Genomic DNA, 72,089 nt, shown 5'->3' on the forward strand with positions numbered 1-72,089 from the left:
GGCTACACGTGATTTTCCCATAACTTAGTAGTGTAATTCAACGGTAAGTTTGAATGTCAAGGACAAGAAGGGAAGTCACGTGCCTAGACACATCAAAAATAGAGGATAAAAATTGGAAACACCGCGAGAAATGCATGCGTGAATGTAAATGCAGCTGCTAGCGAAACCTGGAGGTTGCGCTGTTGTATTTGTCCAAGGACGCCACCTGTGCAATGTCCTCAGTACGTTGCAAGTGTTAGTAGTACACAGATCTGTGTTTTGTATAGTGAAGAGTGCTTTATGTCGGAGTTACGCGAATTCGGACATTGGCAAATTTTTTGTGCTGGTATGGACGGTACTTCCATAACCAAGGCAGCCGAACTGTTTGGTGTTTCAAGAGGCACCGCATCGAACGTTTGTACCGCATACTAGGAAAGCAGGAAAAAAAATCATACGTTAAGTCACAACATGGACGAAAATGTGTATTGAGTGATCGTGGCGGACGGTCACTGAAGAGGATAGTGACGACAACTAATAGGGCGACAGCTGGAAAAGTCACTGCAGAAGTGAATGTCGCACCCGCGAAACCTTGGCTAACTAAAGGAATAAAAATATCTTGCAACCGTAAAAGAGAACTGTATCTAACAGCAAGAGGGAGTACTGACCACGAAATTGTTCAGTGTTATAAAAACGATTGTGCGGTACTATGGAAAGTTATTAAAAAGTCCAGAAGCATGTGTATCATGTCTGAGATCAATAACTCTGATAATAAAATTAAAGCAATTTGGAATATTATTGAAAGGGAAACAGGGCAACCAAGAGCACAGGAAGACTTTAGTGCCATAAAACTGAATGACAAGTGTACTAACAAGCAATCAGTAATTGAAAATATTTTCAATAATCATTTTTTAAATGTTGTGAAGATAATAGGATCTAGATCTTCACTAGAAGAGGCAAGGCTACTAATAGAAGAGGCCATACCTGTGCAGTTTGAAACAACTGTATTTCCACCAACCTCTCCCTCTTAAATCAGTAAAATAGGAAACTCACTGGAAAGTAAAAGCTCTTACGGAATTGATGGCATTTCCAGAAAGGTACTTAAAACTTGTTCCCCACAGATAAGTAGGATTCTCAGCCACGTATGTAATAGCTCTTTGGAGCAGGGTGTTTTCCCCGATAGACTGAAATATGCCATTGTAAAACCATTGCATAAAAAGGGGGATACGTCGGATGTCAACAACTACCGCCCAATCTCTCTTCTGACAGCTCTATCAAAAATTTTTGAGAAAGTAATGTATTCAAGAGTAGCCTCTCATATTTGTAAAAATAAAGTACTAACAAAATGTCAGTTTGGTTTTCAGAAAGGCTTTTCAACAGAAAATGCTTTATACGCTTTCACTGATCAAATATTAAATGCTCTGAATAAATGGACATCACCCATTGGTATTTTTTGTGCTCTCTCAAAGGCCTTTGATTGAGTAAATCATGGAATTCTTTTAGATAAGCTAAATCATTATGGTTTGAGGGGGGCAGTGCACATATGGTTTAATTCATACTTAACTGGAAGAATGCAGAAAGTTGAAATAAGTGGTTCATGCAATGCTAAAACAACAGCTGATTCCTCAAACTGGGGGGCTATCAGGTACGGGGTCCCGCAGGGTTCGGTCATAGATCGTTTACTGTTCTTGATATACATTAATGACTTACTATTCCGCATTGGTGAAGATGCAAAGTTAGTTCTTTTTCCTGATGATACAAGTATAGTAATAACATCCAAAAACCAAGAACTAAGTGATGTAATTGTAAACGATGTTTTTCACAAAATTATTAAGTGGTTCTCAGCAAACGGACTCTCTTTAAATTTTGATAAAACACAGTATATACAGTTCCGTACAGTAAATGGCACAACTCCAGTAATAAATATAGACTTTGAACAGAAGTCTGTAGCTAAGGTAGAATTTTCAAAATTTTTAGGTGTGTCCATTGATGAGAGGTTAAACTGGAAGCAACACATTGATGGTCTGCTGAAACGTCTGAGTTCAGCTATGTATGCTATTAGGGTTATTGCAAATTTTAGTGATAAGAATCTCAGTAAAATAGCTTACTATGCTTTCTTTCATTCACTGCTTTCGTATGGCATCATATTCTGGGGTAATTCATCGTTGAGTAGAAAAGTATTCATTGCTCAAAAACGTGTTATCAGAATAATTGCTGGTGCCCACCCACGGTCATCCTGCAGACATCTATTTAAGGATCTAGGGATCCTCACAGTATATATATTCACTTATGAAATTTGTTGTTAATAATGCAACCCAGTTCAAAAGTAATAGCAGTGTGCATAGCTATAACACCAGGAGAAAGGATGATCTTCACTACGCAGGGTCAAATCTGACTTTGGCACAGAAAGGGGTAAATTATGCTGCCACAAAAGTCTTTGGTCACCTACCAAACAGCATCAAAAGCCTGACAGATAGCCAACCAACATTTAAAAATAAATTAAAAGAATTTCTAGATGACAACTTCTTCTACTCATTGGCTAAATTTTTAGATATAAATTAAGGGAGGGGAAAAAAACCAACTTAAACATTAGTGTCATACAATATTTTGTGTAATGTAATATCTTGTACAGACATCTTTTATTAACCCGACACGTTCCACATCATTACGAAGAGTCGTATTCATGATCTGTGGAACAACTATTAAAAAAAAATTGTAGGGCGACATCGAATTTCAAAATCACTTACCAAAAGGAAAACATAAAAGGTGGTCTCCCGACCAGTAGAAGAGCGTCATTTGGTCGAATGAGTTTTGTTTCACACTGTTGCCGAGTTTACGTCCAAAGAGTGAGACGTGGCGGGTGTTCGCTGATGATTTGGGCAACTGTATCATGAGCCCCATGCCCTCTGCTAGATCGCATTACTGCCAAGGATAATGAGACCATTTTGGCTGATCAGGCTCGTTGCATGGTACAATGTTTGATCCTCAATGGTGATACAGTGTTCCAAGAAGACAGGCAGGGACCCATTTCACACAGGTGGCATCGTACAGGGTTGATTTCGTGAGCAAGAGGATGAAGTTTGACAGCTCCGCTAGCCACAGCATATTATTCAGCCTACGTGGTCTGCTTTGAAAAGAAAGGTGCGTGGTCGCAATCAATCTTCACGATTTTGCAGGAAGAGTGGTATAAGATTCCTTGATAACCATACAAGATCTGTACTTATCTACTCCGAGACAACTGGAAGCTGTTTTGAATGTCGGCGGTTTTCCTACGCCATATTAGACACGGTTATGTGTTATGATTTTGCTATTGCCATATCTTTGTTCAATATCTGCAACTCCAAGATCGCACTCCAGAGTAGGACGAGTTTTGACAAGGTGCATTACATACAAACTCGTGGGAGATAGGTTACATGATACTTTTATCTGCGAAACTGTCGCACGAACTGTACACTAGGGTACAGTGACTCGCAATCATTTGCTGCTGAAGTTGCCTGAATATGGAATGTTTAACGACAAAGTTGGACTCTATATACTAAAAACGTTTTATTTCACCTGTGTCAAGTTATTTTTCAATAAATATTAGTATTAATGCATCCAAACATCTAGAGTAATTAAAAAAGGTCAAGGAAGCTTTTCAATGGTGAAACTTGAAAGTCATGGGGATCTAAACCAGATGAAGACGCCATCATTTTGTGAAATGCACATATTACACAAATATTTTCAGGTGTACTAAATTATTCATAAATCCATTCATTCATTATTTCTACACTTTTGGAGTATGGACTGCAACGTTATCGGCAACTGGCTGGCCGCTTTTATTAAGGACGGCTGCGTTTCAACAATGACCATTCTTATCATTGACGCCTTAGTATCTTCGTCGTTGTCGAAGTTTCGGTGCACTTACTAATCTTGGCATTGTCCATAACTGCTGCAGGAGCATCAGCTTCGAAACACTTTCATCACAAAACTCACTCACGTCACTTCCACGACTGATTACTTCTAACAATGCTTCCGGTACACCATCTTCCGTTAGTAAAATGTCATTTCTGCGGCCATTTTCACACACACGTACTTCACACTCGGCGACAGAACAGTTACACAATGTGTACATCAGGATCATAGTGTCACTTAAAAAAATATTTGTCACATTAACTGAACAACAATGTGTCACAACTTCGAACGTCCCTCGTCTGCTAGGTCTCGGTCGACGCTCAATTTACATTAGGGCAGCGGGCTGTGTAAGTACGGTTGTGCATGCACAGTAGCAAACAATAGCCTCCAGGATCAGACTGGTTAATATTGGACAGTATAAAGAGGGTGTGTTACAAGTGTTCAGTGTAGCTACATCGCAGCCGATCGCAATACGGTCGCCGGATTGAGTGGAGGAGATTGTAATAAATTGAGAATTAATTCACGACACCATGCACTATAATCTTTTCCACTTACTGCATTGCGTATGCCTAAGCATAAAGATAAACCAAGCTGCGTTCAAATGTATCAGTCACTATTACGACGAGGTGCATTCAAGTTCTAAGGCCTCCGATTTTTTTTCTCCGGACTGGAAAGAGATAGAAACATGCGCATTAATTTAAAATGAGGCCACGTTCATTGTCAATACATCCCAGAGATGGCAGCACCGTATGGCAGATGGAATTTTACCGCCAGCGGAGAGAATGAGAACTGTTTTAAATACTTAAAATGGCGACGTTTTCCTTACTGAACAGCGTGCAATCATTCGTTTTCTGAATTTGCGTGGTGTGAAACCAATTGAAATTCATCGACAGTTGAAGGAGACATGTGGTGATGGAGTTATGGATGTGTCGAAAGTGCATTCGTGGGTGCGACAGTTTAATGAAGGGAAAACATCGTGTGACAACAAACCTAAACAACCTCGGGCTCGCACAAGCCGGTCTGACGACATGATCGAGAAAGTGGAGAGAGTTGTCTTGGGGGATCTCCGAATGACTGTTGAACAGATCGCCTCCAGAGTTGGCATTTCTGTGGGTTCTGTGCACACAATCCTGCATGACGACCTGAAAATGCGAAAAGTGTCACGCAGGTGGGTGCCACGAATGCTGACGGACGACCACACGGCTGCCCGTGTGGCATGTTGCCAAGCAATGTTGACGCGCAACGACAGCATGAACGGGACTTTCTTTTCGTTGGTTGTGACAATGGATGAGACGTGGATGCCATTTTTCAATCCACAAACAAAGCGCCAGTCAGCTCAATGGAAGCACACAGATTCACCGCCACCAAAAAATTTCGGGTAACCGCCAGTGCTGAAAAAATGATGGTGTCCATGTTCTGGGACAGCGAGGGCGTAATCCTTACCCATAGCGTTCCAAAGGGCACTACGGTAACAGGTGCATTCTACGAAAATGTTTTGAAGGAAAAATTCCTTCCTGCACTGCAACAAAAACGTCCGGGAAGGGCTGCGCGTGTGCTGTTTCACCAAGACAATGCACCCGCACATCGAGCTAATGTTACGCAACAGTTTCTTCGTGATAACTACTTGGAAGTGATTCCTCATGCTCCCTACTCACCTGACCTGGCTCCTAGTGACTTTTGGCTTTTTCCAACAATGAAAGACACTCTCCGTGGCCGCACATTCACCAGTAGTGCTGCTATTGCCTCAGCGATTTTCCAGTGGTCAAAACAAAGAAGCCTTCGCCGCTGCCATGGAATCATGGCGTCAGCGTTGTGAAAAATGTGTACGTCTGCAGGGCGATTACGTCGAGAAGTTACGCCAGTTTCATCGATTTCGGGTGAGTAGTTAATTAGAAAAAAAATCGGAGGCCTTAGAACTTGAATGCACCTCGTACAAGGACCTGCCGTTACTGTGCCCTAACTCTCATCGCTGCTAATGTTGTTCCAGTTTCTTTGCTGAAGCCTTCATGTTCATCGTAAGGTCACTTTTACAGCGTGAAGTCTGTGTCTTCCGCGGCAGCAATTCGGTAGCTCGCTGGTCTGCCGTAAAGCCGGGAGAGAGCCGGCGGCGCTATTTACGGGCCATCAACCCGAAGCCGCCGCCTCTATCGCCGCCACCGGAAACATCTGACAACGGTGGTGTCCTTAGCCCGGCCACCGAGGAAACAGTCGGTGTCTTCAGGGACAGGAGATCCGACATGTCCTCAAAACGGACCACGATGCCAACGATGGTTCTTCGCCTGGCTTTTCTTATTTTCTTTATTGATTTTCAATTCCCCCCGAAGGGGGCGGGCCGGCAGCAGCTTCCTACGCTGCTCTACAGCCTATAGACTTTTTTTAAATAAAGGAAGAAGAAAGAAACAAGGAAAAACAGGCGATAAAATGGCGATTTAAAGTGAAAAATGGCGTAAAATTGCGGAAAGTTAAAACAGAAAGCAAAGGGGGTTCCAATGTAGATAAAAGACACAGGAATCAGACAAGTAACACAGTAGACACACAATTAAAAAAAACATGGCGACAGTCTGGTTTCTGTTCGCAAGTAATAAAAAGCACACCCAGCGACAGTATGATGGCTGTTCGCTACACTTCCCAAAAGACACAACACAGAGCATGCACTGGAAAAACACACTGTAAAACACTGCACGATAAAGGCGGCACAAAGATGGCACTCCCGACCCAAGGCAGATGGGGGGGACCTGGAGTAGGGGGAAAAACAAGGAGGGAGGAGAGGAAAAAACGAAAAGGGGGGGGGACCAAGGAGGGAGAGGACTAATAAAGGGGAGAAGGGCAGACGCGAGAGGGAATGAGAGGAGGCAGAGGAGGGAAATGTAAAAGGACGCCGGGGAGAGAAGGGGGCAAAGAGAGGGGAGGTGGGGAAGAAAGAGGATGGAAAGGGGGGAGAGGGAGCCCAGGAAAAGGACAGAAGAAAGGAGGGGGAGTGAGGATCAGAGTTGATAGGAGGGATAAATGGAGGGAGAGAGGGCATCATCCGGGAGGGGGAGTTGATGGAAGCCACCTTGGGAAAGGAGATGTAGGGTGTAGAGATGGAGGGTAGGGGGGACACAACGGTGAAGACGTGGCAGGGGGCGGGGATGGGAGAGGAGAGGAGCAACCAGGGGGTGAGGGGGTTCAAGACGACGGGAGGTGCGGGAGGTGCGGATATGTTCGAGGAATAGGAGCAGTTGGGGGAAAGGAATGAGATCATAGAGGATCCGTGTGGGGGACGGGAGGCGTATACGGAAGGCGAGGCGGAGTGCATCACGCTCAAGGATTTGGAGGGACTTATAGAATTTGGGGGGGGGCAGATATCCAGGCAGGACTGGCATAACAGAGGATGGGATGGATTAAGGAGTTGTAGGTGTGGAGGATGGTAGAGGGGTGCAACCCCCACGTCCGGCAAGAGAGGAGTTTGAGGAGTCAGAGGCGGTTGTGGGCTTTGGATTGGATGGAGCGGAGATGAGGGATCCAGGTCAGGTGACGGTCATTGGTGAGGCCAAGGTAGGTGAGGGTGGGGATGAGGCGGACAGGACGTGCGCAGACAGTAAGGGAGAAATCCAGGAGCCGGAAGGAGCGAGTGGTACGACCTACGATGATTGCCTGGGTCTTGGAAAGATTGAGTTTCAGGAGCCACTGGTTACACCACGCAGCAAAAAGGTCAAGGTGATTCTGGAGAAGGCGTTGGGACCGTTGGAGGGTAGGAGCGAGGGCGAGGAATGCGGTGTCATCAGCATATTGCAAGAGGTGTACTGGAGGGGGGGGGGCTGGGGCATATCTGCCATGTACAGGAGGTAGAGGAGAGGGGAGAGGACAGAGCACTGGGGCACACCTGCAGAGGGGTAGAAGGTGTGGGAATTGGCATTATGGATGGTAACATAGGAGGGGCGGTGGGAGAGGAAGGAGGCCATCAGACGGATGTAGTTGATAGGAAGGGCGTAGGTTTGGAGTTTAAACAGGAGACCGGGATGCCATTCGCCTGGCTTTGTTACAATGCCTCATTTGAATATTCAAGAATAACAAATACGTGAAGCTTTTCGATTACAGTCTTGTTCGCCATCAATTTACTGAATGATCCCACGCTGCAGCTTCTTTTACATCTTTTTGACGTCTAAACGTTGCAGCATATATTCCACATTATATGTGTGTAGTCCTAAAGCACCGACTCCACACCGACAAGCGCAGCAGCGCCAAACAGCATGAAGAATGCGCTGACCCGCACGCCACACCTCAAGGAAGATAGAGTTCAGCGCCACCTGTCAACGCTAACTTAAATAGCCGCCCAACGCTGGTCGGCGTGGTTCGGTTCCAGACTTTCTAGAACATGGGTATTAAGAAGAAGATACTTTAGCCTGCGTTCTACGAGTAGTAATAGTGGCTAAAGTACTTTCGAGTAATAGGCACAGCAAGGCACTTCATAAAGTTACGTTTATTTTCTTTTTAGAAATGAAGTATTATATTAATCAGCATGTGATGTGTACAGATATTTTGGATTTCTCTTGCCGGCCATCGCAATTTCTCTCCATCCTTGTTTGTGTCGGTGCTGATTCCCACAGTAGCCAACACGACATCCTGCATCTGTTAACAGATCGAAAAGCAGAGCGCTACGCAGCGTAGCTGTCGTACAGGGTGATTCCGTGATGATGTTACAAATTTTCAGTGATGATGGTGAAACGTCTCCTTTGAATAATTATGAATGACTGTGCAGGTAAACTTTTACGTTATTTGATTTTCAAATAGCTGAGCAAAACTCAACGTACTCAAACAGTTTTCTCTTTACTTATTCTGATCATCACTAAACTGACACACAATATTTTTATCGCAAAGCAATCTGACTTTCAATAATCCCTACAGAAGAATGGTCCTGACTAACAATAACCTATACCTTTCATGAATCACTTAGCTCACAAAAATCTTCGTTACTCGAACTACTGCAATACAGCGAGCGCCAATACTGCCAGCTAAATAAAAGATTCTAACTACTGAAAGCACTAACTACTGATGGCATAGATAGCTACTGAAAGATTCTGACAGAGAGCAAACAATGTATTTACCTTAATAGTGTTCAAAAGTAATCATATATATATCTATCAATTCATGACATCTATCTTTACAAATTTCCTTTTTCTGGCGGATACACGTCCAGATCGTCCGCTCCAACTGCCCAGCACTACAATAGCGAGTATTCCAACAATGCCAACCAGCCACAGACTGCACACAGCACAGTCAGTGATTTTCATACAGAGCGCTACGTGGCGTTACGAACATAAAAACCTAAACAGCCTATTTACAATGGAAAAGTGTAAACTTCTCAATTTGAGGCTAGAGACCATGGACCGGCAACGACAGAGTCGAAAGTTGTAAGCGAAAATAGTTCTGATACCTCTGACAGTAGAATACACGTATCGGTGCTGTTATTGCTAAGACTGTAGGATAATAACTCACATAATCCAATGCAGAAGGCGTACTTGGTGCTGACAAGAGCAGTTCTGGTGTACACTGCGTTTACTGCAGTAAACTGCAGTTTGTGTTTATAATCTGAAGTACTGAAGGCGTTCAGGCCTAATAAATTGGCGTTTTACCCTATGACTGAATTTGTACACATGATTTTCGTTTGTGGGGAAGCAAGTAGAATCGATAGTGCAGCAGAAAGGCTATACATCATCATATACTCACGCGGAAGGTATCTTGCCCACACCATGTTTCCAATACCGTTCCAATGGCAGCAGAAAAGTAGAAGGGTTGCACTCAACCACATACCCGTGTAGAGGACATGCGACTCACACAGTTTTACCAAGACTGTCCAACGATAAGGAGAAACGGGGCAATTGGTACCACAGTACGACGACAGAGGAGGACGACGAACTACACCGACTTCCGACTTCGAAGATCTACATCTACATCTACATTTATACTCCGCAAGCCACCCAACGGTGTGTAGCGGAGGGCACTTTACGTGCCACTGTCATTATCTCCCTTTCCTGTTCCAATCGCGTATGGTTCGCGGGAAGAACGACTGTCTGAAAGCCTCTGTGCGCGCTCTAATCTCTCTAATTTTACATTCGTGATCTCCTCGGGAGGTATAAGTAGGGGGAAGCAATGTATTCGATACCTCATCCAGAAACGCACCCTCTCGAAACCTGGCGAGCAAGCTACACCGCGATGCAGAGCGCCTCTCTTGCAGAGTCTGCCACTTGAGTTTGTTAAACATCTCCGTAACGCTATCACGGTTACCAAATAACCCTGTGACGAAACGCGCCGCTCTTCTTTGGATCTTCTCTATCTCCTCCGTCAACCCGATCTGGTACGGATCCCACACTGATGAGCAATACTCAAGTATAGGTCGAACGAGTGTTTTGTAAGCCACCTCCTTTGTTGATGGACTACATTTTCTAAGGACTCTCCCAATGAATCTCAACCTGGTACCCGCCTTACCAACAATTAATTTTATATGATCATTCCACTTCAAATCGTTCCGCACGCATACTCCCAGATATTTTACAGAAGTAACTGCTACCAGTGTTTGTTCCGCTATCATATAATCATACAATAAAGGATCCTTCTTTCTATGTATTCGCAATACATTACATTTGTGCAGTGCTTGCTCGATTGGACAAGGCAGTTACGATCAGTAATTATTAGATGTGATTGGCGAGCGTTATAAGAAATGTAGCTACACCGCTAACATCCAAAGACAGCGCGCATGATTTGACTCCTATGGACTTCAGACCTTGTGACGTATTCAGTCAGTGGTTCATTCAGCAGCTTACAGTCCATTCTTACTCTCCTGCGTATGTATTTTTTACGGATGAAGATTGTTACGCCAGAGACGAAATGCTAAACACTTGCGATAATCATGTTTGGCCTGATGAAAATCGCCACACTGCAGTTGTGAAGAGCCACCAAAACAGGTTATCAGTCGACATGCGGGCAGACATAGTGATGTCGTACTAGGCCCGTTTCTTCTTCCTTCCCGCTTAAACGCTCCAGTGTACGCAGTGTTTATCAGAGACATACTACCTATGTTCCCGGAACATTCCCACTTGTCAACAGACGTAAATAAGGAAATGAATGCTAGAGTTAACAATAACGGCGGGTTAAACTTAACATTTATTCCATATAGTATTTCTGTTCATCTGAATACCTTAATCTCTGTTGGTACAGCAATAATTATTGTTGCTGATGTGAAATTTGCTCGTGTATGAACATCTATTCCTACTGTAAACGTATGGTGTGTTCATACTTTGTATCCTATTAATCTAGCTGAAAAAATACCGTACTCCAACATGACGGAGGTTCCTTTTACTTTGGACTGAATGTCTGTGAACATCTGGATGAGATATTCCCTGAAAAGTGGATAGTCAGAGGACTTTCTACTTCGTCACCAGCATGTTCACCGGATTTGACCCCACCTACTTTCTTCCTGTGGGGTCATGTGAAAAGTCTTGCTCGCGAGACACCTGTCAAGACTCAAGAGGATCTCCTGCCAAGAATTATCGCTGCCTGTGACACCGTTGAAACGATACCGGGGATATTAGAAAGGGTACCACAGAGCTTTGTGCGACGATGCCATGTATGCATTGACGCTGAGGACGCATTTTTGTCAACTTTTGTGAAGCTTGTGCAGGTAAATGGAATTTGTTACATCTGTACTGTGGACTTACGATTTTCAGTGTCTGGCATAAAGTTACGTGCGCCGTTACTAGTCCTTCAGCTCGGGAAATTATTTGAGAGTATCTGGGGTGGGGGGGGGGGGGTATTCAGTGTCCATTCTCTACCTCATCATCAGGGTCTGGAAGTTTAGGCCGTGTGCGAGGCTAAGGAGAAAATTGAGTTGATTATCGTTTGTACTTTTTCACTCGATCATTTCCTGCCTAGGTTTTGTTACATCAAACTCATACATTTTCCCATTTTTGTCATCTCAGGAAGTTTGTGAGAGCATATCGGAATCATCCAACTGTCGGTAGCGTCTCTGTCTGTCATCCAGTCTTTGGAGTTCCCTTTACTTGTTAGGCCCACCATCAGAACAAATTCCTCTGCTTGTCTTTCACTGTAATATTTGCCACATCGTATCACAGTGTCTGCCCTAACTGACAAGGTCCAAAACTTTGTTTTCATGTTTTCCACTGGCTCAGTAATTTTGTCCGACGCCGTCATAACGCGAATAAAACAACTTTCAGAGCGTTTAGTGGCAGGGCCCAGTTTGCCTCAGGCAGTTGTTGTTTGTCTGGGTGCCTAGTGCGAGCTGGGTTGTCTGTTTTGCAGTTGGAGGTAGAGCATTATCAAGAGTGGCTGACGACACACACACACGCATACACGTACGCACGTGTGCACGCATGTGTATTATAAAATACATAAAACAGGTCAGTTCTGTTAAAGGAATTTTTCTTTTGGGTCGTCGTACTTCACTCAGCCCGTCACGAATTCCCCTCCTGGGCTACCGTAATTCTAAAGCATAATTTGCTTTCTTTCTTGGGTATTAAGGCATTTTACTCGGTAATTAATGTTTGCTGCTCAGAAGCTGCTAGAAATTTTTGTACTACATCGCTGATTGAATTTTGTGTATTATTTGTTTATCACGATGTCCGAATTTGCAGTCTCTAACTTTAATTTATTTGGCTTTGATAGTGGTCCGAGCAGGACACTATTCTGACTGCTCTCATGAATTACGCCTTATCCGCATTATATACATTTTAAGAGAAAATACTTCGAAATACGAGGATCGTTCAATAAGTAATGCCCCACATTCTTTTTTAAAAAAAGCCATTAATATTCATAGACAAAACTTCTTGTTGGTGCTTCATATTTGATGTTTGTTCTCCGCACCGGTGAAGATTCGAACCGTTCTGACAGATGGCAGAACCGTAGTAAAGCGTCAAAATGGCGTCTACATACGACAGACGTTACAAGCAGCGTTTCATTCTTGTGTGCAGAAAAATAAACCGTGGTGAACATCCATAAACGTTTGTGCGCAGTGTATGGCGATGCTGCAGTTGATAGGAGAAGAGTTGGGCGATGGATAAAGAAAGCTACAGACTCAGGAAATGCAGAAACAGAGCTCCACTATCAGCCACGCTCGGGACGTGCTGTCACAGCCACTGCTCCAGACATGCTGAATCGTAGTGCAGATGCCATTTTTCCAGCCGACCGGCACATCACAACTCAACAATTGGCTCTAGAGTTGTCGGTCAGCATATGAAGTGCGTCTGCAGTGATCGAGACTCTCGGATGTTCAAAGAGGTGCTCAAGATGGGTTGCTCATCCACCCTACAGTCCAGACGTTGCACCCGCGGACATCCATCTCTTTGGGCCACTTAAAGATTCTCTACGGGGAACACACTTTGAAGACGAGAGTATCAGCCATGCAGTGAAAACATGGCTACATCTACAGGGCAAGAGCTTTTACCAGCAGGGAATACATGCTCTTCCAACGTTGCCGTACGGCCATAGAACTTGATGGAGACTACATAGAAAAATAGGAAACAGGCAAGACATACTGATGCATATTCTCACCAATTCTGACTCTTAACAGCAAATATTACTTATTGAAATACCCTAGTAGTTATGCAAACTATTCACATACTGATATTCATGAAGGTACCATCGGAAAATGCAAAATTGTAAACTTTGGCGGCAATGAATGAATGTGTAACCCTACAGCGCAATTTCGCCTCTCAACTGGCAAGGACAGTAAACAGGGGAAATATCAAAATGGTTCAAATGGCTCTGAGCACTATGGGACTCAACATCTTACGTCATAAGTCCCCTAGAACTTAGAACTACTTAAACCTAACTAACCTAAGGACATCACACACACCCATGCCCGAGGCAGGATTCGAACCTGCGACCGTAGCAGTCCCGCGGTTCCAGACTGCAGCGCCAGAACCGCTAGACCACCGCGGCCGGCGGGGAAATATCGATATCAAGGCGTAAAGTCTTTGCGAATTTCATTCCGTGTCCTCGGTTGGACAGTAACTACAAGGTACACCTCGCAGATAGGAGTGTGAACAACATACGCACATGGTAGCATTTGAGAGAGGAGGTATAGTTAGCCTTAAAGAATCCGTTTGGGGTGATCGGCGAACAGCTCGACATTTGAATACGAGCGATGCCACTGTTCGACGATGTTGGCAGGACTGGGTGGACCATGGCCGAACACAGTGTGATGAAGGAAGTACGGAAGCGGTCGACCGCTTTGATTGTCGTCTGCTGCACCCTTACAGTTGTAACGCCGGAAATGCATATCCTCCTATTTCCATCTATTATACTATAAATTTGTTTTCCTTATTTTTGTTACCTGGATATATGACATTTCTGTGTCTGTCTTTACATATTGTAATTGTTTTACTATTTGTATATGCATATTTATGCTTTTATGTCGATGTATAATTGGTTTGTTTCGTAAATATTATTTGTATTTTTACGCTGGGTCTTGCCTAGGGAAAACTGCTATCGAACGATCACATCGATAGGTCGTGTGAAGAATCGAAGTGTGTAGGATCTTTGGTAGTGTTAACTCTGCCTCGTGGAGCGCGGGCTGAGCAGAGAGAGTCTGGCTGGTGTGGTGCAGTGGAGCAGGTGTGTTGTGTGACGCTCCCGCGAGTTGCCGCGCTTTCGGGGTTGGACAGCACGTAATTGCGCTCGACTTGCTGTGATAGTTTCTGACATGATGTCGCGGACGGGAAGCATTAGCTGGCGCACATCAAGAGCCCGATTTGCCAGGTGACCGTGTCGAGAAGAAGGCGCGCCAACATCCAGCTTCTGCAACAGCGACGGCCGACAATGAGTGACTGTCGCCACCTCCTCGATCGACGGCTTCAAACCTTCAATCAACCAACAAGGAAGACTGGAAGCACGTAAAGTTTTAGAACTCTATGGCAGACCTCAGCTTTTCAAACTGTACCATTTTCGTAACTATAATTACAGCAACTTAGCATGAAAATTTATTGCTCATTGTCCCAATTGCATTACCAAGCAGGGTCCCTTCCTTTTCCGGAATGAACCCAAGTGTCGCTGAAATTCAAACGCCAGCATTAAAGTAATATTATAGCATTTCACTGCTTTAATTTCAAAGTTCCGTTAAAGTATTCATAGCTGGCTACAATATTCAGATTACACAAGCACAAATTAAGAGTGCGAGTTTTGTTACCATATTTTAGCTTACCTGTGACTGCAGCTCAGCTTGGTACGTAGTAAATTTTACTATTGTTAATTGTTCAGTATCATTTAATTCAAGTTCAAAGTTAAATCTCTTATTTCTAAATTGCGTAGATTCAAGTAGCTTTTCAAATGATTGTTGAGGTAGCCCAAGACTAACCTTATTTTACTGAATTTCGATGTGCTTCAGAAAGAAAGCTCACTATTAACTTCAGTCACTAAATTACCTTTCGATTTTCCGCTTTTATTCATTCTTTTGCTAAATTAAGTCAGAGTGTAGCGAAATTTATTACTTCTGACAAACCTTCAGTTTTCACACTACACGTGTTAACCTTCAGTTGCCACGCTTCTAGTGCTAATTATATGTGTAATAATCTTTCTTTTTCAGTTACTATAGTAATTGTCCTTAGGACTGGCGACCGTAATTTCCCCCAAATCTCAAATATCTAATTACCACTAGTCAATTGTTAACGTAACGGCCGCACATTTACTTTCTTTATTAACTTTACCCCTTTTCAAAATTAATTTCCACGAATTTCATTTGCATTTTTCCTTCATTTAGATGTAACCCTTTCCTCCCTCTTTACCGACAGATTAACTTCGGTGACGATTGCTTTTCCCGAAATTCCATCAGGTACACGCGGTTTAATTTTTCACTGTCATTAAGGTCGGTAAGTGAGGGGGAGGTTACACAGTACAGCGGTATGTCTACGATATGTTACGCCCCGTTCTTCTGCTCTTCATGGCAAACCATCCTGGGGTTACATTTCACCAACGTAATGCCCACCCGCACCCGGCAAGAGTTGGTACTTGACTGCCAGTTCCTGCCTCGGCCAGCAAGATGGCCGCATCTCTCCCCAGTTGAGAACGCTTGGTGCATTACTGGCAGAGACCTCCAACCAGCTCAGATTATGTGTTATCTACCACCCCAATTGGACACGATTTTTTACGTTATACCTCAAAAGAACATCCAAAAATTGTATTAATTAATACCAAGCTGACAAACTGCTTGCGTAAGGGCCAGAGGCGGATCGACGCGTTATTGACTTGCTCAATTTGTGAAACTCTTTGTCTTGAATAAATCATCAAAATTTTCAGAAATTGTAATCACAACACATCTACAGATTTTCGTCCTGTTCGGATAATTCCTTCGCAGTACGTCATTATTTTCTTGTTTTAGGGTATATACAGGGTGTATCAAAAAGGATGGCGCAAACTAACACGCCTAAATGTACGTGATAATGAAAGCAGAAATGCCAAGTAAAATGGGCTCTAAAACGCCTACCTTAAGAGCTATGAGATGTTCTTGATATTCAATATTGTGAAACAAATCCCTTCTACTGCAAGCTCTTTGCTTTCCATATTTGTGGAAGTGGTAGTATGGACCAAAATAAGAAAAAATGTCCAGTAAACATATGCTCTAAATTGCATACCTTAAAGTTATCAGCAGTTGTTCATTAGAAGAAAAATGACTCTGAGCACTATGGGACTTAACTTCTGAGGTCATCAGTCCTCTAGAACTTAGAACCACTTAAACCTAACTAGCCTGAGGACATCACACACACCCATGCCCGAGGCAGGATTCGAACCTGCAACCGTAGCGGTCGCGCGGTTCCAGACTGTAGTGCCGGCCAGGGTGGTCGAACGGTCCTAGGCGCTACAGTCTGGAACCGCGCGACCGCTACGGTTGCAGGTTCGAATCCTACCTCGGGCATGGATGTGTGTGCTGTCCTCAGGTTAGTTAGGTTTAAGTGGTTATAAGTTCTAGGGGACTGATGACCTTAGAAGTTAAGTCCCATAGTGCTCAGAGCCATTTGAACCAATTGAACCAGACTGTAGCGCCTAGAAGCGCTAGGCCACCCCGGCCGGCTCATTCGCAGAGTTTTGTTCCAAAGTACCGAAGATGAACAGGTGCTCATAGCTGGTAAGGTATGCATTTTAGAGCACATGTTTACTGGACATGTTTTTCTTGTTTTGGTCCATTCTACCACTTCCAGAAATATGGAAAGCAAAGAACTTGCAGTACACGAGATTTGTTTCACAATACTGAAAATCAAGAATATCTCACAGGTCTTAAGGTATGCGTTTTAGAGCCCATGTTTACTTGGCATTTATGCTTCTATTACCGTGTACTTTCAGCAGTGTAAGTTTTCGCCATCCTTTTTGATACACCCTGTATACAGGGTAAGTCACTAACTATTGCCACCTAGAATAACTCTGAAAATACGATAGTAGCTGAAACGTTTGTGGCACAAATGTTGCAGGGGTCAACGGGGCCATATTATGACGTTAATTTTTTGTTGCTAGGTGGGGTCGCGTCAGAGTAATGAAGGTGAACTTTGTTTTTTTAAATACCAAACTACAGCATCCCGATGATGATGATTCGCCCTAAAACACTAATCATCACCATCGGGATGCTATAGTTTGGTACCTATTATCTGATAGCAGCTAACGAGACGAATGCAGTGATGTGTAACAGTAAGGTCTTTGAACGTCAACGAAGGTCAAAAAGGTGGCAAGAAAGTCCATTGACAGAAGGTGTTTGAAGTGATGACCAGTACTATCAGTGCAGTGCTGCAATCTTCTTATCATGGATTGAGTGGTATTCCTCATCACATCGGCACTTATCGAATCACATGCTCTGGCAATTCTCTCCCGTATATCGTGCAAATGGTAAATATTCGAAACTTCCTGGCAGATTAAAACAGTATGTCCGACCGAGACTCAAACTCGGGACCTTTGCGTTTCGCGGGCAAGTGCTCTACCATCTGAGCTACCGAAGCACGACTCACGCCCGGTACCCACAGCTTTACTTCTGCCAGTATCACGTCTCCTACCTTCCAAACTTTACAGAAGCTCTCCTGCGACCCTTGCAGAACTAGGACCCCTGAAAGAAAGGATATAGCGGAGACATGGCTTAGCCACAGCCTGGGGGATGTTTCCAGAATGAGATTTTCACTCTGCAGCGGAGTGTGCGCTGGTATGAAACTTCCTGTCAGATTAAAACTGTGTGCCCGACCGAGACTCGAACTCGGGACCTTTGCCTTTCGCGGGCAAGTGCTCTATCATCTGAGCTACCGAAGCACGACTCACGCCCGGTAAAGCTGTGAGTACCGGGCGTGAGTCGTGCTTCGGTAGCTCAGATGGTAGAGCACTTGCCCGCGAAAGGCAAAGGTCCCGAGTTCGAGTCTCGGTCGGGCACACAGTTTTAATCTGACAGGAAGTTTCATATCAGCGCGTACTCCGCTGCAGAGTGAAAATCTCATTCAGGTAAATTTTCGCCGAATACGACGTATCCATCTAACGTCCTATTGGCATGTAAACACCATTCGATGGTTTCGCAATACAACACTAACAGGAACGGTAAGATTAGTATCGTGAATCAAGTGAATGTGAATGATGTATTCCTTGGAAGAACAGGCTTCTCATTTACGGCGACTGCCAACGAAATTCAGTGAGAGCTAGAGACTTATACGCTGGAAGATATCCTCTAAAGTCCTTGCTAATTGTTCGGTCGTTACATTTGACTGAGTCTCTGGTCGGTACTGCCCTCTCTGGATGTATTTGTACATGAGGGGCAGTGTTTAGTGAGCCACCACTCCAAGGGCACCTAACGTTGCCGCAGCCAGGCAGAGATTTGGGAGCTGTGAATGGGCTGTCGGTAGGGCGGCTGTCCTTAGCTCGTGGCCGCGCGCCATGTAACGGCAAAGATGTATATTTTGGTTGTTAAATTATCGGTTTTATTTTGATTGTTAAATTACCTATGAATAATAAGTGATTATTTCAACTCTCGTCTTTCATTACAATCTGAATGGATTGGAACTATTATACAGTTCTCTTCAATTCATGGTCCACAGGTAGATTTACGTTTTCGTCTTCGGACGATAACATTTTGGTCCTCCGGGCCGGATTGTGATGGATTCGACGAAGTGAACTGCAGCGAGTGTCGACGTAGCAACACGGAGACGCAGCTTGCAGCATCGAGACGACGCATTAAGTTAAGTACTGGGTCTGTCTATCCTGCTTCCTGTAATCCCCACTCATTGTAACTGCTGCTTCTGCTGCTGCCTCCCACCGACAGCTTTCCATAATGGACGAAGTATTAAGAAAGAAACTTGTAACCACTGTAAGACGTGTATATTTCTATTGTCTATTGTCAAACCACAATTTATGAAAGATGTTTATATTTTATTAATAGGATTAAGTAGGAATAATTAATATTTGTCATGTTGGAAATAATTGTGGTAGCAGGGAATGTCTGCACCAAAGTATTGTTGGCAAGAGAGACCGCACATTGATATAATTTTAAAAACGGCGGGAGAGAACGCGTATGGATACATTTTAAGAAAAGAGCGGGAAAGACCGCGCATCGATACATTTTGTTATGGTAGCAGGGATTTTATGCACCAGAAAGCATTGTTGGCTGGAGAGACCGCACTTTAGCGTTCGTAGGAAGTCAGTAGTAAGCGAGATGTGAAACGAGTCGGTAGCAGGTCTGAAACGAAAGGTTGAGAGGAGCAGTGTGCCTGCCAGCTACTAGCTATGATTTACAAGAGATTATAAACGGATGTACAGAGACATCAGCTAACTGTTATCATAAGAGGAACTAATATTATTGAATTAATTTTTTGAGGAACTCAAGACTACTGAAGGTATGTTTGCGCATTGCTAGTTGTAAGATTATTGTAAAAAGTAAGAACCATTTCAACGTTTGTCAAATCATTTCATTCAGAATATAATTAATTTTTGCCAGCAATATTGCATTACTGATTATAATCCATCCCAAAAACCATCAACATAAAACTTTGCAAAATTTTATTATTGTCAAGAAAAGGTTTAACTATGAATTACGTAACTTAAGTCAAATTAATTAAAGAATAACGTCAGCTTTGCTATTAAACAATAACGTCAGCTCTGCTATTAAAGAATAACGTCAGATTTGGTAATAAATACTGTCACTTATTATGACACCCCACCAGCAGTTAATATAGTAAACCAGAGTAAGTATATTCATGTCGCAGTTCGATGTAGCAGTCAGATGGCGACCCAATAACAGTTAAAAAAGGTAAGGAACAGTTCTGGTTTATTGCAGGTAACGACTGAGGGCCACGACGACGACACATTCTATGTTTCGTCGAATTAATCAGCAAATCACTTTTAATAAGCAGAATTTAAATTTGTATGCGAAGATTGAGAAATGCAATTAATTTCAAAGGGAAGATTTAATTTTTTATTACTAAGCAAGAGGTAGAAATCCTAAGGGAAGGTTTCATAGCTTATTGTAGAAGGGAAGGTTGAGTAACAAGAGAGAGATAGAGCAGACGGGAAGGTTTCACCACACGCTCGGTGGCGAGAGCAAGCCTCACACGATCGTTGAAGGTTGCAAACGAATTCGATGTAACAGGGTAATCGGACACTATGGACATCACTGTCAGCCTAGAACGGTTGCCAAAGATCGTGGAGAAATATGAAGACGCGCAGTCACAGCTCGAATTGTTTGAATATGTAGAGAGTCATGCTGAGGACAGAGAAATTTTCGAAAATTTAGTCATCGAGGTTTCGAAAAAAACGAAAGCGATTCAGATGAATCACACGAACGGAGCTTACAAAGTTCAGTCAGATGATGCGTCTGCCTTGAGTGTATCAAAATGTAGTATCAAGCTGCCCACCATAAAACTGCCATCATTTAACGGTGATGTAACGCAATTCCGGCATTTGCACGACACACTTGTGAGTCTCGTCGTGAAAAATGAGGAACTAAAGGACATTGCTAAGTACCATCGTTTTCTGAGTTCATTAACAGGTGAAGCACACAGTGTAATAGCCCATCGTCTTGTGACTAACTTTAAGGTAGCCTTTCATTTGGTCATTCATAGATACAAAAATCCTCGACTGATTGCATCAGTACACTTGAAGAAACTGCTAATGCTGCCGGCAATGACAAAATCATGTTCAAGTGAACTTCGTGCACAACTGAAAGAAGCTTTAAGCAATGTGGATGCGCTGACGGCATTGCAGCTAGATGTCTCTTTGCAGGACATACACTCCTGGAAATGGAAGAAAGAACACATTGACACCGGTGTGTCAGACCCACCATACTTGCTCCGGACACTGCGAGAGGGCTGTACAAGCAATGATCACACGCACGGCACAGCGGACACACCAGGAACCGCGGTGTTGGCCGTCGAATGGCGCTAGCTGCGCAGCATTTGTGCACCGCCGCCGTCAGTGTCAGCCAGTTTGCCGTGGCATACGGAGCTCCATCGCAGTCTTTAACACTGGTAGCATGCCGCGACAGCGTGGACGTGAACCGTATGTGCAGTTGACGGACGTTGAGCGAGGGCGTATAGTGGGCATGCGGGAGGCCGGGTGGACGTACCGCCGAATTGCTCAACACGTGGGGCGTGAGGTCTCCACAGTACATCGATGTTGTCGCCAGTGGTCGGCGGAAGGTGCACGTGCCCGTCGACCTGGGACCGGACCGCAGCGACGCACGGATGCACGCCAAGACCGTAGGATCCTACGCAGTGCCGTAGGGGACCGCACCGCCACTTCCCAGCAAATTAGGGACACTGTTGCTCCTGGGGTATCGGCGAGGACCATTCGCAACCGTCTCCATGAAGCTGGGCTACGGTCCCGCACACCGTTAGGCCGTCTTCCGCTCACGCCCCATCATCGTGCAGCCCGCCTCCAGTGGTGTCGCGACAGGCGTGAATGGAGGGACGAATGGAGACGTGTCGTCTTCAGCGATGAGAGTCGCTTCTGCCTTGGTGCCAATGATGGTCGTATGCGTGTTTGGCGCCGTGCAGGTGAGCGCCACAATCAGGACTGCATACGACCGAGGCACACAGGGCCAACACCCGGCATCATGGTGTGGGGAGCGATCTCCTACACTGGCCGTACACCACTGGTGATCGTCGAGGGGACACTGAATAGTGCACGGTACATGCAAACCGTCATCGAACCCATCGTTCTACCATTCCTAGACCGGCAAGGGAACTTGCTGTTCCAACAGGACAATGCACGTCCGCATGTATCCCGGGCCACCCAACGTGCTCTAGAAGGTGTAGGTCAACTACCCTGGCCAGCAAGATCTCCGGATCTGTCCCCCATTGAGCATGTTTGGGACTGGATGAAGCGTCGTCTCACGCGGTCTGCACGTCCAGCACGAACGCTGGTCCAACTGAGGCGCCAGGTGGAAATGGCATGGCAAGCCGTTCCACAGGACTACATCCAGCATCTCTACGATCGTCTCCATGGGAGAATAGCAGCCTGCATTGCTGCGAAAGGTGGATATACACTGTACTAGTGCCGACATCGTGCATGCTCTGTTGCCTGTGTCTATGTGCCGGTGGTTCTGTCAGTGTGATCATGTGATGTATCTGACCCCAGGAATGTGTCAATAAAGTTTCCCCTTCCTGGGACAATGAATTCACGGTGTTCTTATTTCAATTTCCAGGAGTGTAATTACGTCACAACTACTTTTAGAAAGGGCTGAACATTCTATAAGAATCAAGTTTGAAGCCAGAGTTCGAGTAGCTTTCCAACATTTGAAGAAACTTGTGCCTTTCTCAAGAATAAAAGTAAAGCTTAGGAAATAGCCAAGACTATAGCACCACAACGTCACGTAACAATTGTTAATAAACTTCAGAATGCGTCCAACAGCAAGCAGTTTGGGCATTCGAAACATACGTTGCTACAGTTACTGCATGTGTCATGTGCTACCAGCTTCACAAGCTGCAAAAGTGCAGGAAATTCAAACAAGCCACGTGTCATATTGTGGTAAACGACGCCACACGTTGTTACGTGCAGAATCACAACGGACACAAGATGCACCAAGGAAGGAGTGTGCAGATGACATGCAACACGAACACAGTGGCAAACATAAGTCAACTACATGTAGCTATTGTGCACTGAAGATCAGTCCAGGCAAACGAGTACTCCTTGCGACAGTGAGAATAAGGTTGCAAGATATCAATGGAAAGTGGCAGACTTGTCGTGCTCTATTAAATTCTGGGTCGCAGTCGTGCTTCATATCGGAAACACGTGCACGGTGCCTCAGACTTCAACGCGGCACAACAGACTACCGGTTCAAGGAACAGGTGCAACCCGCTCAGAAACAAAACACCGCGTCTGTATACTAGTGGGCCTCTGTGTAGGCAACTTTAAGTCATCTGTCGAATGCTTAGTTTTGCCAAAGATAACTGACATCTTGCCTGAACAAATAGTTGATCCCAGTACGTGGAACTTGCCAAATGTACAACTCCCTGATCCAGAGTTTTGGTCACCTGGAAAGATCGATTTGTTGCTAGGAGAAGAATTTGCCCATACATGTACAAATCAAGGACTATCTCCGTAGTAACTGATGGTCCTGTGCTTCAAGAGACAGAACTAGGTTGGGTCATATCTGGTCAGTATCAAACAGTAGAGCACAACATTTCGTCACGGTGGCCGGTCGTGTCGTGCTTTTTAAAAACGAACACTGATGATCAAACATTCTTGAAGAACTTTTGGGAGATAGAAGAATTAAATCCTGATTTAATGACGAAAGAAGAGAAGCAATGTGAAGCACATTTCGTGCAACACACAACGAAAGATTCCACAGGCAGATTCGTTGTCCATTTTCCGTTTCGCGAAGAGCCAAGTAAATTAGGTGAATCTTTCAACACTGCAGCAAAACGTTTCTTTCACATTGAATTGGCGAGACACCCGAAGCTTAAGGAAAACTACACACAGTTTATGAAGGAATATGAAGACTTAGGACATATGGAACCAGTAGCTACACCTGCTGCCATTCCATACTACATGCCACCCGCTGCAGTTCTTAAGGTGGCCAGCTCGACTACCAAAACACGAGTAGTTTTTGAGTGTTCGGCGTAAAGGAGCTCTAATTTGTCGCTAAACAGTTTGTTGTTGGTCGGACCAACGATTCAACAAGATTTATGCTCCATAATATTACGCTTACGCATGCATCGCATTGCCTTCATAGCTGACATAGAGAAGATGTATCGACAAGTTCTGGAAGCGGATGAAGATCGCGCCTACCAACGAATACTGTGGAGGAGTGACAGATCTGCACCACTGCAGGAATATCAGTTAAAGACAATCACATACGGAATGGCCTGTGCGCGTTTTCTTGCGGTACGATATCCGTTGCAACTAGCTCATGAAGATGGCAGATGTAACAAGGCAGCAAACATTCTTGCTAATAACTTCTATGTGGACTGTATCTCACGTTGCGATAGAGTAGACGCTGCAATCAAATTCCAGCAAGATCTCATGAAGCTTTTGAAGAAATGTCGTTTCCCATATTTATGGAAGTGGTCCAGTAGTAGTGTGGAATTCCTCGAAAATATCCCCTCAGAGTTAAGAGAGACACAAGTATCCTTACGGATTGATGACGACGAGGATATTAAAACTTTAGGTTTACTCTGGCACCCAGCTGCTGATCCATTCCAAATTGTGAATAAGGTCAAGCCAGCACGTACGTCTGCAGCTTCACAAAACGTATTGTACTGACTGTCACATCATCCATTTTTGATCCTGTGGGATTAATCAGTCCCATTGTTATCACATTCAAAATCTTTTTGCAACGTCTGTGGCAGCTTCAGTTAACATGGGACGTGCCCTTGCCTCAAGAGTTGAATTGCACGTGGCAGACACTATACAGAGAGGTTCGTGTGATAGATAATGTTCGTGTTGATTGTAGAGTAATTACAGAAGGAAAATTTGTCAGCATTCAACTGCACGGATTCGGAGACGCTTCAGAGAATTGGCGAGACACCCGAAGCTTAAGGAAAACTACACACAGTTTATGAGGCAAGGGCACGTCCCATATTAACTGTTGTATACATGTACGACCAACTAATCACATGTGTCAAATTATTAAGCTCCAAAACACGAGTATCTCCGTTGAAAAAGTTGTCCTTGCCTCGCCTGGAACTCTGTGGCGCTCTCTTGCTTTCGCGACTAATACAGTGTGTTGTTCGCTCGCTGGGTATAGACACGGAACGAACTTATTTGCGGACTGACTCATCCATCGTACTGGCATGGCTAGCGTCTCCACCTAAGCAGTGGAAGACATTTGTGGGGAACCGTGTCACTGAAATACAGGAAAATTCAGCAGCTGTGGTATGGAACCATGAATCGACAATGGAAAACCCAAATGGTTCAAATGGCTCTGAGCACTATGGGACTTAACCTCTGAGGTCATCAGTCCCCTAGAACTTAGAACTACTTAAACCTAACTAACCTAAGGACATCATACACATCCATGCCCGAGGTAGGATTCGAACCTGCGACCGTAGCGGTCGCGCGGTTCCCGACTGTAGCGCCTAGAACCGCTCGGCCACTCCGGCCTGGGAAACCCAGTTGATTTAACTTCGCGAGGAGCGTCTCCTCCTGACCTGCAAGAAAACGGCCTGTGGCTGGAAGGACCAGCTTGGCTTAAGAAAGACATCACTTCATGGCCTGTGATAAACACCTCTAGCGATTCCTGCAGCCCAGGAGCTTCCAGATGAAAGGGCTATAGTCCTCTGTGGCATCAGCAGAGTAATTCAAGACGATACCATCTGTCGACTACAGCGGATAATGGTAGTCTTAGATTCATTAACAACTGCAATACTGCAAAGGAAATGAGAGTAACTGATGAATTGTCTAGCAATGAACTGCAGTGCGCTTTGACACAGTGTGTCAGTATAGCATAAGGAGATACAGACGCAACCAAAATCTAGCAGTTGAAGACCATGAAGCTAATGGATAAAAATAGCAACCTCACATCACTGCATCCTATCCTCGATGACATGAGACTGCTACGGGTTGGAGGCAGGCTACAGAATACTGATCTGTCATATGAGGAGAAGCATCAAGTCGTACACCCACCTAACTATTATCGCACATGACTAATAGTGGAAAGTGAACATCGTCGTCTTTGCCACACTGGGTGTCAACTGTTGCTTACACCTCTCAGAAGGCAATACTGGATACCTAACGGACGCAATGCAATCCAGTATGTTCTGCATCAGTACTTGACTTGTCAGCGATTAAAGGCGAATCCTGCACAACAGCTCATGGTAGATCTACTACACCCACGTGTGAGGCCTTTCTTCAGTTCTGGGTTTGGTTATACAGGATTGTTGTATGTGAAAACAGGCTCACGGAGATCCAAATTAAACGGAAAAATGCTACGTTGCCATATTTGTGTGCTTGGCTGCACGAGCAGTGAATTTTGAGGTAGTTGGCAAGAAGACAACTGAAGTATTCCTGTCGGCGCTCTTAAAGATTTGTTTCACGGCAGGGTAGCTGCCAATACCTGTACAGCGACAATGGGAAATACTTCGTTGGAGCTAGTTGGGAACTTCGCTAGTTACAAGCTGCTATTAACAGTCATTATCAGAAGACACAGGTGATAAGCTTTACGTGTGAAGAAGCATCGACTGACTTCATTCCTCCTGCGTCACCACACTTTGCCGGAGTATGGGAAGCTGGAGTGAAGTCGTCCAAGTACCACTTGCGGCAAACGATGAGAACCATACGTCCAACTTTCGAAGAGTTGGCAACCGTTGTAACCTCCCAACAGAAAAAATATAGTTATAACCTCCCAACAGTAATATATAATTATTTATATCATTTACATTCAGCGTAACCTACCAACAGATAAATTCCATAACCTACCAATAATACAATGTGACTAACTTCTCAATAAAATTGCGGCTTTCTTATAACCTTTCAATAATTGACTGTGAATTTAAAGTGGTAAATTTTGGACTTCGGCAATGCTGCGTCGTGGCCCTGAAAATTTATTCTGAATAAATTGAAATTTCTTATCTGAATAAGGTCGCCGGGTAAAGCATATATATCTGCTCCTATAAGATATTTTTCTGGTACCAGCCCAGTGCAATACTGGCAGATAGATTTGTCATGTGTAAAAGGAACAACCGATTTTTCTTTACAATAATCGAGATGACCATGGATTGGAGAAATTAGTAAATTGTTTAAATGGGATGAATGACTGTCAAAAGTTAATTTTTTATAAGGAAGATTAATATTAAGAGATTTTTTTAAAAACATTTACATGGGATATGTTATAACAATAGTATATACGCGTGAGGCTGCTTTTACCTTATACTACATCGCTCAGGCACCGCCGTCACTCCCCACGACCGGCCCAGCCAACTTCATACACCAGACTGATAGCAACTACTTACTCCTACTGCCACACAGTTCCTACTGCTGACAACACTGCTCTCTGGTCTGAGATTCTCTTATAGCTTACATATCGCAGGCAGCGCTTGAGCAATCCTTCGAAATTACATCTGCTCGAGTACGCTAGCAACAAATTCCTTGGTCATGGACCTCTTACACCCTGACTCGCCAGTTTGAGGCTTGCTCGAACTCTCGTCCTCTCACTCCACTGTCCTGCGACCCTACTGATGCCCAGGCCATCACCCCAGGGCATTTCCTGATCGGAAATGCATGCATCCCTCGGCCAGATCTAGGTGCAGCCAACCTGAGCTTGTTCACAAGGTGGGAACTGCTGCAGCAAGGCTTCCAGATCTTTTGGCGGCGATGGTCATCTGATTACCTGCATCATCTGCAGTAGTGGGCCAAGTGGATGGTCCCTAGCCAGAAGGTACTACCTGGTGCATTGCTCATAGTAAGAGAAGACAACCTGCCACCGTTATGTTGGAAGCTGGCGGTCAATGAAGGAGTACGCCTCGGGAGCGGTGGAATGCCGCGAGTAGCCACTATTCGCACCCTGCAAGGGGTTTTCAAGAGACCAATCTGCAAGCTACGTCGTTTACCGAGTGATGTGATACAACAGTGAACAGTGTATTCGTGTTTTTTATTTGTGTGTTTTTCTCCTTTTGTCTTGTGTGTACCTTGCAGCAGAATCAGTGTATTTCATCATTTTTATGTTTAAGTGTATATTTGTTTATGTGATTGTGATACCCAGATACCAGTTGAAACGTCCCCTTGGAAAAATATATGAATTACTGTGCTGATAAACCCCTTACGTTATTTGATTTTCAAACAGCTGAGCAGAACTGAACGTACTCAGAAATTTCGCTCTTTACTTATTCTGATCAACACTAAACTGACACACAATATTTTTAGCGCAACGCAATCTGACTTTCAATAATCCCTACAAAAGAATGGCCCTGACTAACAATAACCTATACCTTACATGAATTACTTACCTCACACAAATCCTCGTTACTCGAACTACTGCAAAACAGCGAGCGCCAATACTGCCAGCTAAATAAAAGAATCTAACTACTGAAGGCACTAACTACTGATAGGCATAATAAGCAAGTGAAAGATTTTGATAGAGAACAAACAATGTATTTACCTTAATAGTGTTCAAAAGTCATTTCATATATATCAGTTCATTATATCCAGTATTACAAATTTACTCTTTCTGGTGGACTCACGTCCAGATAGCCCGCTCTTAAAATTCTGCCATCTCTCTCTCCACATCCACCACTGCTCGCGGCTCACCTTCAACTGCGCAACGCTACGCGCTGTTCAGATCCAACTGCCCAACACTACAATTGAGAATATTTCAACAATGCCAACCAGCCACAGACTGCACACAGCACAGTCAGTGGTTCAAACGGCTCTAAGCTCTATGGGACTTAAAATCTGAGGTCATCAGTCCCCTAGACTTAGAACTACTTAAACCTAACTAACCTAAGGACATGGCACACATTGTCCATGCCCGAGGCAGGATTCGAACCTGCGACCGTAGCAGCAGCGCGGTTCCGAACTGAAGCGCCTAGAACCGCTCGGCCACATCGGCCGGCAGCACAGTCAGTGATTTTCATACACAGTGGTACGTGGCGTTACCAACATAAAAACCTAAACAGCCTACTAACACAGTTACAAACTCTATAAACATAATACCTGATTGAAGGACACAGTGTTGTGTGCATTTACTTGTGTTATTTTCTGTGATTTAGAAGGACTTGTGTTACTTGTATTACGCTGCAAAGAAATTAATATTTCTTTCGCGACCGGTATGATCGGTTGTTACGTTTGACTGTGCCTCTGGACAGTGCTGCCCTCTCTGGAGCTATCCGTACGTGAGGGCCAGTGGTCAGTGGGCCACCGCTCCAAGGGCACCTAACGGTACAATCGCCGCGGTGAAGCAGAGATTTGGCAATAGTGAATGGGTTGCCGGTAGCTAGGCTCTTCTTAGCTCGTGGTCGCCAGCGCCTTGTAAACGGAAAAGATGTATAATTTGTTTATTAACTTACCTATGAATAACAAGCGATTATCTCAACTCTCGTGTTTCATTACAATCTGAATGGGTTGGAACCATTATGCAGTTATCTTCAATTCCTGGTACTCCGGTATATTTAAGTTTTCGACTGCGGATGCTAACACTAATGAAATTAGTAACATATCATTCACCTGAAATACTTCACATAATTTTGACTGGATCTTGAGGTTTTCTTGACAACAGCAATACGGCTTTTAGAAAGGACAGTTTTATGTTAAGACGTTTTATCTCTGAAATGTTGTCAAGTCTGGACCTTTGTTTAACGTTATTCCAGCTGTTATGTTACAAAGACAGTACGGAGGATGTTTTAATTGTTAATATATACTTGTGAAAACGTTTCCAACGTTAATAAAGCCAAGGGTGCCCAGAATTTGTAGTTGGATAACTTGTTTTTTAAACGATGTAATGAATTCAGTTGCACAAGAATAAATATAACTCCGAGTGGGCACGAATTTGAGGTTAGGACTGCAGAAGGAGGACAGAAAAACAAATTTGGAACGTAGCCGCAGAAAAGACGCGGGAGGGTGGACGAAAAGCGGCCACACGTGTATATTCTGGCCAGCGGTGGGAAAATGTTAAAGCGTCACTCTTTTGTTTCGCCGGTTTTCAGTGAGCGTTGTAAAATAAATATTTTGTTTGGTGGTGTTAAACCTTTATAAAAATAACAGTCCAGCTACATGCGACTATTTTCTGAGCAAATAGCCATCGCATTTTATCAGCGATGATTATTATTTGGTCAGATATGATAGTATTTTCTGGAAATGGTGGAGTTTTAAGCCTTCGTTAATTCCGACGAACAGTTGCTTGTGTCGGCGGCGCAGAGGGTGTGGGAACTGAGATTCTCGGCAGTTGGGCCCTCACTGTTACATGGTTTGAAACCGAACACGTAGTGTGTATACAGACATGGAAACAGAGGGGAGGGGGGAGAAAGAAAGAGAGAGCAGTAGAGAGGAGGAGAGAGGAGAAAGGGAGAGAGAGAGAGGGAGAGAGAGAGAGAGAGAGAGAGAGAGAGAGAGAGGGAGGGAGGGAGGGAGACAGGGAGAGAGATTGTAACGTGTTGATGTGGGGGAAGTCTCCATGTTTGTGATCATGCAATTTGATATTAATTAGCGACGCAAATGTGGGCTTGTATTCCGAATTATGCACGGGGTAACGCACCAATTAAATCAAGTTTGTGTTTGCCGGCCCAGACAATCATAGTTTATTGGTTTTCGGTAGATTTATACGGAACACTGCGGCCGCAGTCCGGTAACCGCGTCATCGCAGATGGCTTTACGGACATAGTGTGTAAATTTCGTAATTCATGCTGAGGAGTTATACGCGTCCAGACAGCAATGTGTAATCATTCCGCATACGCTGCCGGAGTGCGTCAGTGCGACCGTTTATTTGGGGCTTCTAAATGCATCCGGAGGTTTTGCCTTATTCAGATCAATAGGGCAGACAGATCTGTTGGTTGTTACTGGCCATCATTTCCTTTCCGGGGAGACCGTGCCGAAAACTGTCTTTCCAGCTAAACAGCGGTGGCGTGTTCTTCGAACAGTTCCCTTTGTTTCCATTTTTATATATTACAGAATGTTTACATAATAATGACTTGTTACAATGAAGTGAAGTGAAGTGGAAGGAAGACAAGGATTTCTGGTCAGATGAGTATCGGGAAATATCAACAGCAGCAGAAAATGGTATAACAGATGTAGGATTCGTTACGAATAGAAAGGTAGGGCAGAGGGTGTGTTACTGTGAACAGTTCAGTGAGCGGGTTGTTCTAATCAGAATCCACAGCAGACCAGCACCGACAACGATAGTTCAGGTATACATGCCGACGTCGCAAGCTGAAGATGAACAGATAGAGAAAGTGTACGAGGATATTGAAAGGGTAATGCAGTATGTAAAGGGGGACGAAAATCTAATAGTCAAGGGCGACTGGAATGCAGTTGTAGGGGAAGGAGTAGATGAAAAGGTTACAGGAGAATATGGGCTTGGGACAAGGAATGAAAGAGGAGAAAGACTAATTGAGCTCTGTAACAAGTTTCAGCTAGTAACAGCGAATACCCTGTTCAAGAATCACAAGAGGAGGAGGTATACTTGGAAAAGGCCGGGAGATATGGGAAGATTTCAATTCGATTACATCATGGTCAGACAGAGATTCCGAAATCCGATACTGGATTGTAAGGCGTACCCAGGAGCAGATATAGACTCAGATCACAATATAGTAGTGATGAATAGTAGGCTGAAGTTCAAGACATTAGTCAGGAAGAATCAATACGCAAAGAAGTGGGATACGGAAGTACTAAGGAATGACGAGATACGTTTGAAGTTCTCTAACGCTACAGATACAGCAATAAGGAATAGCACAGTAGGCAGTAAAGTTGAAGAGGAATGGACATCTCTAAAAAGGGCCAACACAGAAGTTGGGAAGGAAAACATAGGTACAAAGAAGGTAGCTGCGAAGAAACCATGGGTAACAGAAGAAATACTTCAGTTGATTGATGAGAGGAGGAAGTACAAACATGTTCCGGGAAAATCAGGAATACAGAAATACACTCCTGGAAATGGAAAAAAGAACACATTGACACCGGTGTGTCAGACCCACCATACTTGCTCCGGACACTGCGAGAGGGCTGTACAAGCAATGATCACACGCACGGCACAGCGGACACACCAGGAACCGCGGTGTTGGCCGTCGAATGGCGCTAGCTGCGCAGCATTTGTGCACCGCCACAGTCAGTGTCAGCCAGTTTTTCGTGGCATACGGAGCTCCATCGCAGTCTTTAACACTGGTAGCATGCCGCGACAGCGTGGACGTGAACCGTATGTGCAGTTGACGGACTTTGAGCGAGGGCGTATAGTGGGCATGCGGGAGGCCGGGTGGACGTACCGCCGAATTGCTCAACACGTGGGGCGTGAGGTCTCCACAGTACATCGATGTTGTCGCCAGTGGTCGGCGGAAGGTGCACGTGCCCGTCGACCTGGGACCGGACCGCAGCGACGCACGGATGCACGCCAAGACCGTAGGATCCTACGCAGTGCCGTAGGGGACCGCACCGCCACTTCCCAGCAAATTAGGGACACTGTTGCTCCTGGGGTATCGGCGAGGACCATTCGCAACCGTCTCCATGAAGCTGGGCTACGGTTCCGCACACCGTTAGGCCGTCTTCCGCTCACGCCCCCACATCGTGCAGCCCGCCTCCAGTGGTGTCGCGACAGGCGTGAATGGAGGGACGAATGGAGACGTGTCGTCTTCAGCGATGAGAGTCGCTTCTGCCTTGGTGCCAATGATGGTCGTATGTGTGTTTGGCGCCGTGCAGGTGAGCGCCACAATCAGGACTGCATACGACCGAGGCACACAGGGCCAACACCCGGCATCATGGTGTGGGGAGCGATCTCCTACACTGGCCGTACACCACTGGTGATCGTCGAGGGGACACTGAATAGTACACGGTACATCCAAACCGTCATCGAACCCATCGTTCTACCATTCCTAGACCGGCAAGGGAACTTGCTGTTCCAACAGGACAATGCACGTCCGCATGTATCCCGAGCCACCCAACGTGCTCTAGAAGGTGTAAGTCAACTACCCTGGCCAGCAAGATCTCCGGATCTGTCCCCCATTGAGCATGTTTGGGACTGGATGAAGCGTCGTCTCACGCGGTCTGCACGTCCAGCACGAACGCTGGTCCAACTGAGGCGCCAGGTGGAAATGGCATGGCAAGCCGTTCCACAGGACTACATCCAGCATCTCTACGATCGTCTCCATGGGAGAATAGCAGCCTGCATTGCTGCGAAAGGTGGATATACACTGTACTAGTGCCGAAATTGTGCATGCTCTGTTGCCTGTGTCTATGTGCCTGTGGTTCTGTCAGTGTGATCATGTGATGTATCTGACCCCAGGAATGTGTCAATAAAGTTTCCCCTTCCTGGGACAATGAATTCACGGTGTTCTTATTTCAATTTCCAGGAGTGTACAAGTCGCTGAGGAATGAAATAAATAGGAAGTGCAGGGAAGTTAAGACGAAATGGCTGCAGCAAAAATGTGAAGACATCGAAAAAGATATGATTGTCGGGAGGACAGAGTCAGCTTACAGGAAAGTCGAAACAACCTTTGGTGACATTAAAAGCAACGGTGGTAACATTAAGAGTGCAACGGGAATTCCACTGTTAAAAGTAGAGGAGAGAGCAGATAGGTCGAAAGAATACATTGAAAGCCTCTATGAGGGTGAAGATTTGTCTGATGTGATAGAAGAAGAAACAGGATTCGATTTAGAAGAGATAGGGGATCCAGTATTAGAATCGGAATTTAAAAGAGCTTTGGACGACTTACGGTCAAATAAGGCAGAAGGGATAGATAACATTCCATCAGAATTTCTAAAATCATTGGGGGAAGTGGCAACAAAACGACTATTCACGTTGGTGTGTAGAATATATGAGTCTGGCGATATACCATCTGACTTTCGGAAAAGCATCATCCACACAATTCCGAAGACGGCAAGAGCTGACAAGTGCGTTAATTATCGCACAGTCAGCTTAACAGCTCATGCATCGAAGCTGCTTACAAGAATAATATACAGAAGAATGGAAATGAAAATTGAGAATGCGCTAGGTGACTATCAGTTTGGCTTTAGGAAAAGTAAAGGGACGAGAGAGGCAATTCTGACGTTACGGCTAATAATGGAAGCAAGGCTAAAGAAAAATCAAGACACTTTCATAGGATTTGTCGACCTGGAAAAAGCGTTCGACAATATAAAATGGTGCAAGCTGTTCGAGATTCTGAAAAAAGTAGGGGTAAGCTATAGGGAGAGACGGGTAATATACAATATGTACAACAACCAAGAGGGAATGATAAGAGTGGACGATCAAAAACGAAGTGCTCGTAATAAGAAGGGTGTAAGACAAGGCTGTAGCCTTTTGCCCCTACTCTTCAATCTGTACACCGAGGAAGCAATGATGGATATAAAAGAAAGGTTCAGGAGTGGAATTAAAATACAAGGTGAAGGGATATCAATGATACGATTCGCTGATGACATTGCTATCTTGAGTGAAAGTGAAGAAGAATTAAATGATCTTCTGAACGGAATGAATAATGAGTACACAGTATGGTTTGAGAGTAAATCGGAGAAAGACGAAGGTAATGAGAACAGCGAGAAACTTAACATCAGGATTGATGGTCACGAAGTCAATGAAGTTAAGGAATTCTACTACCTAGGCAGTAAAATAACCAATGGCGGACGGAGCAAGGAGGACATCAAAAGCAGACACGCTGTGGCAAAAAAGGCATTTCTGGCCAAGATAAGTCTACTAATATCAAATACCGGCCTTAATTTGAGGAAGAAATTTCTGAGGATGTACGTCTGGAGTACAGCATTGTATGGTAGTAAGACATGGACTGTGGGAAAACCGGAACAGAAGAGAATCGAAGCATTTGAGATGTGGTGCTATAGACGAATGTTGAAAATTAGGTGGACTGATAAGGTAAGGATTGAGGAGGTTCTACGCAGAATCGGAGAGGAAAGGAATATGTGGAAAACCCTGATAAGGAGAAGGGACAGGATGATAGGACATCTGCTAATACATGAGGGAATGACTTCCATGGTACTAGAGGGAGCTGTAGAGGGCAAAAACTGTAGAGGAAGACAGGGATTGGAATACGTCAAGCAAATAATTGAGGACGTAGGTTGCAAGTGCTACTCTGAGATGAAGAGGTTAGCACAGGAAAGGAATTCGTGGCGGGCCGCATCAAACCAATCAGTAGACTGATGACCAAAAAAAAAAAAAAAAACGTTATTGGAAATCGTTGGTACATTCTGCGGAGGGTACGATTGGGAAACAGCCAAGGTCAATAAAGATGCCAATTAGAATAGGTTTCTTGAAATTCATTTTTTGTTTTGACTATAAAACTGAATAAAGTTTTTCATTTTTATATGTTTAAAACTGATTAATGTGATCTGATATTGCTAATCAACCAAGTGGTTTAAAAATATATCATTATTGTTATTATTATTATTATTATTATTATTATTATATATTAAAACTGAAGGAACTACAAAGTGGTGGGAATTTAAGGAGATGGGACCTCGATAAGCTGACTAAACCAGAGGTTGTACAGAGTTTCAGGGGGAGTATAATGGAAAAATTGACAGGAATGGGGGAAAGAAATACAGTAAAAGAAGAATGGGTAGCTTTGAGGGATGAAGTAGTGAAGGCAGCAGAGGATCAAGTAGGTAAAAAGTCGAGGGCTGGTAGTATCCTTGGGTAACAGAAGAAATATTGAATTTAATTGATGAAAGGAGAAAATATAAAAATGCAATAAATGAAGCAGGCAAAAAAGAATAGAAACGTCTCAAAAATGAGATCGACTGGAAGTGCAAAATGGATAAGCAGGGATGGCTAGAGGACAAATGTAAGGATGTAGAGGCTTATCTCACAGGTATGGCTAGAGGACCAATGTAAGGATGTAGAGGCTTATCTCACTAGGGGTAAGATAGATACTGCGTACAGGAAAACTAAAGAGACCTTTGGAGAAAAGAGAACCACTTGTATGAATATCAAGAGCTCAGATGGAAACCCAGTTCTAAGCAAAGAAAGGAAAGCAGAAATGTGGAAGGAGTATACAGACGGTCTATACGAGGGCGATGTAATTGAGGACAGTATTATGGAAATGGAAGAGGATGTAGTTGAAGATGAAATGGGAGATACGATACTGCGTGAAGAGTTTGACAGAGCACTGAAAGACCTCAGTCCAAACATGGCCCCGGGAGTAGACAACATTCCATTAGAACTACTGACGGACTTGGGAGAGCCAGTCCTGAGAAAACTGTACCATCTGGTGAGCAAGATGTATGAGACAGACGAAATACCCTCAGACTTCGAGAAGAATATAATAATTCCAATCCCAAAGAAAGCAGGTGCTGACAGATGTGAAAATTACCGAACAATCAGTTTAATAAGTCACAACTGCAAAATACTCACGTGAATTCTTTACAGACGAATGGAAAAACTGGTAGAAGCCGACCTCGGGGAAGATCAGTTTGGATTCCGTAGAAATATTGGAACACGTGAGGCAATACTGACCTTACGACTCACCTTAGAAAAAAGATTAAGGAAAGGCAAACCTACGTTCCTAGCATTTGTAGACTTACAGAAAACTTTTGACAATGTTGACTGGAATACTCTATTTCAAATTCTAAAGATGGCAGGGGCAAAATACAGGGAGCGAAAGGCTATTTACAATTTGTACAGAAACCAGATGGCAGTTATAAGTGTCGAGGCGCATGAGAGGGAGGCAGTGGTTGGGAAGGGATTGAGACAGGGTTGTAGCCTCTCCCTAATGTTATTCAATCTGTATATTGAGCAAGCAGTAAAGGAAACAAAAGAAAAATTCGGAGTAGGAATTAAAATCCATGGAGAAGAATTAAAAATTTTGAGGTTCGCCGATGACATTGTAATTCTGTCAGAGACAGCAAAGGACTTGGAAGAGCAGTTGGACGGAATGGACAGTGTCTTGAATGGAGGGTATAAGATGAACATCAACAAAAGCAAAACGAGGATAGTGGAATGTAGTCGAATTAAGTCTGGTGATGCTGAGGGAATTACATTAGAAAACGAGACACTTAAAGTAGTAAAGGAGTTTTGCTATTTGGGGAGCAAAATAACTGATGATGCTCGAAGTAAAGAGGGTATAAAATGTAGACTGGCAATGCCAAGGAAAGCGTTTCTGAAGAAGAGAAATTTGTTAACATCTAGTATAGATTTAAGTGTCAGGAAGTCGTTCCTGAAAGTATTTGTATGGAGTGAAGCCATGTATGGAAGAGAAACGTGGACGATAAATAGTTTGGACAAGAGAATAGAAGCTTTCGAAATGTGGTGCTACAGAAGAATGCTGAAGATTAGATGGGTAGATCACATAACTAATGTGGTATTGAATATGATTGGGGAGGAGAGGAGTTTGTGGCACAACTTGACCTGAAGAAGGGATCGGCTGGTAGGACATGTTCTGAGGCATCAAGGGATCACCAATTTAGTATTGGAGGGCAGCGTGGAGAGTAAAAATCGTAGAGAGAGACCAGGAGATGAATACACTAAGCAGATTCAGAAGGATGTAGGTTGCAGTAGGTACTGGGAGATGAAGAAACTTGCACAGGATAGAGTAGCATGTGAAACGCCCCCTTTTTGAACAATTATACATGACTGTCCTTAAACTGACACACAATATTTTTAGCGCAACGCAATCTGACTTTCAGAAATCCCTACAAAAGAATGGCCCTGACTAACATTAACCTATACGTTTCACAAATCACTTACCTCACCAAAAATCTTCGTTACTCGAACTACTGCAATACAGCGAGCTCCACTACTTCCAGCTAAATAAAAGATTCAAACTACTGAAGGCACTAACTACTGATAGGCATAGTTAGCAAATGCATGATTTTAATAGAGAACAAACAATGTATTTACCTTAATAATCATAATATATATAGCAATTCATACCATACAGTCTTACAAATTTCAAATCTCCGCCATTTCTCCCCCCACATCCACCACTGCTGGCGGCTCACCTCCAACTGCACAACGCTACGCGCTATTCACATCCAGCTGCCCAACACTACTATGGTAGACAACAATGCAAACTAGCCACAGACTGCACACAGCACAGCCAGTGATTTTCATACAGAGCGCTACGTAACGTTGCCAATAAGAAAACATAAACAGCCTACTTACACATGGAGAGCTGCATCAGACCACTCTCGGGACTGAAGACCAAAACAACAACAACAACATTACAAAATTACTTAATACAAAGATCAATCAGTAAAGACATTTAGTAGGATTCCTGTTATCTTCTGCCAAGCCTCTCAATTCAGGTCATCCTCCTTGAGAATGTTGCGATGCTCTTATTATTTTGTTGGTATGGTCATCGTAAGGAATATGTATATATAAGTATTATCATAGGTGTAATCTCAAGAGTGGTGGTCCAGCCGCAAGTTGTCGTATTGAGTTTAAGAGCAGAGCGCAAGGTCTTTCGTCTTCTTCTCTTGGTCGGTGAGTCTGAATTTGGTAAGATTTTGTGCGCTCAGAGAACCGTTTGTGCTTAAGTGTCATTCGGTATTTCGACGTGTACTGGTTTGGGTCTTAGAAATACGGAGGGAGTTCAGCAAGTAATGCAAAAAATTACCTTTTTTTATGTGAGCAGGTTGGCTTAACTGGCATTAAGAATTCCAATACACCTTGCTATTTCCCACTATTTTTCAACATAATCTCCGCTCAGTGCGACGGTCTTACGTCACATTCCTTGGAGGGCGTGTATGTCTGCATGGTACTACACCGCTGGTCGACGTCTGAGCCAACATCTTTCTGCATCAATAACGTCCCAATCATCCACGTACTGCTTCCTATACAGTGAAACCCTCATTGTGCCAAACAGATGGGGACTCCTTTATGATCTTCCATTAGAGGGCGAGGAACTCAGCTTGTACACACGTCTCAGTACCCCAACTAGTGGACAAATGTGCCAACACTGCCATCAGACACATTCAGCTGACCAGCGAGGTGTTTGACCGTCATCCGTCGACCACCTCGAAGAGAGGGTCGAGGAGCTCTAACACTGCAGGAGTCACAGCTTTGTGCGGCCGGCAGGCACGCAGGAGAGCAGACAGGTTTGCACGAGGATGCTGCCATGATGACAGAAGCCTCGCCCAACGACTCACAGTGCTTTTGCTCACTGCCAGTTCACCGCAGATATTCTGCGACTGTCTATGGATATCTGTGAAGCTATGGTTTTCTGCCAAAACAAATTTAGTGACAGCTCTTTGCTTGGAACGGACCTCCGTTAGAGATGTCATTTTGAAGGGGACACGTAACGTAGTCACCTTTTCTTTTCTAGTCCTCTACCTGGTAGCACCTGCAATCTACGTCCTCAATCATTTGCTGGATGTATTCCAGTCTTTGTCTTCCTGCACAGTTTTTGCCCACTACGGCTCCTTATAGTGCCGCCAAAGTCTTCCCTGATGTCATAACAGATGTCCTATCATCTTGTCTCTTCTCCATGTCAATGTTTCCCACATACTCCTTTCCTCTCCAGTTCTGCGTCGAACCTCCTCATTCCTTACCTCATCAATCCACATGATTTTCAAAATTCGCCTGTAGCACCACATCTCAAATGCTTCGATTCTTTTCTGTTCCGGTTTTCCCACAGTCCATGTTTCACTACCATACAATGCTGTACTCCAGACGTACATTCTCAGAAATTTCTTCCTCAAATTAAGGCTTATGTTTGATACTACTCTTTAGACTGTTCATTTAATTCTGCAGAACATGTAATTCTTCTTCACTTTCATTCAGGACAGCAATGTCCTTAGCGAATCGTATGAATGATGTCCTTTCATCTTGAATTTTAATCCCAATCCTGAAACTTTCTTTCATTTCCATCATTCTTCGTCGATGTACCGATTGAAAAGTAGGGGCGAAAGACCACGTACCTGTCTTACACCCTTAATCCGAGCACTTCGTTCTTGGCCGTCCACACTTATTATTTCGTCTTGGGTCTTGTACACATTGTATATTGCACGCCTCTCTGTATAGCTTACCCCTATTTTTCTCAGAATTTCGAACATATTGCACTATTTTACAGTGCCGAACGCTTTTTCCGTTTCGACAAATCCTATGAAGATGTCTTGATTTTTGTTTAGTCTTGCTTCCATTATAAACCGCAACATCAGAATTGCCATTCCAGTGATTTTACCTTTCCTAAAACCAAACTGATCGTCTTCTAACATCACCTCAATTTTTCTTTCCATTCTTCTCTGTATTATTATTGTCAGGAACTCCGATGCATTAGCTACTAAGGAGATTGTGTAATAATTCTAGCACTTGTCAGCCCTTTTAGTGTTTGGAATTGTGTGGATGATATTTTTCGAAAGTCAGATGGTAAATCGCCAGACTGATACTTTCTACAATCCAGCGTGAATGGTAGTTTTGTTGCCACTTTCCCCAATGATTTTAGAAATTCTGATGGAGTGTTATATGTTCCTTCTGCCTTATTTGATCTTAAGTCCTCCAAGGCTCTCTCAAAATGTGATTCTTATACCGGGTCCACTACTCCTTCAAAATCGACTCCTGTTTCTTCATAAATCACATCAGACAAATCTTTCCCGTCACAGAGACCTTCAGTGTACTCTTTACGTCTATCCGTTCTCTCCTCTGCTTTTAACAGTGGAATTCCCGTTGCATTGTTAATGTTACCACTCTTGCTTTTAATTTCAACCGAAAATTGTTTTTACTTTCCTACATGCTGAATCAGTCCTTCCAACAATCATATCTTTTTCGATTTCTTCACATTTTTCCTGCAGACATTTCATCTTAGCTTCCCAGCACTCCCTGTTTATTTCATTCCTCAGCAACGTATGTTTCTGCAATCCTAAATTTCCCTGAACATTTTTTTACTTCCATCTTTCATCGATCAACTGAAGTATTTGTTATGTTACCCATACCTCCCCCGCAATTATTTTCTTTGTACTTATGTTTTTCTCTCCAACTTCAGTACATGGCCTTTTGAGGCATATCCATTCCTCTTCTACTGAACTGCCTACTGAGCTATTCCTTACTGCTGTATCTATAACCTTAGAGAACTACAAGCGTATCTCGTCATTCCTTAGTACATGTGCATCCCTCTTCTTTGGGCATTGATTCTTCCTGACTAATCTCTTAAACTTCAACCTACTCTTCATCACTACTACATTCTGATCTGAGTCTATACCTGCTCCTGGGTACGCCTTGCAATCCAGTATGTTATTTCGGAATCTCTGTGTGACCATGATGTAATCTAAATGAAATCTTTCCGTATCACCCGGCCTTTTCCAAGTATACCTCTTCCTCTTGTGTTTCTTGAACAGAGTATTCGCTATTAGTAGCTGCAGTTTACGAAGAACTCAACTAGTTTTTCTCCTCTCTCATTGCCGCGCGGGCTAGCCGTGCGATCTAGGGCGCCTTATCACAGTTCGCGCGGCTTACCCTGTCGGCGGTTCGAGTCCTCCCTCGGGTATGGGTGTATGTGTTGTCCTTAGCATAAGTTAGTTTAATTGGTGTGCAAGGCTAGGGACCGATGACTTCAGCAGTTTGGTCTCATAGAACCTAACCACAAATTTCTAATTTTTTCCTCTCTCATTCCTTGTCCCAACCCTATATTCTCCTATGAACCATTTCGTCTACTCCTTCCTGTACAACTGCATTTCCGTCCCCCATGAGTATTAGATTTTCATCTCCCTTTACGTATTAGCCTTTCAATACGCTCATATACCGGGTGATCAAAAAGTCAGTATAAATTTGAAAACTGAATAAATCATGCAATAATATAGATAGAGAGGTACAAATTGACACACATACTTGGAATGACATGGGCTTTTATTAGAACCAAAAAAATACAAAAGTTCAAAAAATGTCCGACAGATGGCGCTTCATCTGATCAGAATAGCAATAATTAGCATAACAAAGTAAGACAAAGCAAAGATGGTGTTCTGTACAGGAAATGCTTAATATGTCCACCATAATTCCTCAACAATAGCTGTAGTCAAGGAATAATGTTGTGAACAGCACTGTAAAGCATGTCCGGAGTTATGGTGAGGCGTTGGCGACGGATGTTGTCTTTCAGCATCACTAGAGATGTAGGTCGATCACGATACACTTGCGAGTTCAGGTAACCCCAAAGCCAATAATCGCACGGACTGAGGTCTGGGGACCTGGGAGGCCAAGCATGGCGAAACTGGTGGCTGAGCACACGATCATCACCAAACGATGCCCGCAAGAGATCTCTCACGCGTCTTGCAATATGGGGTGGAGCGCCATCCTGCATAAACATCGTACGTTCCAGCAGGTGTTTATCAGCCAGGCTGGGGATGATGCGATTCTGTAACATATTGGTGCACTTCTCACTCGTCACGGTAGCAGTTACAAAACCAGAATCACGCATTTCCTCGAAGAAAAAAGGCCCGATAACGGTACATGTGGTAAATCCAACCCATACCGTGACTTTCTCGTCGTGCAATGGAGTTTCTACGACAGTTCTAGGATTTTCGGTAGCCCAAATTCTGCAGTTGTGGGCGTTGACAGACCCTCGGAGCGTGAAATAAGCTTCATCGGTCCACAACACGTTACTCAACCAATCGTCATCTTCCGCCATCTTTTGAAACGCCCACACACAAATGCCCTCCGCTTCACTAAAGCGCCAGGTAACAGTTCATGATGCCGATGGATTTTGTGCGAATTGCATCGGAGGTTACGCCTCAGTGCCAACCAAACAGTAGTGCATGGAATGCCGGTGCGACGTGCGACTGCACGTGCGCTGACTTCCCCGTGCATAGACGAACCCACTACAGTCTCCATTTCTTCGTGAACTGTCTCAGTAGCATTACGCCTTGGGCTCGGTCTGCCACTACGGGGTCTATCGTCTAAACAACCCGTGGCTTCGAACTTCGAAATCATTCTCGCCACAGCTGCATTTGTCAACGGACCTTTACCCGTTCGAATCCCCTTCCTATGGCGATAGGATAGTAACGCTGAACTAGCACATTCCCCATTCTGATATTACAGCTTCACTAAAAGCGCCTTTTCAGGTAACGTCAAGATGCTGCGACTGCTGGCGCATCTGATTCTCTCTCTCATTACAGCTCCTTTTATACGCGATTGTCATGCGCAGTCACTGACGATTTCCTGTCCAGCGCCATCTGTTGGACATTTTGTGAACTTTGGTTTTTTTGGTTCTAATAAAACCCCATGTCATTCCAAGCATGTGTGTCAATTTTTACCTCTCTATCTACATTATTCGGTGGTTTATTAAGTTTCAAATTTATACTAACTTTTGATCACGCGGTACTTCCTCTATCTCCTTATCTTCAACTTACGACGTCGGCATGTATCCTGAACTATTGTTGTCGGGGTGGTTTGCTGTCGATTCTGATAAGAACAACCCTATCACTGAACTGTGCGCAGTAACACACTCTTTGGCCTATCCTCCTATTCATAACGAAACCTACTCCAGTTGAACAATTTTCTGCTGTTGTTGACATTACCCTGTGCTCACCCGACCAGAAACCCTTGTCTTCTTTCCATTTCATTTCACTTACCCCCACTATATCTAGACTGGGACTCTGCATTTCCATTTTACGATTTTATAGCTTGCATACCACGTTGAAGCTTCTGACATTCCACTTGCCGACTAGTAGAACACCACCAGCTATCAGAACATCGTAAAACTACAGGGGCTGAAACGGAAATATTCCACGATGTCCCACAACAAACTGAAACTACCCGTGAAAATATGTGTTCCATTAATTATTGAACACCCCTCGTAAACTGAGGCTCTGAAAGCTAGTGGACGTAGTATAACCTCCCCCTCAGTTATCGGCCTTAATGACACTGAAAAATTAAACTGCGTGCACTTAATTAAAATTTGGGAAAAGCAATCGTCACCGAAGTTAATCTGTCGGTAAAGAGGGAGGAAAGAGTTACATCTAAATGAAAGGAAAAATGCAAATGAAATTGGTGGAAATTAATTTTAAAAAGGGGTAAAGTTAGTAAAGATAGTAAGTGTGCAGTCGTTACGTTAACAATTAATTGACGTCAATTAGATGTTTGAGATTTGGGGAAAATTACGGTCGCCAGTCCCATGGACAACTACTATAACAATTGAAAATGAAAGATTAATGCACATATATTTAGCACTAAAAGCGTGGCAACTGAAGGTTGACACACGTTGTGTGAAAACTGAATATTTGTCAGAAGTAATAAATTTCGCTACACTCTGACTTAATTTAGCAAAAAGAATTAATAAAACCGAAAGTTAATTTAGTGACTGAAATTAATAGTGAACTTTGTTTCTGAAGCACTACGAAATTCGATAAAATAAGGTTAGTCTTGGGCTACCTCAACAATCATTTCAAAAGCTACTTGAATATACGCAATTTGAAAATAAGAGATTTAACTTTGAACTTGAATTAAATGATTCTGAACAATTAACAATAGTAAAATTTAGTACGTACCAAGCTGAGATGCTGTCACAGGTAAGCTAAAATATGGTAACAAAACTCTCACTCTTAATTTCTGCTTGTGTAATCTAAATATTGTAGCCAGCTGAACTTTGAAATTAAAGCAGTGAAATGGAATGATATTACTTTAATTCTGGCGTTTGAATTTCAACGACACTCTGGTTAATTCCGGAAAAGGAAGGTACCCTGCTTGGTAACGCAATTGGGATAATGCGCAACAAAGGTTCATGCTAAGTTGCTGTAATTTAGTGAGAAAAATTTAACAGTTTTAAAAGCTGAGGTCTGCCATACAGTTGTAAAACTTTACGTGCTACCAGTCCTCCTTGTTGGTTGATTGAAGGTTTGCAGTCGTCGGTCGAGGAGGTGGCGACTATCACTCATTGTCGGCCGTAGCTGTTGCAGAAGCTGGATGTTGGCGCGCCTCCTTATCGACATGGTCACCACGCGACACGGGCTCTTTGATGTGCGCCAGCTAATGCTTCCCGTCCACGACATCGTGTCAGAAACTAACGTAGCAAGTCGAGCGCAATTACACGCTGCCAAACCCCGAAAGCGCGGCAACTTGCGGGAGTGTCACACAACACACCTGCTCCACTGCCCTACTCCCGCCAGACTCTCTCTGCCAGCGCTCCATGTGGCAGAGTTAATACTACCAAAGATCCTAAACACTTTGGTTCTCCACACGACCTATCGATGTAATCGTTCGATAGCATAGTTTTCGCTATGCCAGACTCAGCGAAAAATACAAATAATATTTGCAGAACAAACCAGTTATACGTCGACATACATGCATATATATATATACATACACACACACACACACACACACACACACACACATATATATATATATATATATATATATATATATATATACACAAATAGTAAACCAATTACAATATATAAAAACACAGAAATGATATAGCTTCAAGCAACAAAATAAGGAAAAAAATTTATAGTACAATAGATTGAAATAGGAGGATATGCATTTCCGGCGTTACAGTAGACTTACAGTCAAGCAAAGGGTGACTGAGTGCCTCAACTGCAGTGGCTTTTTTTAATGTATGAAGACTTGCCCACTGGTTGATCTTTCAGGTATTGATCAGATCAGTGAATTGACACACCGCACCATGCCTTTAGTTCACACTTATCACCGGCTGCGAACGCTCTGCTTGACTGCCAAGTTAAGCATTTTGAATCAATACTGCGTTCTGTAGCGAAATATGCGAGACCACCATTCGAGTATAGGAGTGCGTACTGAAAAGTAATGCCTCAGAAATTTTTATGTGAAAACTCGTAATCCTCTTTGAATAAAACGAACGTTATTGACATTCTATATCTTTATTCTTCAAGTCTACATATTTACAGTATTTCTCAACATAGTAATCGTTGTGATGAGTACATGTCTTCCAACTAGAGATCAGTTTACGGATACCTTTACCGTAGAACCTTTGAGTTTGTTGACAGCCCCAACCTCAGGTCTCTGCTTGTACCGCTTCACCGCTGTTAAACTGAAGTTCTCGTAGACTTTCCTTAAATTTTGGAAGCCGGTGTAATTCGGGTAGGGGCCAAGCGAGGACTGTAAGGAGGATAACCGTTGCCAGAGAATCCAAGGCGTCGGATTGCTGCAGACCTCGCAGTGTTCGTGTGTAGTGTAGCATTGTCATAATGAAAGAGAGGGTTCTCGAAATACGATTACAGCACGCTGTTCCTCGGGCACCAACGTGATTTCTTACACACCGCCATGTTGCACCCTATAATTCGTACCCTCTAGTGAAAGATGGCTTGCAAGTATGTAGACACTAAGAGTAAAGATGTATAACGGTAATAACATTTGTTTTATTTAAAAAGCTTTAACAATCGTCACTTAAAAATGTCGGAGGCATTACTATTCAGCATGCTACCGTATTTGTTTATGATACGAATAAAAGAATAACCGAAGATTAATCGTGTGGTTGTAGCCTACATTACTATCCTACAATACAGAAATTTTAATATTTTTCGTTTTAATAATTACAACCCATCTATTAGATTTGTTTAATTTTATCAGTGTTCGTCTGTGCTATTAAGATTCTTCAAGAACGACCCATACTTCTATAAATACTTTAAGCAACAGTGCATGATCGAACTGTTTTTTGATCAGATGAGCCATATTCAAATCTAAAATGGAGTACTCGCCCTCTGTTGCTTAGATAGCGAAGCTGAGTCGAGATTAATTTCTCGTTATTCTTACCGAGTCCAATGAAGTTGCATTAGCTTGCTCTCGTCCGGTATTGAACAGTTGTAGCTAGTGAAATTGTACCAACCCCTAAATTTATAATCAATTGTAACATTCTTCTTTCAAAATTCCTCATTCGCTGTTGCGAGTCTGCTTTTTCTAACCGATTTAATTCTGTCATTGCTAGCTATTTTCCTGCCCAAATAACAACGGTCACCTACTTCTTTTGATTTCATCTAATTCCCTCGCATTCGCCTGATTTAACTGGCCTACGAACCATTACCTGTGTTCCAGTTATAACCCCTTATCAAGATACTATCCATTCAGTTCAACTGTTGTTCGAGTTCTCTGGTGTCTGAATTTAAATGTCATCGGAAGACTCAACTACTTTTTGATGCCACGCTCCACGATTTCTTCCAACTTTCTCATGAGGTCCTCAGTTCTTTGTTGGATGATTTCTAGTTTCTGTCTTCCCTACCATTCAGGCCTTTTAGAACTTCGTCTACTACTTATTTTTCCTGGTCTTTATTCCGTATCGACATGTTAAGTTTGGATTTGGCACAGTTAATGGCAGAGAGTGGCCGGAGGGCGTTCCTGCTGCCACGCCTTCCCTCCACATTCGCATACGTCGGTCATCTGTTATCAGACAATAATGTCATTCATCTGTGAACACAACTTTCCGCCAAGTTTCCATAGGCCATTCCTTGGAATTTTGTGTGTATCTGTGCCAATCAGCAAGGTGTTCGGGTCGTTGTGGAGTCTGTTTTGTGCAGTCTGATTGGGCACGTGCCTCTCGGTGGCCCTGACAAAGTCATTGCTTTATTGTCTTCCATTGCGGCAGTCTGGACCAAGTCGCAGGTACCGGTCATCAGCAGCAGTTGTTGCCCTACGAAAACCACTACGTGGCAAACCATGAACACTAACTCTGGTTTAGAAACGATTTCAGGTCCGTACCATGCGGCTCTGGTTCACTGCTAACCGCCTTGCAACTTCTCTCTCATTGCTGACATAAAGCACCAATCCATATGAGATCAAAAGTTGATACTAGCCTTCTTGCCGTCAGAAAACGTCCATTCATTCAGTGTTTACAAACGCCCTACACAGTTTTCTTAATAAATGTACGCATTCAACTGTGTCTCCGACATTCAGTGAATTGAGTATGCTTGCCGTAGCTGGGGCTAAACACAAGGTTGATCACACACACAGAAAGATCTTAGGATCCTTTGTTTCGGATCATCTCACTTAGGTGAAGGCGGTATGTGTACATGACCAACACAGGTGTAATAAAACTTTTATTAAGGTATTACAAAATTATGTTTTGTGTGTGTGTTTAGCTTTTCTAAGTCATGAAACGTAGCACCCGTAATACTGAATGGTAGGCTCATCAGACGAGACTCTACGATCCGTATCCGATCCCCGAATCCCAATTAGCCTCGAATATAGACCTTCTCTACGAAGAAAATTTAATCGGTATGTTGGCGACAGAAAATGAAGAAAAACACTAGAGAAAAGGTTTAATAGCAAGAACGGTTTTTGTGTTTTTGTAAGAAACTACAGAGACTCTTTGGTTTTGGTTCTCCCTTAACGCCGTTTGACTGTATTGAAAATCTCGTGAATTATACAGTGGTGTGCAAAACATAAGGAAGAAAGCCACTTTTAAATGATGTGCTACTTCCAAGCAACATAGCTCGAAGAAATTTTCACCGTACATAGAAAGAACTGGTGCAGTATAGTAATGAAGAAAACTGAAAGAAATACGAGATAAGACGAACAGAAATTTCGCTTTCATTTAAAGACAATAATTACATTGCAGTCACGGAGATTCATGATGATCCCCTGCACATTACAAAAGGGGAGGTTTGGTTCTTAATCATCTGTAGGCATGAAGATTAGAGATGTATAATGGTAATAACGTTTATTTTAATTAAATGTATTTAACATTTTTCGCATCAGAGATTCGGAGGCATCACTTTGCAGGACGCCTTCGTAAATTCGAATGCTAGCCTCACATAGTTCGTTACTAAACATAACACTGACGGCAATGCGTGTTCTGGAACGCCCACCATACGGCCCGACAAATATGGGGGATGGTCGGAGGAGTCATTTCATAGCAGGACCCCTCTGTTTGTCATCCGCGGTACTTTCACAGCACAGTGGTACGTTGACGATATTCCACACCCCATTTTATTGCAGTTCATGGCGAGCTATCCTGAACTTACATCTGAGGAAGATAATGCCCACCCTCACACGGCGAGAGTTTCTACTGCTTGTTTTCGTACTTGCCAAGCACTTCCTCTGCCAGTGAGTCCACCCCCGCTCCCCCCCCCCCCTCCCCAACTGAGAGCATTTGGAGCATTATTGGCAGGGCCCTCAAACCAACTCGAGATTTTGACGACATAACGCGTCAGTTGAACAGAATTTGGCACGTAGTCCCTCAGGAGGACATCGAACAACTATGTCCATGAATGCTAAACCGATTAATTGCTTGCGTAACAACCAGAGGTAGCCCAACGCATTACTGACTAGCTCAATTTGTGAAGCTCTCTCTCTTGAATAAATCATCCAATTTTTCTGAAACTGTAATCATTTGACTGTCTGTATGTGTACATCATATCAACCAATTTTTGTCTCAGTCGGATAATTCGTTCGTAGTGCGTCACCTTTTTTTTGTCGTAGAGTGTATTGACCTGGCATAGGGAGGAACTGTGTTAAATGGGGATAGTTGAAGGGGTAATGGAAGTGCCTTGTTCCGTAGTCACAAAGCTGACAACGAGTCACTGCACAACTATACTACACTACTGGAAATGGAAAAAAGAACACATTGACACCGGTGTGTCAGACCCACCATACTTGCTCCGGACACTGCGAGAGGGCTGTACAAGCAATGATCACACGCACGGCACAGCGGACACACCAGGAACCGCGGTATTGGCCGTCGAATGGCGCTAGCTGCGCAGCATTTGTGCACCGCCGCCGTCAGTGTCAGCCAGTTTGCCGTGGCATACGGAGCTCCATCGCAGTCTTTAACACTGGTAGCATGCCGCGACAGCGTGGACGTGAACCGTATGTGCAGTTGACGGACTTTGAGCGAGGGCGTGTAGTGGGCATGCGGGAGGCCGGGTGGACGTACCGCCGAATTGCTCAACACGTGGGGCGTGAGGTCTACACAGTACATCGATGTTGTCGCCAGTGGTCGGCGGAAGGTGCACGTGCCCGTCGACCTGGGACCGGACCGCAGCGACGCACGGATGCACGCCAAGACCGTAGGATCCTACGCAGTGCCGTAGGGGACCGCACCGCCACTTCCCAGCAAACTAGGGACACTGTTGCTCCTGGGGTATTGGCGAGGACCATTCGCAACCGTCTCCATGAAGCTGGGCTACGGTCCCGCACACCGTTAGGCCGTCTTCCGCTCACGCCCCAACATCGTGCAGCCCGCCTCCAGTGGTGTCGCGACAGGCGTGAATGGAGGGACGAATGGAGACGTGTCGTCTTCAGCGATGAGAGTCGCTTCTGCCTTGGTGCCAATGATGGTCGTATGCGTGTTTGGCGCCGTGCAGGTGAGCGCCACAATCAGGACTGCATACGACCGAGGCACACAGGGCCAACACCCGGCATCATGGTGTGGGGAGCGATCTCCTACACTGGCCGTACACCACTGGTGATCGTCGAGGGGACACTGAATAGTGCACGGTACACCCAAACCGTCATCGAACCCATCGTTCTACCATTCTTAGACCGGCAAGGGAACTTGCTGATCCAACAGGACAATGGACGTCCGCATGTATCCCGTGCCACCCAAGGTGCTCTAGAAGGTGTAAGTCAACTACCCTGGCCAGCAAGATCTCCGGATCTGTCCCCCATTGAGCATGTTTGGGACTAGATGAAGCGTCGTCTCACGCGGTCTGCACGTCCAGCACGAACGCTGGTCCAACTGAGGCGCCAGGTGGAAATGGCATGGCAAGCCGTTCCACAGGACTACATCCAGCATCTCTACGATCGTCTCCATGGGAGAATAGCAGCCTGCATTGCTGCGAAAGGTGGATATACACTGTACTAGTGCCGACATTGTGCATGCTCTGTTGCCTGTGTCTATGTGCCTGTGGTTCTGTCAGTGTGATCATGTGATGTATCTGACCCCAGGAATGTGTCAATAAAGTTTCCCCTTCCTGGGACAATGAATTCACTGTGTTCTTATTTCAATTTCCAGGAGTGTACTTCAGATCCGGATGTTGCCCTCGAGAGTTTAGCGTGCTTGATATTTCATTATGTAGTGGAAACTTCTCAGGCAAGACGTTGAACGTCGTAGAACCTTTGCTCTATAGTCATGGGGACTGTGGTGGCGTAAGTGATCATCGCCCCCCCCCCCCCCTATGACTGTAACGACCACTGAGCCTCTTCCAGAGGATGGTCCAGATTGTAGTGGCACCGCCAGCCATGTCCGTCCAATGTTGCTCGAGAAGGGAGGGAAAGATTGAAAGAGCAACAACAGCTTGAATACGTACGTGCTCGTGTCCGCATCTACTATCGCGAGCGATTCTTGCTTATTCTGACCGTTCTTCATATAATGTGCCATGACTGTGACTTACCCTTTGGGTTAATATTGTGAACTTCGGCTTCTGCGCAATTTTACAACACATTTCCCTATGTGAAATTTGTAATCTGTTTTCAAAAATGCTGTTGTTATCTCATTGTTTCAGTGAGTGTTGTGAACTATACCGTCTTCAGTAGAGTGGTTCTTTATCAGCCTCTTTCGCCAACATGTAAGAACCAAAACTTGTCTTTGTGCTAACACCGACTCTGCGGTCATTGCACAAGAAACAAATCGTGTGTAACTTAGGCAAGTTGGGATGGGTGTCCCTCGCTCCTTATATTTGAGAAAAGTATCACTTAACTATTTTGTAATCTATGATATGTTAAGTGTAAGCGTAAGCTTCTGCGGCCGTTGTCACAGTGAATTTATCTGCACGTCATTTATCTGGCAAACTGAGATATCTATTTGCTAAAACAAATACTTTTATAAAAGATTCGAAATACTTTTTACAAATTATACGCTCACTGAATATACTTGCTGATGACATTCTTGTTAGCTTCGATGTGACATCGTTATTTACTAACATCCCAGTATAAGATACAATGGAGATCATAAGGGAGAATGTTGTTCTCGATGTTTGTGACTTAAATGAATTATGTCTTCGTTCGAGCTATTTTAAATACATTGGTGAATTCTATGAACAGGCTGACGGCCTTGCTATGGACTCACTCATTTCGCCAGTTGCAGCTGACGCTTTTTATGGAACAATTTGAGCAACACGCATTAATTAGTACTCCTTCTTGCAGGCTCCGTTATGTGGACGATACATTTGTTACATGGCCACACAGCGACGAAGAACTTCATGCGTTCCACAATTTCTTAAATGGAATTCACACCAAAAGCAAATTTACCTTGGAGGTTATGTTATTATAAATATTTGGAATTGAGGGAAATGGAGAGAGTATTTTGCTGTTAGCTATGGTACCTGATGTTTTAGAAGATGCCTTTTTTTAGCCTCGTGCGAGTACGCCGGATTTCGACATAAGCGCAGCTTGTTCCGTGCAACGACGTGTCGGATACTTGAAAGAAGCCATCAATAATGTTGATACAATTTTCTGGGAAACAAAAATGGGGATTGTAATCAAATTTTCGCCGGATAGCTTCTGAGCCTGGATTGCAAAAATATTAAAGAAGAACCTACGTTTTGAAATAAAGTACAGCGAATTACCGTTCAGCGACGAATAGTAGTTTGCTGATTACGACAACTTCTTTCATTTTCCTTCGTCCTGTGGAACCGTCGATGATTCCTGTGAACATTTGTACTAAAACGACAGTTAAACATTTATGAACATATGGCATGAGAAATTGACTTGCGATTGCTATTTAGATAACAGGTCAAATTACTGCATTCAGTTTAGAATTAATTTTTAATAAGCTAAAGAGAAACTTACTTTAAACATTTTTTCGCACATTACCGTGTCTGCTCGGATGCAAAGAGGCCTAGGTTTTATCCTGCTATATTCAAAAGTTTTGTAGATAAGCTTCTGAAACCATTCTTGGAGATTATACTTTTCCTGGACAATGGTGATTTAAAAAAATAATCAGGACTCCGAAATTAAGTTACACTTCCTTTTAATTGCTTTTATTGCAATATCACGTGACACACTAAACATCACTTCACAATACAAAACATACTTGAAAACATCTTCCTCAGAGTCACTGTTAAAGTTCACATTTTATAAGTTGACGACAATATTCGTCTTTCCAACATGACGTCCACGACTTGACTTTCTCAAGGTCCGACTCTCTAACAAGTTAACAACCAACTAATAATCGCTTACGCACCCAAAAATCAGAGTTACAAGTACGTCAAAGATCATAGTGACAGAAGAAAGGATACTCATAAGAAAAATATCATTGCAATATAAACATTTCGATGTATCAAAAGTGAAATGAAATCTGAAAGTTGTCTAAGAAATATGTTAAGTAGTTAACAGAAATACAGTAGAATATTACTGGTATCGAGAGGTTCAGGTGAGGTGCCGTAATGGTTGCATAATTCAAGTGCCATATACTGAGACGTTTCACATCGAAACTATTCACATTACATATTTTTAATTGTAAATTACAATGAAATGTAATTATGTGCGTCTACACATACAGACAGACAAAACATAAGTGTTATAGGATCCAGTACACATTTTGTTTTCACATTGTATCTCATATTTTGTTTCACCGCGGTCGGGCTTAAAAAATGTCTTTTGAGTATATCGGATCGCAGTAGTAATGTTTGGCCCTCTGCGCCAGAACAGGTCACGTCATATCACGCGACTTTTACGATTTCACTCAGTCTTTCATTCTCTGGAGAACTTATTCAGTTAAATTGAGTCGATGGACACATATGACGTTACATCGCCCCCCAACGCATCTCGTAGGTCGAGAGACCCGTTAAGAGGCATTTCCAGTCGTAACATTATATGTTCCACTATTTATAGATTATTACATAGAAGAACATTTACAATGGACAGGGGTAACAACTGAAATCAATTGTTGGAATAAGCAAATAAAATCTTACAAGTTCGACAAAAATCAGAGGCTTATAGCTAAGAGTACATATTCATAAACTGGCGTAAAAAATTTGACAGTGGAAGTTTTAGAAGCTGTAGTTTTCAAGTGAGAAGTATTAACAGATGTTCAAGGTACGTATATGAATACATCAATTTACATAGATAAAATACTTATAGCAAAAAATGATTAAAAATTCACTTAAGTCTGCACTGCACTGATACAGACGCGTGGCATTAGTAGGAAATAAGCCTTATTTTAAGCATTTCATCGTTTGTTGACTAAGCGCTCGTGAGAAAGAGCTTGGTCACTAATGGGTTGTATTTCATACAGGAAGTCAATGGCGTAATACGGTTTTCACGAAACAAAAAAATATACACACTTATATTAGAATAAATCTGCAACTTAATTTTAATATTTACAGGTTTTGTGGAGAAGGATCATAGGATCTGTGATGTATCATCACTATGATGCTTTTCTTTACATTCGTAGTGTCCTTCTTATTTTAGTAATTAGTTCACATCAGGTGGCCATTGTGGATCACACATGGTTGACTTTGCATTTCTGATGTCATTCCCTTAGAAACTGTCGTTGCGTCAAAATGTTGTGCTACAATAGCGTCTGTATACTGTCATTTCTTCAGATTATTGCGGGGCAGGCTAGCGTAGCTCGTGAGCTGGCAGCGCTGGAGAATGCGGGCGCAGATGCTCCAACGGTTGGTCGCTTAAAACTGTGCGGTATAACGTCGTTTGACGTATGAAGCCGCGTCGGCGTTAGCGACGTAATGATTCTATAGAAATCACATCACTTCCTACACATCTGGCCATGGGTGCATCACAGCCATGAATTGAACTAAGTTGGCTGCTGCAACACCGTGCCTCTAGGTGCTCCCTGAATTTCACCTTTGGTAGCATAATGAAAATGAAGCACGCATGCATTTTCCACTAAACACACGAGGTCATTGATGATTTCTATGTGCACTTACGCAGTCACAGATCGATGATCTTCAGCTTTCTTGAAGACTAACATTTTGTTAAAGTGACACAGTCACTTTGCATCCACAAAATGCTATTCTTAGAATGACACATGTTATAAGAACAATTATTTGAGGTAGTCACCATACAAAAACTTTCATTACATCAGAGAATCGGCTTTGTAATAGCTTTGAGCTGAGCCCTACAGTTGCTCAAGCTTCATTCATTACCATCTTTTCATTATTACGCATTAAATGACAAGTTATGGTCAATTTGACTTTTTAGCAAAATTTATATTCTATTCACAGCCGCTTAAAGTACCGAATCACTCTTTTAAGTTATCAGATTTTTCTGACAAATACTCTCGTTATTGGGAATATTCTCTCCTTTTAATTATTCATATTTGTCATATGCTGAGAATAGATCTTAGACAGGGGATCTATCATTGGAAAATCATTCGACTTCAATACTGCACAAATCGCCTACAGAATTCAACAAAAATTTAAATAGCTTCGCGTTTGCGATTTATTATTAATAAAATTAATAAAACATGCGGCAAAAACGAAATCGTCGTGACTACCCTCTTCAAATCTGCGTCATCAAAAGACATTAGCATCGCAATAAGACACAAAATCTATTATCAAATTTGGGAATGGAATCACAGGTATAGACGGGTAACACATTAGGTTCAAAATGGTTCAAATGGTTCTGAGCACTATGGGACTCAACTGCAGTGGTCATAAGTCCCCTAGAACTTAGAACTACTTAAACCTAACTAACATAAGGACAGCACACAACACCCAGCCATCACGAGGCAGAGAAAGTCCCTGACCCCGCCGGGAATCGAACCCGGGAACCCGGGCGTGGGAAGCGAGAACGCTACCGCACGACCACGAGATGCGGGCGGTAACACATTAGTGTTACACACAATCATTCACATTCACATATAAATAAATTTGTCAGTTAGTATAATCAAACAAAGTCACTGTGTACTTAAACTATACGCTAAAGAAAATATTAGTCATTCTTTTCAGAGTTGTGGACTCACTACTCTGACGAATGTGTTGTTTTCTCCCTACACATACTGTAGTCAACTGTAGCTTAAAAGGTATCCTTTAACTGCGTGAAACATTTTATATATATAGATTTATAGAAATTACTGATAGTAAAAAAGATCTTTTTGCTGTCGCTCCATTGGACTTGTAATCTAGTTACAAATCGTTATCATCACGCGCGTTTTTATATATCTTTCTCCTTTTATAGCGGTTAGCTCTGCTTTGCTGGAACCTACACAATTACCATATCTTATAATTAAAGACTTCGCTGCTAAGCAAGTTTTGCGGTGTAGACGGAGGGTGTTGTAACCTCCCCCTCACTTATCGACCTTAATGACAGTGAAAAATTAAACCGCGTGTACCTAATGGAAATTTGGGAAAAGCAATCGTCACCAAAGTTAATCTGTCGGTAAAGAGGGAGGAAAGGGTTACATCTAAACGAAAGGAAAAATGCAAATGAAACTGGTGGAAATTAATTTTGAAAAGGGGTAAAGTTAATAAAGAAAGTAAATGTGTGGCCGTTACGTTAACAATTACCTAGCGGTAATTAGATATTTGAGATTTGTGGGAAATTACGGTCGCCAGTCCTAAGGACAATTACTATAGTAACTGAAAAAGAAAGGTTATTACACATATAATTAGCACTAGAAGCGTGGCAACCGAAGGTTGACATGTGTAGTGTGAAAACTGAAAGTTTGTCAGAAGTAATAAATTTCGCTACACTCTTACTTAATTTAGCAAAAGAATGAATAAAACCGGAAAATCGAAAGTTAATTTAGTGACTGAAGATAATAGTGAGCTTTCTTTCTGAAGCACACTGAAATTCAGTAAAATACCGATAGTCTTGGACTACCTCAACAATCGTTTCAAAAGCTACTTGAATCTATGCAATTTAGAAAGAAGAGATTTAACTTTGAACTTGAATTAAACGATTCTGAACAATTAACAATAGTAAAATTTAGTACGTACCAAGCTGAGCTGCAGTCACAGGTAAGCTAAAATACGGTAACAAAACTCGCACTCTTAATTTGTGCTTGTGTAATCTAAATATTGTAGCCAGCTATGAATACTTTAACTGAACTTCGAAATTAAAGCAGTGAAATGCTATAATATTACTTTAATGCTGGCGTTTGAATTTCATATATATATATATATATATATATATATATATATATATATATATATATATATATATATATATATATATAAACAATAAAAATATATAAAGAGACAGAAATTTCATATCTTCAGGTGACAAAATAAGGAAAAAAAATTATAGCACAATAGATGGAAATAGGAGGATATGCATTTCCGGCGTTACAGTGTCTTAACGTACCGTTTATAAAAAAATGGTGACATATTTCTTTTTCTTTTTCGTCTCGCTGAAAGACTGTTAGTGACGCTAATGGTGACGTCGTGTTTTTGTTCTTTTTGCGGAAGAATCCTGATTGGTAGTTCTACATTATATAACCTTCTTTATCTGAATAGCTTCACTTATTTGTGACACAACAACTTTAAAACTAAAAGTGGATGTTTATTCACCTCTTCTTAATTTCTTCATTTCATCAGAGTATGTCGGCGTTTTTAGCTTGTCCTCCGCTTATGATTATTCATCCATTTGCAATAACATATATTTAAATCTAAAAATTGATAATACGTGGTTGTAAGTCGCGAGCTTCTCTTTAAGATTCGATTATCTCTATTCCTTTCATCATTACATTATTCATTACTACTGTGAGTTGAGACTGATGTTTTCATTCATCAATAGATGTCATGTTTATGTCACATGTTCATGTTTTATGTTGTTCTTGCATAATAGATTGGACTTTAGTGATTATATTGTGCGCTGTTGTTGGCATACAAAAATCGTTTCGTTGTTGTTACACTAGTTAGCTATTTCTCCATCATACGCAATGCTAGATGTTGTTAACATTGCCGTTGGTAATTGGTGGTGCGTTTGATTACTCACTCCTTGCAATAATACACTTCTTAAAATCAGCATGGTGTTACAAGGCTTTAATTCTCACACTTACGGGGCCTGCTATTAAATAGTATCCGACGTGAGGCTTCCTTAATACTATAGACGGTCCCTGAAAAAGCGACTGCCATTTGCAGTTCATGTTAAGAATAACTGATGGCTAAAAATATGTTTCCAAGAGTACCTTTTCCCCTTGTTTGTACTCGAAAACTTTATGTACGTTGGCGTCGAAAGCTTTCTTGCAGATTTTAGCTTGGGTAGTGAGTGAAATTAACGCTTGTCGGACTTTTGCATCAAGATTTGGGCTTGCATTTTGTGCTTTAGGAATTGGATTAATCCATTCATTTTGTTCTCTTCGCTGAGAAATCAACTCCTTTGGAGTAAAAACGGTGGAGGAGTGTGACAAGTTATCTACGATTTACTCAAAAGGTGTTTCATATTCAACCCATTTTGTCTGTTGATTTGGTATGTAAGTCTTAATAAAACGATTGAATTCTGTAAACACACGTGCAGTCGGAATGTTTTGTGGTTTAAATTTTGATATAAGGATCTGTTTGATGTGGTTATTGCCTAAAAAGTGTCTCGATTGCCTGGAAACGAAATTAGAGCCATTATCGGAAAGTATCGATCCGGGAATTCCGAATCGGGGAAGTAGTCTTTTTCAAGTCGCCTGAGTATCGGTTAAGCGTTGGCGGATCGCATCGCATAAATTCTAACATGTTTTGTAAATAGGTCAATGAGGCTAACAATGCATTTAAGGCCTCCACGTACACATGGATATGGACCTGCGAGATAAATTCCTATTATCTGAATAGGTTTTGCTGGTAAGATTGGGTTTAGAGGAAGAGCGTTTGATAATGTGAAGGTATTTGCTTTTTGACTTATCAGACAATTTTGGAGAAGTTTGTGAGTTTTCGTGTGTAAATTACGAGCATAACAGAAGGTGGCTATCTTTCGCTTACATTTTTCGGGGCCAAAATGTCCCCAACAGATATGAGTGTACCATAAGAGATGTTCTTCAAATTCCTTAGGAATGCAGACTAGCCATTTGTCGCTTGTAAGAGGTGTCCGATGAAATAAAACATTGTTTCCAGAATGAAATTTGCACTCTGCAGCGGAGTGTGCGCTGATATGAAACTTCCTGGCAGATTAAAATTGTGTGCCGGACAGAGACTCGAACTCGGGACCTTTGCCTTTCGCGGGCAAGTGCTCTACCAACTGATCTACCCAAACACGACTCACCGCGAAAGGCAAAGGTCCCGAGTTCGAGTCTCAGTCCGGCACACAGTTTTAATCTGCCAGGAAATTTCATATAAGCGCACACTCCGCTGCAGAGTGGAAATTTCATTCTGGAAACATCCCCAAGGCTGTGGCTAAGCCATGTCTCCGCAATATCCTTTCTTTCAGGAGTGCTGGTTCTGCAAGGTTCGCAGGAGAGCTTCTTTAAAGTTTGGAAGGTAGGAGACGAGGTACTGGCAGAAGTAATGCTGTGAGGACAGGGCGTGAGTCGTGTTTGGGTAGCTCAGTTGGTATAGCACTTGCCTGCGAAAGGCATAGGTTCAAATGGTTCAAATGGCTCTGAGCACTATGGGACTTAACATCTGACGTCATCAGTCCCCTAGAACTTAGAACTACTTAAACCTAACTAACCTAAGGACATCACACACATCCATGCCCGAGGCAGGATTCGAACCTGCGACCGTAGCGGTCGCGCGGTTCCAAACTGAAGCGCCTAGAACCGCTCAGCCATACCGGCCGGCAAAGGCATAGGTCCCGAGTTCAAGTCTCGGTGCGGCACACAGTTTTAATCTGCCAGGAAGTTTTTTAAAACATTGTTGTGCATCTTGAAGCGTTTGCATAGAGGATGGTCAGTACTGTTGGTGATCAAATGCTTGATTTTGTTTTATCTCGGATCTGAGTTTTGTGACTGTTCAATATGATTGCACAAATGAAGAAAATATCTTCAATCTAAAGGGTCTTTTATTAATAGTATTCGATTGTTGGACATTTGTTCCACAAGGGCGTAGGAATCTGAAGATCTTTCTGGCATTCGGGACAATGCGTCAGTCAAAACGATATATTTACCTTCTATATAAATGATCTCAAAATTATATTCTTATAAGAATAAGCACCATCGGGCCAAATGAGGATGTAGCAATTTCCAGGAGGGGAGAAATCTTTTACTTTATGGCCTAAGATGTAATAGTTGAAGTGTTTAAATGACCAAACCACTGCGAGTGCTTCAGTTACTGAATGGGACCTTTCTGCTTCAGATAGCACTCGACTTGCGAAGCCGATAATTTCCTGAGTACTGTTGTTTTGGCTGTTTGGAAGAGAATGGCCTCAATGCCTTGAAAGGAAGCATCAGATGAGATGCAAAAATCTTGTGTCATGTCGGGATGGTGTAAGATAGGGCTATTGACAAGAGTTTGTTTTATAGAATCGAAAGTTTGTTGGCATTCTGGAGTCCAATTCCAATGTGTGCTTCTATTTAACATTTTCGACAATGAAGACTGGTTCATTACCTGGTTGGACAGAAATTTTCTGAAGGAAAAGGCAAGGCCAAGATATCTTTTCAATTGTCGCTTAGTGGTTGGTGTAGGAAAATTTTTGACTACACTGATTTTATCTGGATCGGGTTTGATTCAATCTGGAGAAATTGTATGACCCAATAATTTGATTTGAGAACAGGAAAATTTAGACTTGGTAAGGTTAGCTGTGACACCATATTCAAGGAATTTCTGAAATACCTTTTGAAGGAGTTCAATATGCTTTTCCCAACTGTTAGTAGCGATCAATAGTTCGTCTACATAAAGGGTAACTTTATCTAATAAATTCTCTCCAAGTACATGGTCAAGTGCAGAAATAAATACGCCTGAGCTGACATTCAGACCGAAAGGCATCACTCTGAATTGAAAGGAACGTCCACTTAAAATGAAGGTTGTGTACTCTCCTGATTCTTAGTGAAGTCTCGCTTGCCAGTATAACAGTATGAGATCGATACTAGACAAATAGCGAACACCATTAAGTCTTTGTAAATGCTCGTCGAGAGCTTCAGGACGAGTTCTGACACGGAGAATAATTTTATTTATGTTCAAGGCATCGAGTACCAGACGTACTGTATTGTCAGATTTGAGAATGGTTAGCAAGGGACTGCTATAGGGTGAAACTGAGGTCTCAATCACTTTCCATCTTAACATCTTTTTAAGTTGTTCTTTTACTGCTTCTCAGCGAGAAAAGGGAATTGCGTATGTTGTTCTCAAAAAGATGGAGTGGGGAATTACTTCCATTTGATATTCAAAGCCCTTTATTGTTCCAGGTCTCGTAGAAAAAATATGGATGAAAGCGTTTAGAATTTGGTGAAGTTCTTGCCGCTGCTGGTCATGTAAGTAGGTCGATTCCTGAGTTTTAGCAACAATTCCATTTCTGCCTGGAAGATAGCTTTCGTCATTGTTGTCATAAAGTTTTTTGTCAGGTATGTCCCAACAGTCGCGAGGATTGTTGTACTTTCTTATCAATCGATGTAATTTCAAAATAATGGCCTAAAGGATAATTCCAAACTTTCTCTTTAATTAATTGTAAAACAATTTCTTGGTCGTTAACATTGAAAGTACAGATTACATGATAAATGTCGATTTTAACTTTCGTTTGACGCAGGAATTCCGTGCCAAGCAAACATGAGAAAGATAAATTTTTTACCATGAGGAAAATGCTTTGTACAACAATGGACGGAAACTGAATCGTTATTAAAGCCTGCATGTTAATTTTCTGGACCAGTGAGCCTATAGCTCCGGTTATAGCGAAATTTTGAACAAGGAGAGTCGGTATCTCTACAGTATTTGACAATTGTTTAAACAAAGGGAAACAGCATTTACATTTGCTCCAGTGTCAATAATAGCGGTCGTCCTAGTTCCTTATAAACATAAATATGTTACTACCTGTACTTGATCGTCGTACGAATCGTCTGTTTCAGTAATGACGTTTTCATGTGGCAGTTCGTCTCGTATATCCTGTTTGTCATTATACCGTAAAACAAATACGTTATTAGTACATCGGTGGAAGTAATTACCTCCTTGTTGTGTATCAGCATCGTTAGATGCTGAAACTAGTTTTCCGTTGTCTGCTAGCTATTTGAAGTACTGTTGTTGTTTGTCAAATTCAGGGCTTGTTCGCCTCCATTATTCGTCGGCGATGGAATTGGCTGTTGTGAACGAAACGAGTTTCCAATTGAACCTCATAACTTTCGGGATTAAATGGCGGTACATTATCAGCTTGGGTGAAAAAGAGGATTGTAGGTTTTACGTTGTACTTGGTCGTTGCTGTTCTTATTCGGTTGATTGAATTATGGCTGAAAATTATTGTTAGGCTGTGTACCGTAGTTCATACGACTGGTACGGAGGCTGATTTCCGTGTACTGCCTTCGATTAATGTCATTCACAGAATTATAACGATTTCCATTATTGTTCCGGTTTCGCTTGTATGGGTAGTTATTGTCTGTTTTTCGTTGAGAATTACTTCTATAGCTACCGTTGTTGACGCTGTTGTGGTACTTACTTTTTCCGTAGTCCGACTGAGAAGAATTACTGTTATTGTAATTCGGGGATTGCCAACTGATGTTATTTGAACTGTGTTTCTTATTGGAGCGAGTCTCTTCATGAATAGTATCTAATGAGTCTAATATAGACAGGAAACTTTCCTGATCATCCGCCAATACGTTAACCAATATGTCTTCTAAGGATGCTGGTAACTTCGACTTCAGTATCAGTATGCCATCTTTGTTCGAAGTCGGGGTATCCAAATACCTAATCTTGCCTAGATACTTCTCAAAGTACTTCCATAGGCCGGTATTACACTATCAAATTTCTTTGCCAAAGATTTGATCAAACATGTGATCAAATATTCCGTCAAATATATTTGACAAAGATCTTTGACGTTTAGCTAGAAGGGGTATTACACTATCATAAAATTTTTCGTCAAAGTTCAAGATGGCTGAGAACAACTTGTTATTAACCGCAGCAGCTGCACTTACCGCAATTGCAGTGTGTGCACATGCGGAAAAGAAGTAGAGAAAAAAGGGGACCATACATGCGAGGTTGACAGTCTTAAATTCCTGGGATTACAACTTGATAATAAATTCAGTTGGGGGGAGCACACCACAGAACTGCAGAAACGCCTTAACAAATCTGTATTTGCAATTCGAGTGTTAGCAGACATAGGCAACATAAAAATGAAGAAGCTTGCATACTTTGCCTACGTTCATTCCATAATGTCATATGGATAATATTTTGGGGTAACTCTTCAAGTCAAACAAAAGTTTTCAGAGTCCAAAAGCGTGTAATACGTATTATTTGTGGAGTAAATTCACGAACGTTCTTCAAAGAACTGGGTATATTAACTACTGCCTCTCAGTGTATTTACTCATTAATGAAATTTGTCCTAAATAATGTATCTCCTTTTCCAACAAACAACTCAGTTCATACATACAATACCAGGAACAAAAATGATCTGCACAAGGACTTAAAAGCATTTACTTTAGTTCAAAAAGGCGTCCACTACTCAGGAACACTTATCTTCAATAATTTGCCAGAAAACAGAAAATTTAGTTACAAATAAAGATCAGTTTAAAAGGAGCCTGAAAGACTTACTAGTGGCCAACTCCTTCTACTCCATTGGCGAAATTTTTAATAGAAACAAATGATGTATTGTATTTATTCATACTATTAGTATTGTTATTTCAGCTTTAAAAAAATTGACATGTTCCACATCCACGAGGATCTCCTCAGCACGGATCTATGGAACGAAAAACTAATGTAATCTGGGTGAAGCCGTGGGTTTTACGACGACACGATAAAAGCAGTCAACAAAACTTGTTACTTGAGCTTATAGTGGAAGACGTCAAGGCGTACAACAATTACTTAAGAATGGATGAGCATACATTTCTGTATGTGCTCAGTGAAGTGTATCCTCATATCACAAAGCACAATATTCACTTAGGAACTGCCACATCTTCAGAAGACAGGCTCACTGTAACACTCCGATTCCTTGCTACAGGAGAGGGTTATGTTAGGTTAGGTTAGGTCAGGTCAGGTCAGGTCTCCAATCTTCTTAATCTATTTTTGTATTCAGGGTGCCTCAGGTTGTAAAGCGCCTCATCAGCTTCATACATCTCTATTACTTTTGTAGTTGTCAGCACACACCAACTGTATTTACCGGCAATGTTTATAAAAACACTACAGACGACAGAACGGTGCAGCGATGCTAGCGCTCCATGTGGTAACATGTCACATTGCAGTGAACAGAAGACAAGCGATTTCTTTGATCATATCTACAGCGAAATTTGATCAAATATTGGACGACATTTGACAAAGTTCCTATTACATCATCAAATATCTTTGACAAAGATTTTTGACAAAGGCATTTGACAAAGAAATTTGATAGTGTAATACCGGCCTTAGACCTCCATTCTTTGGGTTAAAGGGTTCAGCCTGATAAACTTCTTTCCGTAGACGCTTCTGTACTCCCTCGCTCCAAAACTTGGCTAAAAATGCCTGTTCGAAGTCCCTATAAGTATGGCATTGATCGAGCACCTCGGTGCCCCATACCGCGGATTTACCGGTAATATGTCCTTTGACATACTGGATTCGCTGTCTGACGGCCAGCTATTCGGAAAAATACCAGAGAAAGATTTTAGAAATACAATAGGGTGAAGATTTAAGGACTGGAAGTTTCTGTACTTAAGAAGACTCTCTTCTTTCATTAGTTGGACCAATGATGCAGATTTATTTATTGGTTGAGGCTGTGTGTTTACATTTATGTTTGCATGATCGGGTCTATTGTCTGTGGGGTACTGGTGGTATTGTGATTCCTCATCTATGTCGCTTACTGACAGCAAAGAGTGTGGATAGCGTTGAGACTGTTCTCTGTCTTTCGATTGAACTTTCTGCTCTAGGTCTAGCAATCGTTGTGTTATTCGGTCCTTCCACGATCTTTCCTAATTCGTCCACAATGGTGTCTCCAGACGATCCAGGTGTATTTAAGACATTCAGTGTGGCCGTTTGGACTGCTTTCGGTAAATCAGTTCGTAATTTATTTGAGATATCTTCATCCTTAGATGACAACCAATTTTGGTATTTTTCAACTATACTTGTTAGTTTCTCACTGAGATGTTCGGCTATTTTTTTTCGGTATGCAATGATAACTACTTAATTCCAACTGTCAGGTGGTCAACTTGTTCTTTGACAGTACCAACGTCATTGTTGATTCTGTGAAACTGCTGATCAATTGTTTCGACACGCGAGTTTGTGTCAGTAATATCGCGGTTTATTTTACTAAAATTGTCGGAAGTTCGTTTTATTTTAGCTTCGTTTTGCTGATGCATTTTTGGTCAAGTTTACGCTCGATGCTTTCTGATAGTTCTTGTTTTAATGTTTTAACTTCTTGATAAATTTTGGCATCTAACTCGGTTTTAAATGAGTCTAGAGTAGTCTGAATTTCTTGACGGGTTGCTAAGTTACTAATTTTATCTTTTGTTACAGGATTGAATAGAAATGCCTTTGTCACTTGATTTTAAACTAATTTATCCATCTCTGAATTAGTTTATTTTGTCTTTGCATTCAGATCAGTGGCTAATTAAGCCATTATTTCCATCATTTCTTGTAGCCAAGCTTCTTTGGGGGGGGGGGGGGGGGTACGTCTATCCTAGAAGTCTGTATATTAGGCACAGGTGGGTTACCACCTACGGAAGTTTGAACTGGAATCATTTCCGTCATTTGATTCATTTCCGTGATTCGTCCTGTGTCTATCTCCTCAGTACGTTCAGAAGTACTGTCATTCCGTGCTGCCTTAAGTCTTCATCTTTGGTGGTTGTTTGTAAGCAGTGATGGGGCGTGCCAAGGAATTTGAACGCTGCGCACACGTCAGTTGTCAATAAAGCGGTAAGGAGTCTATCACGTGCTAATTGTTGCCTACTGGGACAGTCTACGTAACTCATACGTCGTATAAACACTTGGCGATACTAGTGGGGAAGACAACATGGATGCGCCAGAAATAAAACAAAAGAATTCCAACGCCGTTTACAACGCACTGAACGAATATGGATGACAATAATTAAACACGAAAATTTTACAAATGTTATAGTAATGCAGCTAATGGTTCTACAATGCCAGTTTCTACTGAAAGCAGATACTATTCAGGAAATTACGTGAAAAAGGGTGGGATTTGATGGGATTCAAAGATGTTTCGGCCACTATTGGGTACTAACGAGGTTCGACTGCAAGAACTGAAAATAGTATTCACCGCTGTAGTTTTCTTTGTCGGTCGGCTAACTTGGTTAAAAAAATTTCCACGTTTTCGTCCGTCTTATTTGGTTTCTGATTTTGTGACTCGATGCAGTATTGTCCCCGGGGTTGACGTTGTGAATGAAATAAAAAGACAAAAGTAATATCACAGAACTTAGAAATCTTTCACTAGCCACTATTAGAATAAATTATATATGTGGCGTGTCAGAACAAGTTCGCAAGAAAAAATTTCGGTTGCGTCCCTGTTCCGGAGTCAGTATATTATTATAAATATTTAGTATTGGGGGAAATGGAGAGAGTATTTTGCTGTTAACTATGGTTACTTATGTTTTAGAGGATGTCGTTTTTAAGCCTCGTGCGAGTACGCTGGATTTCGACATAAGGCCACCTTGTTCCTTGCAATGACGTGTCGGATACTTGAAAGAAGCGATCAATAACTTTGATACTCTTTTCTGGGGAAAAAAAATGCGAATTGTAATCATAATTTTGCCAGATAGCTTCTGAGCCTGGACTTCAATAAGATTACCGAAGGGACCTACGTTTGAAATTACCATTCAGTGATGAATACTAGTTTGCTGATTACGACAACTTCTTTCAAGTTCCTTCCTCCTGTGGAACCGTCGATGATTTCTGCGAACATTTGTACTAAAACGACAGTTAATCATTTATGAACATAGGGCATGAGAAATTGACAGTTGATTGGTATTTAAATAACAAGTCAAATAACTGCGTTCAGTTTAGAATTAATTTTTAATCCTCTAAAGAGAAACTAACTTTAAACATTTTTTCGCACATTATCGTGGCTGACAATGCCACATAAACCAGCTTTTGTGCTAATAATTACAATTCCTCAGAAACAGGCGAATACTCATTTTTTTATATATGTAGTACTTTTTGATATATTGGGACATTTCACATCGAAACTTGGAACACTCCTAACTGCTACTGCTATACCATAACTTCAAAACTGGAGGCAGTTTGCAAACAGAATTATCTTGTTAGAGTAATAATGGTATAAAGCAACAGAGCAGTGTTACCCTCTGAGAGGAATTTTGTTATGTTGACCGCGATGTACCTAACGGAGGTGGCTTATCGGAAATGAAAGTCAGAATTACGTAAATATTTGAACAGTAACAAACAAAATTTTGCCTATCTGCAGTGTTTAACTGATAAAGAAAACGGTCGCCAGCCTAACTAGGCAAGAGAATGATTAACATTCTCGTTCAAGAAAATAGTTATTAGTAACTTTAATAGATAAACACAACCTACACTTTGTCACACGCGAGTGCAGTGAACTCTGACACATACATATGTTCACGGTAAGATTGAACCTAACAGTTAGAGCAGCATCAACTATTTGCAAAATTATAACAGATACCGAAACACTCTATTACTTTCAGGGCTTAAATAAATTAAGGTTTTTTGTAATTAGTGGTCTTTCCGGTACTTATTACCGAGCATTAACACAATAGACAAACTGTGGATCCTTTTATATTATTAATATGCACTTCTAATACACAAGAGAGGCAAACACTTAGCAAACATGAGTTTATAACGTTTCACAACTGCAGCTTTCCACTTTTACTACAGTGAGATACAAAATTAACATATATGTAAGATACTGACTCACCTTCTGCGATTTACAACAGGCAGTAATGTGATCATTTACTAAGCAAAACTTTATAAGCCTCAGTCTTAAGAACTTTTAATTTGAAGTTGGCAACAACACATTAATAAGCAGTTTTACTAGGAAAATTATTTTCAGCAAGCGTCATTAACTTTAACTCACTCTCTTGCCACATTAACTTTAACTTTACTGTGTTGAAGAGGCATTAATTAGAAAAAAACTGGTTTTTAATGTTCTTTCAGTAGGGACACTCGGTAATCACTTTAGTTGGCTCTGAGCACTATGGGACTTAACACCTGTGGTAATCAGTCCCCTAGAACTTAGAACTACTGAAACCTAACTAACCTAAGGACATCACACACATCCATGCCCGAGGCAGGATTCGAACCTGCGACCGTAGCAGTCTCGCGGTTCCGGACTGAGCGACTTAACCGTGAGACCACCGCGGCCGGCAATCACTTAGTTCAAACGGAGAGGAACCTGAGAGGTGTTATGATAAGGAAAAAATCAAGGTAGGTGCATAAATTCAGATATAAATTACCTTATATTTGAGCACACTAACACATCCATTAAGCTGATCCTTCACTGTACATCATTATAGTATTCCGATGCAATGATTGCGCAATGTGGTGGCAACTGCTTGTTGGTAGGTGGAATTGCAGGTAGAATTGCTGGACTCTGTCGTTTCTTGGTGGCGATGATAGATACAAATTCCAGAATAGTTCCAGCTACTTATCCATCCATTCGAGGCATTGGAAAGTAGCAGAAAAAGCCTCTTTCGGAACTAGAACAATATGTCACTTTTACATGGCAGTGCACAGTTTGGTAGCCCGTCCCCGACTCGTAGCTCGTCCCCGACTGACTATCAGTTCCACCTTTTCTACGTAGGCCAACCACAATTTGCGCGCGCTACACAGTTCCGTTCCCGAGGGGAACCACTGCACCCTTTACATACAAATTAACTAAGGACCCTAAGTGAGGATCAGCAGTTTACATAACAGCAACCAAACACATGAAATAAAACAGAACATTTTCATATATTGACATTTCTACCAAAAATTATTCACACAAAATTACAATCATATACAGTAAGTTTTGTTCCCTCCAAATGGGACAAAGCATTTAAACGACAGATATACTACATTGCATAGAATCAGAGCATGACTCAAAGTTTTTACAAAGAAAGGAGTATACAGTTTTGTGTTATCTATTCAAACAAACACATTTACAGAAGCACAGCAATGCAACATTAAATGAAACAAAAGCAAAATAAATCAGTACAGCATTAGAACTATGGTGTTACGAACTATTCACATTACATATTTTTAATTATAAATTACAATGAACTGTAGTAGCGTGAGTCTACACATACAGACAGACAAAACGTGTTATAGGATTTAGTACACATTTTGTTTTCACATTGTATCTCATATTTTCTTTCACTGCGGTTTGGCTTAAAAATATCTTTGACCGCTTTTGAGTATATCGGATCTCAATAGTAGTCTTTGGCGGTCTGCACCAGAACAGGTCACATAATATCACGCGACTTTTACAATTTCACTCAGTCTTTCATTCTCTGGAGAACTTATTCAGTTAAATTCGGTCGATAGACACATATAATGTTACAAGGTTGAGAGTGAGGTCGGTCTCCCGTTCCTAGATGTGTCGGTATACAGAAGATATGCTAACACTCTAGGTCACAGAGTGTACAGAAAGCCTTCTAACACAAACAGGTATTTATGAGGGTTGGAACTTTAACAGTGGCAACTATTTAATTACAGCTCGTACAAAATAGATTCGTGTTTCAAAGTTTTACTGACCTTCAAAGCAGTCAGCAGCGTTGTGTATAACCTGTTGCGAGCGATGTGGAAGTCGTAGGATACTCTTAGCAGTGCCAGTTGTGTTGACAGTTCGAGCAGCGCGGTCTATTGCCCGACGAATTTGTAGAAGTTCTGAAACTAATGCCGTGAAGCGTTTCCTTCAGTTTAGAAATCGAATGGAGCTCACGAGGGCTTAAGTCATTGGAGTGCAGCAGGTCGTATAGCACTTAGCAGCCCCATCAGTGAAACAAATCAATAATAGCCTGCACTGTACGTGCTTGAGCATTGTCCTGCAAAATGATGGTCAGGTCCTGCAGAAAGCGTCATCACTTCCGCCTCCAAGCTGGTCGTAGATTGTGTTCCAAAAATGAACAGCTTTCTGTAAACTCTGTGACCTAGTCACCTCGTCGGACAATAATATTTTGGATAAACATTCCCCCTCTCTTGCTCTGTCCGTTTCGAATCTAGCCAATGATGATGACCAACCAATAGCAGTAGCAGGAATTTCAACCAATAACCTTTCTCCAGCGTAAGTGTGGATTAGTGCCTTTCTATCCAGTGACGATGGGTCGCCAATGGTATCCACAGGAGATTAGCCAACAACGCCCCTTCTTCTGCATCAGAGCTGGAATATTAGCCTATGACTATAGCCCACCAATGGTAGCCAAATGAATTTTAATCAATACTATCACTTCTCCATTACGAACGAGAGAAAACTCCCCTTTATAAGATGACCTGTCTCTGACAGTGTCTTAGCAGTAGTGGTCACCAGAAGAGCCTGAGGAAGATCCCAGCAGCGGGGTCGAAACGTCGATCATCAGGTCCTGCCGCCTTGGTGCAGGTCTTATTACCCAGAAGAGTTTAACTTCAAGTCTAGGGACGTGCAACAGAGGAGGAGGAGTAGATTAGTATTTGATATCCCATCGACATCGAGGTCATTAGAGATGCAGCACAAGATCTAATTACGGAAGGACAGAGGAGGGAATCGGCGGGACCCTTTGTCAAAGAAACCATCCAGGTATTCATCTGAGGGGACTTAGGGAAATCACGGAAAACCTAGTCCGCAGCTCATGGTCTAGTGGCTACCGTTGCTGCTTCTGGATCACGGAGTCCCGGGTTCGATTCCCGGCCATATTGGGGATTTTCTCTTCCACAGGACTGGGTGTTGGTGTTGTACTCATCGTTTCATCATCATCGTCATCATCCGTGACAGTTGCTCCATTGGACTGTGTGAAACAATTGTACTGAGGAAAAATTGGGACTTTGCACTGGCGCTGATGACCACGCAGTTGAGCGCCCCACAAACCAAACATCATCGTGGAAAACCTAAATCAGGATGGCCGGACCTGGGTTGAACCGTCGTCCTCCCGAACTCAAGTTTAGTGTGCTGACCACTGCGCCAACCCGCATCGTACGTGCAACAGAGTACCGAAAACACAATAGTACGGGAAAGACGTTGTGTAAAAAAATGACAATTAGAACATTTAAAATTTCCTCAGTCCGAGTACTGATAAATGTTCGGTGTCCCAGCGTGACTTAGCGATGTAGGAAACCAATACACGTAGCATAAGAGATGATTCGGGTTTCATAAGTTATTCGAAAATGGCAGGAAGTGGGTTCTTGTGACACAGAAGGAGTTTTCTCATCCATCTCCTGTAGTTTACGAAAGCTGTCAGAAGAGCAGAGATCTCGTTCCGACATGAATAAGAGGTATGTACTCATATATTCATATCAGAACGCCTTTCGTAAACAAATCACCCTCTTAACGTGTCAGGTATTTTATGGGCAAAAACACATTTTTCTCCCGGTTCCATGGGTGCAGTGTTGTGATACAATGGTCGCTCACATTAGGAGGGTTCGATGCGAACTGGCGCAGTTCTCCCTGAGGGAGATGGACTACCGTCGGTTACACAAATTTTGTTGGGATGTGTGCCGGAAATAATGAGCACGGGAGATGAAATATCAGTCCAGCTAGAGGCTTTTAATACTCTGCCTACTAACAGTCATTAACAATCCTCATAGGGGATTAGCCATTGTAACGAGACACAATCCTCTAGTATTACTTTTCCTCAACAGTAGTTGTCGATACCAGTATTATTTTTCGTATTTTTGAGAGGTCAGTATTATCTCAGCTGCTTTTCTGAAAACTTTCACATGATTTTTATCTCGGAGTACACTTATTGGCTTCCAGAAGCCTTAAGCCTAACAATGTACAGGTCATTAAATCGTCAATATATGACACGCTTCCTCCAGTTCCACTGATGCATTTAGGTGGTGAGAACTGAAAACTTTGGTATTTATAATCCGTCTTGATGGCAAAAATGTTTATTCACATGACCGGTTTCGGTTCCTCTAGAAACATCTTGATCTGCAGTTTCGGTGAGAGAAGTGACCCGTCCACACTCAGTAGCCTTCACATGCTGCGTCACAAAAATGTGATTCGTCCACGAGACTCAGAGGGCCATAGACACGGGTTCACAGGTAGATGCCGTGTTTCTTGACTTCCGCAAGGCGTTCGATACAGTTCCCCACAGTCGTTTAATGAACAAAGTAAGAGCATATGGACTATCAGACCAATTGTGTGATTGGATTGAGGAGTTCCTAGATAACAGGACGCAGCATGTCATTCTCAATAGAGAGAAGTCTTT

The sequence above is a fragment of the Schistocerca cancellata genome, chromosome 6 (genome assembly GCF_023864275.1).
Source record: "Schistocerca cancellata isolate TAMUIC-IGC-003103 chromosome 6, iqSchCanc2.1, whole genome shotgun sequence".
Classification (NCBI taxonomy): domain Eukaryota; kingdom Metazoa; phylum Arthropoda; class Insecta; order Orthoptera; family Acrididae; genus Schistocerca; species Schistocerca cancellata.